This window comes from Neopelma chrysocephalum, unplaced genomic scaffold, assembly GCF_003984885.1.
Source record: "Neopelma chrysocephalum unplaced genomic scaffold, ASM398488v2 Primary Assembly neopelma1_96821, whole genome shotgun sequence".
Taxonomy (NCBI): Eukaryota; Metazoa; Chordata; class Aves; order Passeriformes; family Pipridae; genus Neopelma; species Neopelma chrysocephalum.
This window is the reverse complement of record NW_020925465.1, coordinates 1,099,139-1,169,492: the sequence shown is the minus strand read 5'-3', so window position 1 is coordinate 1,169,492 and position 70,354 is coordinate 1,099,139. Positions and strand designations below refer to the sequence as shown.

The 70,354-nt window shown below is 43.4% G+C and overlaps 4 protein-coding genes and 1 pseudogene across 14 annotated transcripts in view; 2 read left to right on the top strand and 3 right to left on the bottom strand.

Moving 5' to 3' along the window:
* Positions 1–9,202, top strand: part of GNE (glucosamine (UDP-N-acetyl)-2-epimerase/N-acetylmannosamine kinase) — a 34,470-nt gene extending 25,268 nt beyond the window's left edge. For all 6 annotated transcript variants that reach the window (XM_027670278.1, XM_027670281.1, XM_027670283.1 and 3 more), the window contains exons 8-12: positions 2,017–2,146; positions 3,985–4,206; positions 5,178–5,360; positions 5,945–6,061; positions 6,802–9,202. In XM_027670278.1, the coding sequence (XP_027526079.1) occupies positions 2,017–2,146; positions 3,985–4,206; positions 5,178–5,360; positions 5,945–6,061; positions 6,802–7,037 (888 nt within the window). In that variant the 3' untranslated portion in view covers positions 7,038–9,202. The remainder of the gene's footprint in view (positions 1–2,016; positions 2,147–3,984; positions 4,207–5,177; positions 5,361–5,944; positions 6,062–6,801) is intronic.
* Positions 9,203–13,446: 4,244 nt separating this feature from the next.
* Positions 13,447–29,097, bottom strand: CLTA (clathrin light chain A). Of its 6 annotated transcripts, none has more exons than XM_027670284.1 (7): positions 28,854–29,097; positions 21,059–21,096; positions 19,072–19,189; positions 17,603–17,714; positions 16,161–16,214; positions 14,916–14,951; positions 13,447–13,890 (listed from the first exon to the last, which is right to left on the bottom strand). In XM_027670284.1, exons 1-7 carry the CDS (start codon positions 29,062–29,064, stop codon positions 13,719–13,721), a joined length of 741 nt encoding a protein of 246 aa, XP_027526085.1. In that variant the 5' UTR covers positions 29,065–29,097; the 3' UTR covers positions 13,447–13,718. The 6 variants fall into 6 exon arrangements, with proteins under 6 accessions (XP_027526085.1, XP_027526087.1, XP_027526089.1 ...); XM_027670286.1 differs by having other exon boundaries at positions 19,072–19,186; positions 28,854–29,090; XM_027670288.1 differs by lacking the exon at positions 16,161–16,214.
* A 12,733-nt stretch (positions 29,098–41,830) lies between these two features.
* NANS (N-acetylneuraminate synthase) lies at positions 41,831–50,973 on the top strand. The gene is made up of 6 exons (XM_027709684.1): positions 41,831–42,029; positions 43,456–43,671; positions 47,100–47,199; positions 47,462–47,616; positions 48,642–48,908; positions 49,978–50,973. The coding sequence occupies exons 1-6, from the start codon at positions 41,898–41,900 to the stop codon at positions 50,185–50,187; spliced, it is 1,080 nt and encodes a 359-aa protein (XP_027565485.1). The 5' UTR covers positions 41,831–41,897; the 3' UTR covers positions 50,188–50,973.
* Positions 50,974–55,090: 4,117 nt separating this feature from the next.
* LOC113981952 lies at positions 55,091–55,813 on the bottom strand (annotated as a pseudogene).
* Positions 55,814–57,843: 2,030 nt separating this feature from the next.
* Positions 57,844–66,826, bottom strand: TRIM14 (tripartite motif containing 14). The gene is made up of 6 exons (XM_027709683.1): positions 66,644–66,826; positions 62,493–62,588; positions 61,389–61,622; positions 60,650–60,812; positions 59,601–59,693; positions 57,844–58,437 (listed from the first exon to the last, which is right to left on the bottom strand). The coding sequence occupies exons 1-6, from the start codon at positions 66,824–66,826 to the stop codon at positions 57,902–57,904; spliced, it is 1,305 nt and encodes a 434-aa protein (XP_027565484.1). The 3' UTR covers positions 57,844–57,901.
* Positions 66,827–70,354: the final 3,528 nt, after the last annotated feature.

Here is a 70,354-nt window from a genome sequence, read left to right as displayed (position 1 = left end):
TTCAACCTGCAGCTTCTATGTCAAGCAAAAAAGTGAAAGGCTCCAAGGCAGACTTTTTACTTCCCCACTACCTTACAGAGCCATGTAATGGACACGCAGAACTATTTTGAGCAGGGACTAGCAAAGCAATTTACTGAACTCTGCAGCCCTTCAAAGATGTGAATAAAATTCATGATGAGAAGTCTGTGGCTTTTACTCTCAGCAGTGTTGGACAGTTAGTCCTGCCATTACACTACACACTTCCAGATAACTACATCAGTTAGATGTAGTTACCCAGAGAGCAAAGTAAGATACCTGCAGAAAGATGAAGGGCTCTGTTAAGTGAGCTGATACAGTCCAGAATTTTCGCATTCATTTAAAAGACATCTGACAGATCTTCAAAGTCTTAAAGACAACTTTTAAAAGTGTAATTATCTTAGAAGCAAAATTGACACATTTTCTGTCAACACAGCCTGGAAGAAAATGAATTTTAAAAAATTCTGTCCACTTTTCAGGGTGTAGTTTGAGGTGGCGTTTATGATAGTTGAAATGCTAGCAAATCAGAGTGAACAGGATCAGACTTTCATAATAAAATTTACATACCAGATGTAAACATTCAACAGCAAATGGCAGAATCTGAGATGTAATTCTCACAAATAACCAAGTTTTCAAAAATTCCTTTTAAAAGCTGTTGTGTCTTCTCATAATGTTTGCTGCAACCTTGTCTTCCAAAACAACTTCCAAATTTCCCTCCCCTTCCAAACTAAAAGCGAAGAGGGAACTAAACCTAAAAACATCCACAAAATCTCTTGCTCATGCGATGCTGAGATGGTGGGATCTAATACTCAAAACCATTGACAGTTCTTTTGGTAAGAGTGACTCAGCCATGTTCATTACTCCTCTCTGCTTAGTTGCATCGATTTAGTGCAATTCACTCAGACACGTTGTACAGGGGATGTAACGGGGAGAATAACATTATTAAGCTGTGTACCTTCTGCAGATCCCTGGCTTAGTCCTGCAAGATGAACATTTCTTTAAGATTAGTTTCTTATAGGCATGCATAATGAATACTTTTATTACCACTGCATGACTCCTAGGGCAAAAAATAATCCTTTCCTCCTGGATCCTCCCCACCCTGTCCAACATATTTACAAGGGCATGTAGTGACAGGACAAGGGGTAATGGCTTCAGATTGAAAGAGAGTGGGTTTAGATTAGATATTAGGAAAAATTCTTTACTGTGAGAGTGGTGAGGCACTGAACAGGTTGCCCAGAGAAGCTGTGGATGCCCCATCCCTGGGAGTGTCCAAGGCCAGGATGGATGGGGCTTTGAGCAACCTGCCCTAGTGGAAGGTGTCCCTGCCCACGGCATGGGGTTTGGAGCTAGACGAACTTTGAGGTCCCTTCCAACCCAAAACCGTTCTGTGATTCTATGATGTATCTCAGTAGATGGTACTCCAGAAATATTACAAGTGACTCAGAAGTATAATTGCTTAGAAGAAAAGTTATTTCTGAAAGGATAGTAAATTTTGCCTTTAAATTTTTAGCGTTTCTCTTTGGCTAACTCTCCACAGCAGTGTCTGTGACACCACACAAACTGGAAATATTTTATTCTTAAAGCACTGTGTTTTTTCTCTCCTTTATAGCAATTGCTACTCTTTTTTTTTTTTAACACTTTAGTGTTGAGCTTAAGTGTGTTGCTATATTATGGTTTATGCCCAACAACAGTTCCAGTAGCTCTGGTGATATTTCCTTACACAAGCCGTGTGTTCCTTAAAATGTGTATTTAATTTCAGACAGGGGAGGCTGATTACAGGAGTGGAATGTAATGCCTAATCCTGCAAACTTGTCCCCCAGAGTTGTCAGGAATCTTGCCTGTAGTCCTGAGATCTAAAGCATAGCATCTGGGTTTTTTTTTAAAGAGATAAGTAATAACTCTCTATCTTCAAATTGACCTGTAATTTAAATTAAGGAGACATTTCATCATGAAGTACATTTTTCTAAAAGCAACATTTCTTTTGTTGTTTTTAATTTCTAGGGTGAAATAGTTAAGAAGTATACCCAGCTGAACCCTAAAACCTATGAAGACAGACTGGAATTAATTCTAAAGATGTGTGTAGAGGCTGCATCAGAAGCAGTAAATGTAAACTGCAGAATTTTGGGAGTAGGTAAGTTAACAGATACTAACTTTGTCTTTTCATCTAAGAATTAAATCACTACTCATTAATTTAAAACATTTCTCTAAAATGGATCTCTTGTATTTTAAGCTCTTAAATCATAAATTATATTAAACAAGCTTTTTAAAATGACTGTGAAAATGAGAAGCTGACTATGAAGACTGAGTTTTCTGCAGTTTGTAACAGCCATGAAAACAATCAGCTAAGTTATAGTAAACTATATGTAAAATGTGTGGTACATAGATATTAGGGATTTTGAAGCTTCCTGCTGTCTTGGAGTTGTGAATCAGATGTATATTAAAACAGCTCTTGAAACAGCTGCAGCTGAGTCAAGTTTCTTCTACCATCTGTAAGCCTTTCTTTAGGGCTAGGGTCAGCTGTGCAGCAGAGTCCTCAGTTATGCTAGGGCAGACTAAAATGGCTAGAATGTCAGGAATAAATTTGCAGCTGACAGAGACAAAAGCAGCCTTTTTGCTGACTTCCAGTTTACTTGCACTTGCAGTAGAATTCCACATTAAGCTGTTTATACCAGGCAGAACTTCTTCAGTTTAATGGTGACTGGAACGTTTGGCCTTACATGTTGCAGTTATTTATGAAGGTGTTGATTAATGTGTCCTAAATTTTTAAGGAGGACATAGAATCTTCATTTTAGCTGAGAAATACTCTGTAGGAAAAGTAGTTTGTTCCAGACCAAAACTTATTTGAATCACACAAGAAAAGTTAATTTGAAGATGTCGTATTCTTTAAAAACAATGTTAAGAACACAAAGCCAAAAGAAGAAATGTTAGACCTTCAAATTAGATCTTTCTTACAGCTTTAATGTTCAATTTAGCTGCTTGTCTTAGAAGTTTTATGGCTGCTTTCCATTATAACGTTAACCCTGGAACCATCTGCAGAGAAGTAGCACTACAATAAAATGTTCGAACTTTATTTCTAGAGCTAAATACCTCCATAATAGTTCTCTGCTTTTCAAAAGTCCCAAGAGAGTCTATCAACTTTGGAAGCTTCTCTAGCTAGGGAAAACTGGTTTGGCTAATAGTGCCTGTTACTGGTTATTATTCTGTTCAGTAGACAAATCTCTGAACAGATTTGATTTTTCACAAAAACATGTATTTTTAAGTAGAAATCACTGGTCCAAGTCCAGTGATTCTTTTCCTAAATCTTTAGTCATCTTAGGATGTCTAAATCCTAGTCATCCTAAGTCTTGAGAGTTACAGCAGACTTCAAGACATTAGTAATGTTTCAGGATTTGAATAATTTATTTTGTACAGTTTGCTAATATGTGTTTTGTACATGATTAACAAGAAACACAACTACTAAGTGATTTGCTGCAATCTTGCCTGAAGTAGGAACATTAATTCTTTGACTTAACATTAACTAATACCTGTCTAGTCGGTCTCAAGGACACTTGGTGCATTGTGATTAGAGCAGTGGCATTCTATGAATTATCTCCTTTACTTTAAGGGTAACTGAGCACTGAGACACACTGCCTGGAGAGGTTGTGAAGTCTCCTTCTCTGGAGATACTCAAAACCCACCCAGACACAATCCTGTGCAACCTGCTTTAGGTGAACCTGCTTTTGCAGAGGGGTTGGAGTAGATGATCTCCAGAGGTCCCTTCCAACACCCCCCATTCCATGACTCTGTATCTTTACACGTCAAAAGTTGCACTGCCGGTAATACTTAGGAAACTTTTACTTCCATGCTCTGCTTCAAAGCCTAGTATTAGAAATGAAAATTCTTGTCATTACTAAAAGAAAAACAGGTCTTTTACTTAAGTATCACACAGACTTTGTTTTGATTTTTCTCTCCTATGTTTCTGGGACTTAGGTATTTCCACAGGTGGACGTGTAAATCCCCGAGAAGGAATTGTGCTTCACTCTACGAAACTCATTCAGGAGTGGAGCTCTGTGGATCTCAGAACTCCAATATCTGATGCTCTGCACCTGCCAGTCTGGGTGGACAATGATGGAAACTGTGCTGCTTTAGCAGAGAGGAAATTTGGTCACGGAAAAGGAGTAGAAAATTTTGTAACACTCATTACTGGTACAGGTGGGTGTGTTATAGTTCAATGAAACCCAAAGTCCAGTAGAATCACTTAGAGGCTCAGCTGATCTTAAAAATATAAACACTACCACTATGCCTAGAAAACCCTAATATTTTAGGTTCTTAAACCAAAAATCCTTTTGCTACTCTTATTTGTGTCTTTTAGGGCACTTTTTAATTTATTCAGGCAAATGAAACCTCTTCCATAGTTTAAGCTTCTTGATAAAAGATGTTCTGCCTGATACAGCTATGCAGGCAAGTGAGGAAATTCTAGGCAACTTTCGCTGGAATAATTTTGCATTTTTTCAGCATTGTAGCTTAATTCTCCTTCAGAAATACAAGTCAGATCAGGAAATGTATCTAGAATATAAGCAACTAAATATGAGAGATGATGCTTAGTATATCTCAAATGCAAATCTGGGGTAACTTTTCTCATTTGTTAAGTATATAGTCCTTTAGATGGTGGCAATAATAACTAGCTGATCAATCCACACCCAGAGTTTGAAAAGGGGCAGCAGAGACATGCAGGTTTTAGTGTCCTGGCTCTTTAGCACACAGGTTTAACTGTCTCAATACGGCATTAAAACTTCTCCTCTGAAGTGCAAATTTTAAGGCCACCTGGAAGGACAGTTTTCTGCATAAAGAGCAAGACTCACAAGCTTAAAAGATCTGGCATAGTTCAGTACCATCCTTAGGCTTTTTAAGAAAAGATAAGCATTATATATAATTTTGATATATATATGAATAGGAGGGGGCTGTGAGCTTGCTTATTAGGTGTGTCAAATGGAGAAGAGTTCTTTTAATAACCAGTAATTTTTGATTTCCAGTGTAGATCATCACTGATGCCAATTATTTTATCTTGTCTGTATTGGAATAAGGAAATATCAGTCCTGCAGAACTGGGGCCTTTAAAAACTGTTGTGGGTGGGGCAGTCGTTTGTCTTTTTTCTAACCATTGAAGTTTTCATACCTTTGCAGGAATCGGAGGTGGAATTGTTCATCAGCATGAGCTGATCCATGGCAGTTCTTTCTGTGCTGCTGAGCTTGGGCATATTGTCGTATCTTTAGATGGACCAGAGTGCCTGTGTGGTAGCCAAGGATGTATAGAAGCATATGCCTCAGGAATAGCATTACAGAGAGAAGCCAAGAAACTCCATGATGGTATCTATTTAGTTTATTTTTGAAAACACAATTACTGAAATGCAGTATAGGAAGAAATTTTTAAAGGTAGACCTGCCTTCTTTTTCTACAAGGAGACAAGAGTAGGTGTGCTGGTAACCTGTATAGTACAGATATTTTTCAATGGCAAAGAACATTTGGAATCACTTGTGTCAGAATAACCAGAAGCACACAGTAGAGTTTAGACTCTCCTTTTTAACCATGCTGTAGAGTAATCTGACAGACATTCTGTGGATGTTTGGTTTCACAGTGATTGTCTTTCAGAAATAGCTTCTCGGTCTTAAATAAGTTTGAGAACATTTATATTTTATTAACTTTTGGGCCTGACAAGACTACTGAATTACCACACTATAACTGTTTGAGTTTGATTCCCTGCTTCTGCAAGTAGTTTCCTGAATAATATGGGCATGATTACTTTGGCTAAACTCAGGGTTACGCAGATTGTTCAGGATTCATTATGCAAGTAAAAGAGATGTAAAGACTTTAATTGCCTGGTTTTTCACCATCTCTTTCTTGACTTGCCACATCACCATGTTTTGCTCTCGGCTTTCTCTCCTCCTTTTCAGATGATCTGCTTTTAGTAGAAGGAATGTCAATGAAGAAGGAGGAGATTGTTAGTGCTGCACATCTTATTCAAGCAGCTAAGCTTGGGAATACAAAAGCAGAGAGCATTCTCAGAACAGGTAAGAACATAGCCTAAAAGGTGGAACACTCCCATGATTATATTTTTGGGGATACAGAAATAGTAGAGCACTGTAACAATACAAACACATTCTACACATTTAGGAACACCCTATATTAAAATTACAGTAACCAAACTTCAAGTATAAATGTTGGAGGAAATGTCAGCAGAAGTGTATATTCAAGGTATCTGTTCCAATAAACAAGATTAAAAGCTTCTGCAAAGATCAGTTTAACAAAAAGGAAAGCATCAGCATTCTCATATTGGAAAATTTGGGGACACTTCATTGTAGGCAAGTGAATGGCTAGTCTGAGCTAGCAGAGACAATTTATGTATTACTTTACACAAGATAGTTTACCATTTTACTAGCTTTAAACAGACTCCTCTCCCTCATACATAGCTGATAACACTTAGGATGGTAGAGAGTAATGCTTTCCTGTTTGTGCTTTGCTTACAAGCATGATTAATCATGATTAATATTTTGTATTTCATGTCCATATCACTGATTTATGCATTATTGTGCAAAAAAAAAAAAAGGGCTTTTTTTTTTGTACTTTTACTTTGGAAGATAAAAATTAATGGCAAACTGATATTGTCTGATAACACAAATCCAAAACCCTGCCCTGTGGAACAGAACACTTTCCTGACAGTCTTATTTGCTGCTTACAGACCTATTGCAACTACTGATGCCAGAACTGCTTTGAGTATTATACTTAATTTCTTTTTACTTTATCTTTTCAGCTGGGACTGCATTAGGCCTTGGAGTTGTGAATGTTTTACACACCGTGAACCCCTCTCTTGTGATCCTGTCTGGAGTTCTAGCTAACCACTATGTTAATGCTGTCAAAGACGTGATAAACCGACAGGCTTTGTCCTCTGTTAAAACTGTGGATGTGGTGGTCTCAAATCTAGCAGATCCTGCTCTTCTTGGAGCTGCTAGCCTGGTACTGGATTATACTACACGTAGAATATACTAGGTACCTGGAATAATCATAGAAATGGACTGTTCAAATTCCTAATGGGTGGAGGGAATACTTTGCCCCAAATTTTTCTTTGATGAGAGCAGCTAATGAATCAGAGTAGTGTTCTGAGTAGTTAGTGACCACTTCAGCATTTCCTAATAGAAGTATTATCTTTCTGTAGTTTTCCTAAACTTCATCTGACTTCATAGGAAGTGATGTGCAATTCTGGTTTTTTAAGCACTTCTGTTGGTAAGCCTATACGTTACTTTTGAGTGTAGCTGAATTATTTATAAGCATCTCTTGATGTATGGTGGGGATTACATGTATGGTGTGTAAAATTATAGGTAACACTTGGGGATCCATATCTCATTTCCCACCTGTGTGAAATGAGACGTTTACCAGCTTTTCAGGCTTCCACCCACAAAGTGAATGTGATGTAATCACCAATAGCAGGTAGTAATTTTAGTGGGTGGAAACGAGGGAAGCAGCCTATACAATAAAAAAAGGCTACACCTCGAAATTGTGGTTCATGAAGGACTTGGTAGAGGCAACCAAGTTTTTTTTACATCATCTCTAAAGGGCAGAGTCCCATTTTAGAAGCTTTGCATATGAAAGAAGACGACTACCGTCTAGTTAGCATACAGCCTGCAGAGCAGTGCAAACAAACTCATAAGTTAGCATCTTTGTCTTCTGGCTATGGCCAACAGTTAATTGTTTTAATTTTATTCTTTGGGGATTTCTCAAGGGACTTCATCTACTACTTTGTCTGCCAAATTAGCACAGAGGGGGGACTGCTTATTCTTTGGTAGCAAGTTAGCTGAAATTCAGCCACGTGGCACATCTGATGATAAAAGACTACCTTTCAGGAAAACTCTTCCACTGCAGAGTGACAGGGTGTATCCCTTCACCCATTCTGGTGGCTGCAGGTACACTGTTCTTGTCCTGCATTCACCGTCAGCTTTTAGGATGAAAAGTCAAATCTGACCCTCATTTCACCCTCAGGGCATTCAGATGCCTGGGAAGAAAGTAAGTCAAATACCAGTGAAGACTTGCCTAAGTAAACCATGTTTTATATTTCTTTAACTAGCCCTTTGTGATATGTAGATCCAGCTGCTTTTTTAGCACACTTTCAAAATACTGGAGAAACTGAAAAACCAACCTGTCTATCAGAAAGATAGCTGTGGAGGAATAGTCATAAGACTGCCCTTTGTCCTGCATTTAATGGCCTGTTTTGACACCTAACTCAACCACTGATATTCTCAGAAGTCCAATAATGTGTTAGTACATGAGAATAAAAGGGGCTCTTTCGACACTTGAACTTCTTCTCCAACCAAAATGAAACAACCTTCTGCAACCATTACCTGCTGCTGTACAATTATCTTGGACTGGATAGCTCTTATTATACTGGCTAATTCTGGGATGTTATCTGTACGGATTGTCTTCACTTCATCCTCTCTTCCACAAGGAATGCTCACTGAGAACTCACATCTTCAGAGCAGATTGCAGAACTGCCACCACCTTCCTGATGTCTAGGAACAATTGTGCAGCCTCTACACCATAGTTTTTCTCAAAATCAGCAAATATTGGTTCCAACTATTTTCAACGTTTTAGTAGGCTTTATGTCTACTAGGGATTTTTAGTTCCTTTTCCTACATGTCTTGGTTTACTTAGTGATTCTCACTAACTTCAATACCATTAAGTCTATCAGCATTTCTCTACAGTGAGAGTAGCTCAGATCAGGAGTAACAGCACTGAGGTTCTGACAGTGAGGAGGCCTGTCATTTGATCTTTCCATCCTCTAGCATCACAAGGGATACCTGGGTGGAATGCCTTGCTACAAGTGGGACCAGGCTTTTGCTTTCCAGACCCCCTGAAGCTCTGTATTTTTGATATCTCAAACTCCAGATATGTTTTTCCCTGGCAGCTGAAGGGAGGGTGCAGGCATAGAAAAAACACAATAGAATAAAACTCATTGGAAAAGTTTTACTCCAAACACCTTTAACATCTATTCCTGTTAAAAAAAGGTTCTTAAAATGCTTTTGAAAATGTTTTTTCTGTCAACTGGCTGAGAACCTGCTGCATATGTACACACAGTGCAGAAGTCCCTGCAGTTTCTCCCTAAGAAGTTTGTGTGTTTATAAAATCAGAAAGAATAAAAAATCATATTTCATAGCATAATAGTGATTTTGTTTCTCCTTCCTTCCCTGTTCAGGAACCTCCCTTGCTCTTCAGGTACTTTAATGTGGTCCAGTTTTCATGGACACAACCTCCCAGCTGTATCCAATCCCAGAGGGAGCAAACATGAGATGTTCACAGAACATCTGCAGTACTGTGCTTACCTGATGCTGGCCCTTGAGCAGCTCCCGTAGAGCAGCCCATATCATGAAGATCATGAGCTCCAGTGAGGGCAAACCAGACTTTATATGCAATACTGGAAAAAAGTGGGGGAGTGAAAGCCCTCTTTCCCCAGCTATTGTCAGTGTTTCAGAGCATAAAGCAGCAGTGCATTCTCATTATCTGCACTGGCAGCATCTGCTTATACAACCTGTTGTGTAGAGGCTGGTTTTGCAGTGTCCCTGGTAAGTGCATGTGATATTTTAACTGCTGAAGCCTAAGCAGGAATGCCACAGTCCAGCCCTCTAAACAGAATTGCATATGACATCAACAGCTTGGGTAGAAGATCCCTCATGAACATGGATGTTGATAATCAGCATTACATAAGCAAGCAGCAGCAGTAGAGTCCCAAAAGGTTGGAAAGTGAATTCAAACTGGAGTTCTTAGTGTTGTAACATGTAATTCATGTATCCAATATAAGACCTCTACTCGTTCCTATCCCGCGTTGCTCCTCGTCCTTGCAGCTGGTGGAAAACAACTGGTTTGTCCACAACAGCTCTGCCTAACCACAGAAACCCAACCAGCCAGGACTTGGAATCACAAGGAGGCCAGTTCAGCTGTCTTTTTAGAGATGATTGCTGATGGTTTGCAAACCATATAGCTAATCCATCCAAGCATGAAGGCTTGAATTTTTTTGTCTCCTGACCAGCAAGTTTAGTTATTCAGTATTTTGAGTCTTTGATCTGTCATCCAGCCACTCAGAATCAACAAATGCCTCAGTTTTCTGGTGGTCTTGAAGCACTGTCCTTCCTCTATTTAATTGTAACAAAATTGTCAGAAACTCATAGGTATTAACAACTGAGGCTATGGCAATTTTGTATCACCAAAACCCATCACAGAGAATAAGACGCAGACACAATTTATACTCTGATTCACTGAAATCTGATCACCGTGTCCCTTTCAAATGCCATGGAGAGGTTACAGGCAGTAAGTGTTAAACCCCTGGACTGTACACCCCTTGGACCATTCCAGATAATCGTGTTTGTATTAGAACAACTGTTCTGCAGAGGAACAAGTTTGCCCACAACAGGTACTACTGAAGGAATCCTCTTTGGCAAAGATGACAGATACCCATCTCATCCATTCTGAAATACAAGCCAGTAATCTATACGTTTCTCTCTCACTGAGCTGCTCAGAAACAAACACAGCACCAAGAAACAGGCAAGCCACACCACATTGTTTTATGGCTACTTAAAACTTACCCACGTTCCACAGGCTCAGAGGATGAATGCACAGTGCTGCTGTTTTCAGGCTCCCTGCTTTCTAACGAACCCATGACCTCTCCATCCCCCTTCTTTACAAATGCTCATTGTAATTTCAGACTGCCTAGCTGCTGGCTGCCACCTGATCGCAAGCTAAACAAAGCAAGTTCTATACCAGGATGTTATTCAGCAGGAGTATGCAGCTTCTCTCTCAATGCTGCATGAGATCTTTGCAGATTTGAAGGATTGGAAGTGTCCAGGTTTTCTTCCAATTTTCACAGACTGACTCAATTTTCTATGGAGATAAGCAGCAACAGTGGGAAGCTAAAGTCAGTAAACAGAGGAATGAGTATGCTCAGTTAGGCCAGAGTTAGGACAGAATTGTCACATGAAGTCACAAAGCAAAGTGACAGATGCTGACCTCTGAAGAAAACAAGTCAATGTTCAGAAAAACAGACAAGGGCTTTGATTTGCCCAAATAAACCCTGAGTATTCTTCTGCTCACTGTGACAAAGTCTAAGTATCCAAAATAACTCTCAGACACAGAAAACATCCAGACCCCAGGAGTGCCGAGTGTAGTTCTGAGCTCCCCCAAGAGAGACAGACACACTGAAGAGTTCAACAAAAAGCAACTAGAGCATTTCTCCTGTGAGGAAAGGCCGAGAGAGGTGGGACTGTCCAGCCTGGAAACAAGAAGGCTCAGGGGGATCTTATCAATGTATATAAATATCTGAAGGGAGGGTGCAAAGAGGACAGAACCAGGCTCTTTGCAGTGGTGCCCAGTGACAGGACGAGAGGCAATAGGCACAGACTGAAATGCAAGTTCCTCCTGAACATCAGGAAACATTTTTTTGCTATAAGGGTGACCAAGCACTAGCACAGGTTGCCCAGAGAAATGATGGAGTTTTGCTTCTTGGAGATCTTCAGAAGCTGGACATGGTCCTGGGCAACAGCCTCTAGGTGGTTCTGCTTGAGCAGAGGGGTTGAACCAGATGATCTCCAGAGGTCCCTTCCAACCACAGCCAGCCTGTGATTCTGTAACAGCACTGATAAAGGAGACAGTGAACTAGCATACTTGAATGTAAAATTAAGGCAGAAAAGGTAATTTACAAAATCTCAGCACAAGAGCTAGAGGAAGTAACCCAAACCCACAGAGCTGCCTTTTAAGTGTTCCAGCGAGACGAAATACGTAAAAAAACTGCAAAGACATTCTTAGCCTCTGCAAATCCAGCTTATAAAATACTCCTTTAATATTGCTGTAATATTGCTTTGGCCTTGAATTTGAGTCTTTGCCTATTTTCTTGGATTGCAGCTCAAAGCCATGTCTGTAGCCAGATAAAATGTCCTGTAAGACAGGGCAATGTGATGATCAATAAATTCCATAACTAAGTGTGCAGAAACCTCACTAATATATTAATTTTTCAAATCCTACTAAATTCATATTAACATTTTTAAGACTCTGAATATCACATAGTGGAGTTTTCTTTATTAGATTATCAATTCATTTTGAAAGTCGTTGTTTTTAGAGCCTTGGGAGTCAGCAGAAAAAAGGAAGTTTTCAGTCAAGGTGCCAGCATTGGTCAAGGCTAGCAATGGACTTGCTCTGTGTTTCAGTCCTATTAGACTCACCTATGATATCCGTGTGCAGTTCACAAATATCTTCCTGCTTTAATACATTCCACGGAATCAAGCTTCCAGACCTGTCGTCAACAGCAGACTACAGCAGGTAGTTCCAGACTACCATTCTCATCACCACTCATCAGCAGCATGTGAATACACTTGCAAAGATGAAAGTAGCTCCAGTCACTACAAACAACAGTAAGGTACAGCTTAACTTCTGAAGCCCAACTGGAAACCATTTATTCTCTATCTTATCCACCAAAGGGGGACAGCTGCTGGTAAGACAGCTAGTACGTTTTAGTCTGCATCTGCAACCCTTTTCAAGCTGCCTGGACCAACCTTCCAGCTTGTGTGTAAAAGAGATTAAAGCAATTATGCTACACAGGAGTTAAGATACTGTGTCTTTGATAAAAATGGTGGAATAATATATGAGACTGAACAAATTACTCTGACAGGAGAGAAAACTAAGGTAAGCCTTAACAGAGCAAGGCTGGAATACGGTCCCTGTGAATGCTGGGTGAGCCAAGGAAGCAGAACAGTGATTTTCCGGAACAGTTTTTTTCAGATTCAACCACCTTGGCAGACAGAGCTCCAACCTGCAGACGAACAGCAGTAAGAGCAAGTCTTCCCTTGTCTTGCTCTCCAACTCTCCAGTTCACCACCCTGGTGGGAGAAAGTCTCTGCAAAAGTTAGTAAGGACAAAGACACAGTTCAAAAACACCCAGGCAGCCCCTGCACAACAGATCTTTTGCACTGAATACCTAGCAGAACAGAATATGCAGTAGAATGTCAAAAGCTTTAAACTACTCAGTGCCCTGTACTGTATGTTGAGCCTAAGATGGGCAGCCAGAGTGACAGCAGAAAACTACACAGACCTGCTTACCTGCAGAAGTCAGTGTCCTCAGTTCCACTGGAACAGAGATAAGCTCCTTAACAAGCCTGCTGCTGCAGTTTCCTAGAGCTTTTATCTGGTGTGATAAATTGGATAGGGGAGCAGTTTTTAAACTAAAGCCCTCAAGAGCTTTAAGAAAGCTTAATGAAACAAGCAGGACAGCCTCGCAGAGACCAGGAGCACTGCTGTCTGGACTAGTCACCAACAAGGTGAAATCACTAGCCATTATGAGAAATGTTTTCTCACACCCAATTCAAACACCAACGGTCAAAAGGGAGCAGGACACCACCTTAATTCATCCAAAGTCAACAACACATTTTGCTGTTTAACAGATCTTTAATATCAGTAATGTGGGAAGTGACACCTCAGTGCACAACAGCACAGAGACTACAGTTTTGGAGGTTCTCCCATTTCAGACACAGAAAGGAAACATTGGGAAGAACATGCAATCAAACAATGATCAGATCTAGATACATCATGATGTTGTCCAAAAAAACACATTGAAACAATTAATCAAATTACTGCAAACATAGCTTCTCTGAGTAAGGTTAAGATATTGCATTTGTAGTGTTTCCATTGAGCTTTGCTTCAGCGAACCAGCGGAGCCTGCTTGAGTGAGATGAGGACTGAACGCATGCGAGACACATCTTTTGCCTGCTTACTAGACTTGGGATTAAAGTCACAGAGCTGAGCCACACGTTCCCACTCAGTGCCCGGACAAACGTCTTCTGCATCATTCACAAAGGCTTCTTCAGCTGCCCTAAAAGCAATGCAATGCACTTTGTGTTAATGCCCAGCATATAAGGCACTCCTTCCCTCTTACAGGATGCAGTTTCTTTCATAAGAATGTGACCTGACAGCTGTTTGTGGACATTATGGCCACATAAGATCCCCCTGCCCCAATCCTGGAGATGAAAGTAGATTGCAATAGTATGCTATGCACAAGCAGTGCTGAGGTTTGCTGTGTAAAATGTTGGAATACAGGTGTTTGGTTTTAAGAACAGTCATTGAGTCTTTGCCTAAGGAGTCGCCACACAAACTGACAGGAAGTAAGGTACTTCTATGTAGGCATTTTATTTATGGAGAAGTGCCCAGGTCTTAACTAGTTAAGACCCTGCCACTTGATGGCTTATATTGGACATTTGCCAACTGGAAATTTACAACTGCCTGTGAGCATATCTTAAAACAGATTCCATTTGAGGATTTAAATCAGCCCCAAGGCCTACAGGCCATCATAAAACTATCTGCTGATGATTCCAATGCTGCAGTGAAGCAGCATGAATCATAAGAAATTTGTTATGAATCCCATGCTTGTGAGTGCTATAGACTACGGTGTATTTTGGCAGAGGAGATGACTCGTTTGCAGTCAGCTCACAGAATAAATACATTTCCACTGCTCTCACCCTACGGAGACTCTAAGGAGGCTTTGTATATTATGTACAGGTTAGTGCCAGTGGCTTCCAGCTGTATTATTTTAGCATTTCTATGCTGCCAATAGCATTGCTTCAACACAGGGATAACACTCCAGCATCTAGTTTACGTGAACTGTGGGGCCCTGGTAGCTGCCTGAGTGCAAGAGCAATAAGCATCAAGAGATCAAACCAAATCCATCTACTCCAACAAGCAGTACAGAGAAAGCAGTGAAAATGACTCTCCCATGAGGGTTCAGCACTATTCACAGGGATGATAAGGTTACAGACACCACTGAAGACAAGGATCACTACAACACTGCTACTTTATGTGACATGACACTTTTAAGGGGCAGTGAAGATTTTTTTACTTAACTGTTCTAGGCTGTAGCAAGGATGATTTATGTTTGTGCTTAAAGGTGAAGAGAAGAAAAGAAACAAGGAGAGAAAGTTTAAGTCAGATATAGAAAATGAGAATGAGTTTAATGCAGATGATTAGCTGGCTGAACATGCACTAGTAGCTTAGCCTACATTCAGGAAACAGGCAGCCAGTTTTATTATGCAGCACTTACACTGCACATTTGCATTGGACATATGAAAATAAGGGTTTTACTGAAAAAAAAAAATCTAACAAAATCAACTCCAGAAGACTTCAGAAAAGTTAAACACCACCTGTAAGTCCATCATTTCACAAGTCTTGGTTTACATCCACCTACAGTTAGCTAATGAATTCCACACTGAACCTTCAGTATCAATCCAGTCAAAGCCGCAACACGGCTCACCAGTACACCTTCTAAAGGTGTCACCTTACAATCTGTGACGTCCATCTTTTAATTCAAGTCTACAAATTAAAGGAAGAAATTAAAATACATGAACAAGCCAATGACCACTGCATTCCTTCTACCCCTTGGAAACAAGCATACTCACTGGGGCTTGAAAGTCATGGCTGTGTTCTTATTGACCCATTAGACTGGCAAAACATCTACACAGAGCTGCTCCTAAATGTTTTCCCAGCAGTTTTTGCTGATTTTCCATGCCACCTTCTTGTACTTTTCATCTGTTCTCTTAACAGTCCCCCCTATTTCTACATGCACATGCCTCTTCTACCCTGATTCATGTCAGATGATTCCTTTCTACCTTCCTTGGCTTACAGAGCTTTATGTGCAAGCATTGCTTGAGTATTTTTCTGATTATGTAGGCAAATGAGCACAGGTCAGGTGCTCAATGCCTATTACAGACTTAAACACTGCTTTTCTGTGGAAGGACTAAATACAGCATCCATGTGAAACTGCAGTCTCTAACCCACATACCCAGCAAAGCATCTTGCTAAGCAGTGTTCACTGGCCTGGAACCAACTGTAAACCCCTATGTCATTACCAAAATTCCAGTGGTATGTATACTACAAGACTTAATCTGAAAGTGCTACTTTGAGCAGCATATACAAGAAAACTGCACTTAATACTGCAGATCAGAGTCGGTCCAAAAAGTAAAGGCTATTTACTTATATGAGCTTGTACTGCCCTGAAATATTCAGAATTCACCTTAAGACACTCAGCACTACTTCTGATCCTCCTTAGTATCTCGTTGACTAGCAAACAGAATTAGTAGTTAAGCAACATACACATAACCAATCACGTCAGCGAAGGGTTGTTTGTAGAAAGCTTCATCTGCCACCCTAGGTAGCAAGTAGTCCAACAGGCAGGCAAGCAGGCAGGAGAAAAGAGATAAGGATGAGAAGTACAGAACACAGCTGAAGGCAGTTTTAACAAGCACATTAACCTTGCATCACCTGGACTTACTGTAACAGGAAAGCAGTTACCACATGGAATATATTAATTAAGCCATTGATCAGAGGAGCAACACAAAAGTTCTGCTACATCCTAGAAGTGTGGACCAGCTAGTTGAGGACCAGAGCTCCAGTGTTAGCATTAGACTACTTCCAGTGAACAGAAACTACCATCAGGCAAGAGATCTCACCAGGCTCATGAGAATGCCAAACACTCCTGCACAACATTTGTTTAATGGGCCCTGCTCCAGAGTCCATATCCTGCACTCAAACACTGGCCATAATAAAGCTGTGGGGGTATCATGAGCTCTGGCCACCAACTAGGAAAGTACCGATCCTGTTTCCCTTTCTGGCCCAACAAAAAGATAGTGGATTCCTCAGTGAATGGAAGTGGCAAAGCCATAATTCTGTAGGCAGTGTAAGCCTACTCTTCTTTCTAAAGGAAGAAAGGAGTCTACCTAGGACTCCACTTACTAAAGACAACCCTGATGGCCATTTTCAAAGAAAAATGGTGTTTCAAAAAAAACTCCAACCAACCAAACAAAACAGCAGTTCAGCTTGACGTCTGTGAGTTCCCAAAGTATAAAGCAGTCCTGATGACTACCTGGACAGAATGAAGCAGAAATCTAAGTGGTGTTACATCAGTACTATCACATTTACCTTTACACAGGCTTGAAGCCAAAATTCCACAGGGAACCTCAGAAAGTGTAAGAGCTTACTGGACCAGCAGCCAAGTCATTAGTTTCTGCCACAGGGCCCATAATTAGATAATTCAAACCACCACAGTCAGCATTTAGTTTTTCACTAGTAGAAGTGACTCACAGTATTTCTGAAACACTTGCAAAAGGAGCGGCAAAAGGTTTTAACATATAAATAATTTGTAGCAATGTCTAACTAGAACTCCATTTCTACGTGTTCTACAGATGGCAATAAGAATGCTGGTCTCGGGGTAGGTAAATGCTGAAATCACTGAAGGCCTGTGCAGCTAGGAGCATGCCAACAAGTGGATAGAGTAAAACATTTTCTGACCATGTTAAAACTTTGTGTCTTAAGGAATCTTCAGTGATTCTGGATCATTCTTTAACGCCTCCTCTTGCTATTCTTGGACATTTAATCTAGATTCCTTAAAAAAACCTAAAATGATAGTTAGTAGGAGTGTTTATTTTAACGATCCGAAGGACTAGCGCCTTAGGACATACCAGAGGTATTCTAACCTCCCTCTCCAGTTATTTTCATATCCAGTACTGTAACTCTTCCAATGGCTGGAGAAACTTTACCTGTTACTGGCTTTTGTTTTCTCAAGCTTTTCATCTTGCCTTGCATACCACTCTTCCAACTCCTTTATTGCTTTCTCTTTCCATTCTGCTTCCTGCTTTCGTGAGTTTGCATCTGAAGATTTAAGAATTGATTTGTCAGTCGTGTTTGTTCCAGACATAAATTATTAACATTTCAAATGACAGCTCAGGATGCACTCTAGTGCAGACAGTTGCTTCATTTACTCAGATAAAGGTAAGGTGATTTCCTGATTTATGCTATGAGAATTCTAAATACTATGAACATTCAAAGGATTAGCTAAACAGAATTCCTGTGCTGCATAACTGGGACAGTCCACTTCAGTTCAGGATAGTGTTGTATTTGTAGAGATTTCTAGACTAGTTCAGATTCAGTAAGTCTGTTGGTCTGCAAACTGCTCAAACCTTGCTATGCCAGTACTAGAACAAACCTCATCAAACTTTGCCACTTTAGACAAAGTGAGGGAATCTGGCACTCAGCATACTTTCACAACAACCTACAATTCAAGACAAGCTCATCTGCTGTAACTAGCCCAAAAGAGAAGCAACAGGGTCAGCTCTGTCCAGAACCACATTTTACAGAAGTTTCTATCCTAACAATTTCAAGCAAAGGCTCCTCCACAATGCAAGTGAAAAGCATACCAGTTTATAGGCTCTTAGATGCTGTGCATGGGTAGGTATCACTGCATTTAGTTTAGTTAGTAATCCACTACTGTCTTAATTTAGCTATTAGATTAAGATCCATGTGGCAACAGATGGCCTCAGCGATTACAAAATAAGCAATCTTTATACTTTGGAAAAAAGTACTGAGGACTGCAGTATTTATTTATTATTATTATTATCTTGTTTTACTTACAAAAGCTGTTCATTTTCTGTCAGCTTATCTGTAAGTACAGATTCAGAGAGCCACTTGCTTGCTGACTTCCACACCAGTATTAAGTCTGCTTGCTGGAACACTCATCCAGACTTGCTGCTCAAACTCAAGAAGCATGTTAAGACTTGGAAGAGGCAGAGCCATGGCTGAGAAATTCACTGCTTAAGAATCACAGAATGGCTTGGGTTGGAAGAGGCCTTAAAGATCATCTAGTTCTAAGTCCCCTGCCATGGGCAGGGACACCTTCCACTAGACCAGACTGCTCGAAGTCCCTTTCAACCTGGGATGGGGCATCCACAGCTTCTCTGGGCAACCTGTGCCAGTGCCTCACCACTCTCACAGTAAAGGATTTCTTCCTAATAGCTAATCCAAACCTATCCTCTTTCAGTTTAAAGCCATTATAAAATGGTAAAAAGTCCCTTGTAAAAAGTCCCTCTCCCGCTCTCCTGTTGGTCCACTTTAGGTACTGGAAGGCTGCTTTAAGTTCTCCCCAGACCCTTCTCTTCTCCAAGGTGAACAACCCCAACTCTCTCGGCCTGAGAACAGCTGATGCCAAGTTACGCACAAATACCTTCCTTACCAAGTTGCTCCAGGCGTTCCTTTTGCTCCTCTCTCCACTTACGAATACTTTCTGGTTCTGACTGCAGTCGATCTGCTTGGGATATGGCAGCATAGCAGTTTGTAGGACCATTAGCCTCCTCAGAGAAAAGGAACAGTAAAGTCATTTATACAGGACAACTGAACATTTCAGACAAGTGCCTACAAGCTATGCAAAATTAGTCTCTGTTTGAACTGAGCCCATTCATCTGATGTTATAACACACTTCCACCATTAATAGGAAAAACATCTTGCCACAAATTACATCAGGACTGAAGGAAATTAAAACAGGACTGTCTCAGAAATCAAATAAAAATTCAGGATGACTGGCAAGACAAGCACCACAAGTACTTAGTGGCAGAGCACTAAGCCTGAAGAACACAGAAGACAATGCCTAGCGCCTTACTATACAGTTGTAAGCCTAGATATTATCCAAGTTCATTTCACCTTAAATTTTTGCTGTGAAAGTAATTTATTATTTTGTGCATAGGAGTTCAAAATATTCCCTGCAACTTACTTGTCTACATCAGAGACATCTGTAAACCTAACAGATACATTACAAAATTTGGATTGCTGTGTGCAGCTTATAACACTAGAGGCATTTCAATATTTAAGCATCAAAACAGGGTGAGTACTAGCACACTTTGTACTATATAATAACTCAAAGATTTGCAATGAATAGTGCTATCATTAATACATTGAATTCACAAAGCTAATCAATATTGTGCTATTTGATATAGAGGATACTCCAAATTTAACAATTTCTATTGCTTCATCCTACCCTTAACAGAGCTAAGAAATACCTCTCCTGAGAGTACCAGATTGACTGCAGTTAACAACAGATTTATTTGGCTGTGCCTTGCCCCTCTTTGGACCTCCTGTACTCCTCAATGAAGGAATAAAGCAAACAGAAGGAGCTAGCCTGGTGCAACACCACCAGGCTTCATATTCCATCCAAAGCAAAATATACTGGCCAGCTGCAAAGCCAACTAATAGCTAAAACAAAAGTTATGTATAGACCATTCAGTCCATTTTTCCTCATAAAGAGGAAGCTCTATCAACCAAAGCAACTGTTCTCTTAGAATTTCAAACACAAAATCAAGGTATTTCATCTACCCTCTGTTGTATAAGGAAGCACAAAGGGCCAATAAAATACAATTTTCCCATCAATCTCACAGCAGTGCTGAGGATATAGAAATATTAGCAGCAATGAAAGTGGCTTGTGTCTCCACAAAGCTCCACATTCACTTAAAACTCTAAGGAGAAGTAAGTAGCTCATATGTTGCTTCCTCCCCAAGCATTCATTTAATCAGGGCTAACCAGCCAACTGTGACAGCAGGCAATGACAATGCCTTGGACAAACTGGTGTGAAATTCAGTTACAACACAGTGATTGCCTTAGCATGCCTCATTCCTCCCTGACACTAATAAAGCAGGTATCTCCTCCTGTTGTCATTACCATGGCTGTCCAACATGCTTTCATATTCTGATTGAGCTATTTAGCCACCAGCTTAATTTCATGCAACTCTATGTCACTAAGAAATGAGTAATGTTTTCAGTCAGCTCATTGTAAGACCAATCTCAATAAGACAACCAGGATGCATGAATTATCTTTAAAGAGCAAGCAAATCTGAAAACTCTGCCTTAAACTAGGTAATCAGAGCAAGCTTTTAGCTTATCAGTGGCAAGTCAATGTGAAGCCATATAACAGAGCCTGTCAGCCTGCTTTACAGTGCTTATGTACTACTAAGCCACAATTCAAACTAGAGGCAACTTAAAGCAGCAGTCCAAGTTCAGAAGAGGGGCATATTAAGAGCATTGACAACTTTATGAGAGGAGCTACTTGAAGTTCCTTTTCAGAGATGAGACAAAAGTACATTAGACATAATAAATAGGAAGTGTTAGTCTATATTAAGGTAAAGTTCTCAGAGTAGAACAGCACATTCTCAGTATGGAATACTTCTATCTTACCTGAGAGACATCCCCGTTAACCACTCCATCAACAGCATCTGCAAAGAGGTGACTTGTTTAGTCATTTGAGAAAAGACAGAACAGCCAGATTTACTGATTTCAGTAACTTGTATGAAAAGCTTTACTAGAGTATCTAATGTGAGAGTTGTGAAAATGAGTGCTCCTTGATACCCTACAGGACACTTCCTTTTCCCTGCACTTTTCTGGACAGGCATGAAAAACCAGGTGGGCCATCATTTTGCGAACCAGTAACACGAGGGCATTTCTTCATCATAAGATCCTGCTTCAAACTGTATAAACAGTAGAGCTGATACTGCTGAGAAGCTGCTTCAGTGTTCCAAAGATACTCCCACTTTCTCCTCCCAGTCTTACAAGCTGACTACTGTACAACTGTTCCAAAGTTAAAATGGATGACTGTCACTGTTTCAGTGTCTACTTGGAAGATTAATAATCCGGCAGCCAACACTAAGTAATTCTTATCCTAGTCTGGTTACATCCTAATCAGCTCAAAAGATATAGCTAACATTCCTAGCAGTCACCTCTCTGCTACCATCTGTGATGACATATCGGTAGCTTCCTACTTCAGCTGCAGCATTATCATCTCTGAAGTGACACTGGCAATTGAGCCTCTGATAAGCTACAGAACCTTAAAATTTCACCTTATTAAAACAGACATAGGGAACACATGTCAGTTGTGAGATAAACTTCTAAGTTTGTGAAACTATTTAAATCTCCGGACTACACAAAATACACCAAGATTTTCAAGAACCGCTAAATCTCAGCAGGGCATCTCTCTGGAGCAACATCACATAACATCTGCTTGCATGATACACCAAGTATCTCTCACCTGCAGTGCCACCATGGATAAGCTTATCACACAGAAGTCTTTCCACCATCTTAATACACCCTCTTCAGTGAAAGAAGTGACTGTACCAAGCCCACACTACAGTAAGCAGAAATATTAAGTTATTTTGCACCATCTTCTTAAAAAAAGATAGCTGATCCACGTAAAACTAAGAGCATTATGCTCCTGTATCTTTTGTTTCTTTATGGCTAGGGGTGTGCCAGTTTCGTGCTACCAGTGTTAATGGCACACAAGAAGCTCTTCGTACTCCCTTACCAGGGAAGTAGGCAAGTATTTTAAGTCTTTATCCCTGAGCCATGAATAGCAATCATTAACTGTGCTAGATAGAGGACTGTACATTCATCAGTTCAAGAATGGCAGCTAAGTTGGAAGACACATAGTTACTAACTTCCGTAGAGGAAGACTCAAGTTAACAAAAATTAGCTTTTCAGTTATTTTCAGAGAACCTAGTATTTTATAACTAGTCTCCTATATCTCAAAGATGGTCACTACTTTGTCTGATTGCTACTCCTCTGCAAGGTACAGGAGCCTTTTTGAAGACAAAAATCACCAGCTAGGCAAGAGGGCTTTTAAGTTCTGAAGATGCTTTTAGGAACAGTGGTAATACAATGAAGTTTTCTTGTCACACCAACAGACGCTCATTACGGTCTTCACTACTCAGGCTGGTAGACCGAGGTAAAAAGAACAACATCACTGCCAAGGGCTGCAGCTCAGATGAAACAGATGGTTTGTCTTAGGGCCATTTTTCTTCTGCACAGAAACAGCCACTAACTGGCACTGAGCTGTTTCCAGAGGGCAACCAGGTCAGAGGCATTAAAAGTATCAGAACAAACTTCCCATCTGTTTTGAGCTCCCTAGAACTTGTGATTAACATGCAGAGTCAGCATGCTGACTGAGCATACTGCAAGCAGAAGAGGAAATGGAACTGTACCAGCATGCTGTCATATGCCAATACAAGTATGGCAATTGGAACAAAACCAATAGTCAAACATCCCTTCACTTCAGCTCTCCAGTCTCAGTGCTTGTATAATTAAGTATGAAGTCTATAAAAGCTGTTTGCCAGCCTTCATATGAATAACTAATGCTAGTTGTGTATCAGATATTTTTGTGCAATTTCATAACTGACTTCTTGCAGAAAAACTCTAAATACTGGTACTGCCATCATAACGTTTTCATCGGCCCTGAACGAGACCCCTCTACTGGCTTCAGAGTTCATCCAATTCTATCACAGTATTGCACCTTGAAGCTCCTGAAGTTAACATTCCACATTTAGAACTATCCCTTTCTAAGTAATGATCAATATTCCTTGTTGCTTGCTTCTGAACTTAAGATAAAGCTTTATGTCTAAGGACACTGTCCAAATGAACATGTCCAAACACCTACAATTCTGTAACACACGCTGACAATAGGGTAATAGTGAACTTTCACGCAGCAACCCAGACATTTTTTAGAGTCTGGAAGGGTTTGGAGAGGATAAGTCATACCACCTACCTTGCATTCACAGGACAGATGCAACATCCAAGCTTGCCAGAAACAGAAAGCTAGCACCAGGGCCTTCCACATTTACTACAGCTTACAAAAGAAAGAGCTGGGTAGTTTGAAGATAAATACAACCACCAATTTTGTCACTTCAGTCCTAGAAGTCAATTTATGGCCTCAGAGGCTTATCACAATGAAGATCAACTACTGTGAAGGCTACCACTTGCATTAATACCATTCAGTACCACTAGGCCTAACAGGAAGTTTGCTTAGCCTTGTTCACCTGCCTCTCTGAAGTTTTACTCTCAATGTACAAGAGGACTGTTATCAGAAGAGTCAGAGGCAGGGATCTGCAGACAACTGAAACATTTTCTTGTGCTCTTTTAAAATAAAAGTACTTTTAATGAGTTACCTCCAGCATCTCTTTTAAACAGTTAGTATTCTACTCCTTCATTGCTACTTTCAGTGAACAAGTAGCAGTAGTTAAAGCAACAGAAGAACATAACCAAGTGTAATATATTCTGACATAAGGTTAAATAATATCACCACTCAAGGTCTACTTTCCCATCCTTCTTCTTTTGGGCACAGTCATGCTTCCCCTTTACCTACCTCTCAACCATAGACAATAAGAAAGTGGACTTTTCTACAAAGTTTTTGTTTAGATAGTTATGCAAGAACCTGGGGAAGAAATAGTTTTTCTATACCTAACTCACTCACGTGCCTATGTGCAAAATAAAGCTAAGCAGCTTAGGAAGAGTGCTTCTTTCCTGTGTTTTAGTTCTAATCTGCTGTCATATCAAAACCCATTAGAGTTCCCCCATTCTCACGGTAATCAATAAACAAGCACTAAACCACACCTGCAATAACACTGTGCCATAGCAGCTTCTGTAATCTCCCAGGAGATGTAGTATTCTCTTGCAAACCAAAAAATGGGGTTTTCTGCCCTGAGTTTCATAATAATGCAGCATCACTAATACAACTTAAACAGGTACCATTCCTTCATTACACATTTCTTGGTGCTGCCTTAAGGTGCTCTGAAGTATCAGATGCTGACTGCACAGCAAAACCTAGAACTGTTTGGCTGTTCAAATTATTAAGAAAAAATATCAATAGTCACAGACAAGTAACTCTTTTTGTCTGTGGTGCTAATTACAGAGACAGAAGGAATAAATTCGTTGCCAAAAAATTTTCAATTAAATTGATATTCACTTCCTGAAATGCTATTATATGCAGTTTCTTGACAAACACAAAACACAATTAAGTTTCTTAACTGCTAGAGCCTCATGAATGTCTTCGGTAGATGGAGAAATGTCATTCAGTCAAGTTCATATAAAACTAACAGAGTTTGAAAATGTGAAGGCAATGAGACTACTCAGCCTACATTAAACTTTTGTGTGTTTGCATAATTGTTAACATATATAACTGCTTGTCTTGGAATGAAATTTTCCACAGGAAGCTACTCAATAAACTGTCACAAGATTTTTATATTGACATACAGGACCTAGAAGCCACACATTTCCACTTGAACTCACTCTCTCCTGCTCAGAGAACATAGCAAGTGAACTGATATAACCTGAAGACCTAGTACTGTCAGACTGGAGAGAAATTAAGAATTTGACTGTAAATATATATAAACATTGATTTATCACTGAAATCTCATGAAACACCCAGTTACTAATAACTAGGTAACAGCACTGTATTATTTGATTTATACAGCACTTCCCGCTTTCTGAAGCAGTGGTTATGCTTCATCTTTCGTGGGAAATTAGTTTTTCACATGTCCAGGAAGCTTGAACAGGACAGCTCTTTACATAATGAACAGCCTACTGGATCAGGCCACTATTCCAACCCTGACCGCGGCAACATGAAGTGATGCTGTGAGAGACACACGAGCCTGGCGACGCTCTGCCATTCCCCCCATACTCACCCAGTATCCACGATTACAACAATTAACAGAATTCCCAATATTGATATTAACAATCCACAAAGCTCCTGTCCATGTATTTATCTAATCATTTATTAAGAGACTTCAAATTCAAATCTGTTTGTTGATGAGACACTATGATTCTTAAAAGCGTATGTCAAGAAGTTGGTGATTGCTTGTCACAATATTTTGAAGTTAAGATCTTCAAACTTCAGTTGAGAGCTGTCCAAGTTATTTATTACTCTTGGCCCAGTATTTAGAGAGAAAACTTATCCAACTGACCTGTGACCAAGGAGTTCAAAAAAGGTTACGGTTAAAAAAAGTAAATCCACAAATCCCTGATCATTATGCTTAAGCATTTACATAAGAATTAGTATTGTTTCAAAGTCAGATATGGCAACACACTTTCTGAGCCCTTTCTAATAAAGAGTGGTGTGAAACAAGGCTGCGTTCTCGCTCCTACCTTATTCACAGTCTTTTTCAGCATGATGCTCCAAAGGGCCACAGCAGACCTCGATGATCAGGATGGTATCTACATTGGATATCGTACTGATGGAAGCCTATTCAACCTAAGGCGACTGAAGGCCCACACTAAGGCCCTAAACCATCTTGTCCGGGAGCTGCTTTACGCTGATGACGCCGCCCTTGTTGCACACACAGAAGCAGCTCTGCAGCGTTTAACATCCTGCTTTGCAGATGCTGCTGAGCTCTTTGGGCTGGAAGTCAGCTTAAAGAAGATAGAAGTTCTCCATCAACCTGCACCTCAGGAAGTCCTCCATCATCCCCACATCACCATTGGCCAGTCAGAACTCAAATCAGTCCAGCAGTTTAATTACTTAGGCAGCCTCATCTCCTCAGATGGTAAGATTGATGGGGAGATAGACAATAGGTTCGCAAAGGCATATAGTGCTTTTGGAAAACTCCATAAAAGAGTATGGCGTAATAAACACTTGAAGAAAAGTACCAAGATCAGTGTTTACAGAGCCATTGTGCTGTCTACTCTTTTATATGGTTCCGAATCATGGGTCATCTACCGCCACCACCTGCGTCTCCTAGAACGCTTCCATCAACGCTGCCTCAGCACAATCCTAAACATCCACTGGTCAGATTATGTGACCAATACATCTGTTCTTGAACAGGCAGCAATCACAAGTATTGAAGCCATGCTACTGAGAACGCAGCTGCGATGGGCAGGGCACGTCTCCAGGATGAAGGACCAACCACCGCCTCCCTAAGATCCTGCTTTATGCTGAACTTGCCACCGGCTGCCGCAAGAGAGGAGCTCCGAAGAAAAGATACAAGGACTCCCTGAAGCAACAACTCAGCCTCGGGCATACTGATCACCATAACTGGTCTACTCAGGCCTCTAATCGGGAGGCCTGGAGACACACCATTTATAACGCTGCTGATGCTTTTGAGAAAGCACGCAGGATCACCCTTGAGGAGAAAAGACAACGCAGAAAGAATCGAGCCTTGCAGAATATACCATCTAAGGAGTCTTTCTGCTGTGTCTTTTGCAACCAGACTTGCCTTTCTCGTATTGGCCTTTTTAGCCACCAACGTGCTTGCAAGAAAAGTGGGTAGAGCCCTTCCCAAATCTTCGTTCGCGAAGCCTAGCCATGATCTTGAGTATTGTTTCAAGAAGAAATTTGCATTCACCTATTTAATTACAAAACAGCTTAATAAGCTAATATCCACTAGAGACTACAACTGCCTGATATTTATTAAGGTACTGATCAGATTATAGGAAATCTCTAACACAAATGGCAACAGAAGTCATTAGATCATTTGACGCCATGACTGAACCAGTACATTTTGCATTGCTGCAGTCTGCGCCTTTTAACATGGAGGGAGAGAGTACGGGCTCTGACAGTCAACAAATCAATGTTCTGTTAAAAAACAGGATCACCAAAAGTCCACAAGCACCATCTCCCACGCCTATTTAACGGGTCAAAGCTCAAATGCAATTGTAGCACATTCAAGGAAAGATGACATAAAGCTCACACATAGAATTCCCAGATCCTGAGATCATATTACCATATTTATTATTTTATGAACCTCTTTCTAGAGAAAGTTTTCCAATAACACTTCTGCATTTCATGACAAATCAATTGACGTGACTTAATAAAAGATCTCTTGCAAAGCAGTTTAAGAACTACTTTTAGATATCAATTCAATCTAGAAGCATTTAACAGATTGACTTTTTCACAAGGAAATCCTCTGCAATAGTCATGCTGAAGGCATGTAGAGCAGGAATGCCTCTTGCTGGTTCTAGCCCCTTGTGAGAAAGACCAATGACAGAACCTTCTTCAAAGAAATTGGTTCCCCAACATCTACTTTAATGTTCCATTAAGCCAATGTCAGGCATAATGTTTGTCTAAGGCTTTTGAAAGTAAGAAGCAAAGTGTCCACTGTGTCTGTTTCTGCACTACACATAGAATAACGGAAGTCAAATTATGTTTGATACCAAAACAGGATGGTGGTCTGATAACAATTATCCTCATGTTCTAGTGCTGGAGCAAGTTACTCCCTGGTAAACACCCTTTTTCACAGGAAGTATATAAGCTATATGTTTCGGACTCCAGGAATGAGCTGGTCTTAAGGGCAGTGCTACCACTAAATAAGCACTGGGAGCAGCAGGTCTCCATTACTCAGTTTATCTAGTTAAGCTTTATTCCAAGAGATACTATAAACCTGCATCCTCATACGTAAGATACACTGTTAATTTCAGAAATCAGGCTGCAAAATGAAGACTTCATTCTAAAGATGTTCTGACAGGGAACTGGAGAGCAAAGTTATTCAACTTAATTTGAAGAATCAGAGTGGCATCCTCCTGCCGCGAGAAAGGAACGTCATATGAGAACAAATGTGTTCCTGTGGACCTAGTGATAAGCAGAAGCAAGGTCTTCCAAGAGTGTTGGAACATCAACTCCTTTCCAGTCAGAGTTCAGTTAAAACCTTTCATAATGATAAGTGTTTATTCAGGGCTGCTCTGGCTACCATTAGACTAACTGGAAACACGCTGACTTGAAGTTCTCTCCTCTGAACGAGGGTTCTGCAGTGTCAGGTTTGTCACATTCAGTACAAAGGTTACCAAGGAACAAAGGCTAAAGGTTTACTAAAATTAAACATTAGCTTAACTGCTCTCATACTTTAAGACTAAGATAAATCCCGCTGAAGACAAGAAACCCAAGGGGCAGATTTATTCTGCTTTCAGCGGCCCTTCCCTTCAGGCAGGCTCCTGGATTAGAGATCAGCGCCGTTCTCATCGGGATACACCTCGGGCATCTCCAAGAGATACAAACTGCACCCGAGGGAGCAGGGAGGCCGCTCACCTTGTGGCACAGCACACTCGGGACGGCTCTGACCCTCCCGGGGCCACCTTTGGGCAGCCGAGATCTGCTCGGGGCAGGAGCCGGGGCGAGGGTCCCGCCGGCACCGCCCCCGCCCGGACACGGCGCCCCCGAGGGAGAAGGGGAGCCGGGACCCCTCGCCCCCGTCCCCCGCGCAGCCCCCTCAGGGCGTACCGTCGCCGAGGCCCTCGGAATCCTGCAGCGCTTCGGGCACCTCGCCGTTCTCCAGGATGCCGTAGCCCTCGTCGTTCTCGATGCCCGCCATCTCGGTCTCCTGCTGCGCGAGGAAAGCGGCGGCGGGATCCTCCTCGGCGCCGTCGGGCGCCCCGTTGCCGGCCGGCGGCTGCTGCGGCTGCTGGGCACCGAAGAGCTCCATGTCGGCCATGGGGGCGGGCGCGCGCTGCGGCTCCGCACCGCGCCTACGCCGGGCAGCGCGCGGGCGGGAGGAGCGGCTGCGCCAATGAGCGGCCAGCGCTGCCCGCCGTGACCAATCAGCGAGCGGTGGCGGCGGGCTGGCGGAACGCGAGCCAATCAGCTCCCAGAGCGGCGGCGGCGGGCGGGGTCTGTGCCCCGCCGGCCGCAGCCCGGCCCGTGCGGGCCCGCCCTGCCCGGGGAGTCGCGCTCCGCCGGGAGCTGCTGCGGGCGCTGCTGCGGGCCCGCCCGCGCCCCGGACAGGAGTGCGAGCCTGCGGAACGCGTCGGTAAAAACACCGGTTCTTCCCTCTGCGGTGTTTTTTTTTGTGTGCTTCCCGGCATTGGGAAGCTTAAAGCACGGAGTCACAGAGTGGGTCGGGTTGGAAAGGAGCGCTCTGGGTCTTGTGGTCCAACCTCCCTGCTCAAGGAGGGTCATCCCAGAGCACGTGGCACGGGGTTGCGTACGGATGGTTCTTGAATGTCTCCAGTGAGAGAGACTCTGCAACCTGTGCCAGTGTCTCACCGCCCTCGCTGTAAAGAAAATATCTAACCTGGATTTCCCGTTTTTCACTTTGTACCCATTGCTCCTTGTCCTGTCAGTACTGTTCTTGATGAACAGCCCGAGCTTCCTCAGCCTGGCTTCCTACCGGCAATGCTCCAGTCCTGTTATCAACTTCGTGGCCCTCCTCTGGACTTGCTCCATCAGTTCCATGTCCTTCTTATATTGGGGACACCAGAACTGTCTGCAGTACCCCAGGAGGGGTCTCACAAGAGCACAGTAGAGGGGAAGAATCACCTCCTTCAACCTGCTGACCACACAGATAGCTTATTGGCACAGCAGAGAGTAGGGGGAGGGGCAAATATTGCTGAAAGGAAGGAGAAAATGACGGTGGCAGCTCCTAAACTGATGCAGTTGCTGCAAGAGGTACCTGTTTAACTCCACTTACATGCTGCCCTAAGTCTGTGTGTATGTTTCATGGTATATTAGAGGTAATGCCACCCAGGCCTATGTTATAGTCCCCTTCAAACACCTTTCAGAAAGAAAGGTTTCCCACGTGATTTTAATGGTGTGAGACAAACCACATGCTGAGTTACACTCTTTCCGCCACCCGTCAGCGTCATTTGCTAGGGGAAAAAAGCACAAGCAAACTCCTGAAGTGTGACAGAATGCTCCCTTCACCTCACTTAGTCAATTAAAACACATGCCTAGTTTCTCCTATGAAAACTCAGTCTGGCATGGCAGGAGGCAAGACTTGCCTGAATTTTGTCTCCTAGGAGAAACACAGCAAGGTCATTTATTTTAAATAATCTCCAGCTGCCACAAGAAAACTAAAGAATTAAAAATAACAGCAGTAAGCAGGCCTATAACTCACAATAGGAGACCATAAAAATGAAATACCATCATGAAGTGCATGCCATGCTCTCACAGAAACTTGCTGACTTTGTCCCATAAGTTCCCCTAATGCACACTCCCCTGTGCATTTTCATCACTCTTTTCTCCTTATGTGTAAACAAAAAGAGAATATCACACTGCTTCCCTTTAACTGTGAATAGTGAATTTTGGACGACAGTCTAGCCACTTCCTCTTTTGCTTTTCCACCACCTCTAAAACCTCGGGGGGATTTCTGATGACTAAATGCCACAAACACAAATAGAACATTGTGATTTAAAATGAAAAGCAAATCCGGTTACTTGCTTGTCTTTATATTGCAGAATAGGGATTAAGGCCTACGAAATATAAGCAGAATTGCAATTTTTCAAATGGCCCAAGAAAATTGTTATCTGTGTTCCACCAGAACGAGTAACTGAATGTTATTTGCCTTAGATGCAAAGAAGAATACAGTGAGTTGTTAGATCTGTTTTGATGATTAATTCGAAAATTTCTCTGTTACCTATAATTCAGATGCACCATGAAGTGCTTTTGCACTGACAAAGCTATTATTATTTTGCTGCTTTCTTAGCCTGCAAAAGAAGTCAAGATACTACCTTTTCTAAAAGCAGGTGTTACTGCTTAGAGATCAGTACAGAACATAAGAGTACTATACCCTTTGCAATTCATCCTTGGTTTGTTGATGGGTCACACTGAGGAGAAGACTTTACTACAGAAATATTAAAGGAATAAACCTTCATGGAAATATGAAATGGCAGTCAGACTACAAAAGAGTTTCAGGATCGTTCCGTTTCTCTCCATTCTTTGAAAGAGAATGACATATAATTGCAATTTCTGTATGTACTGAGATCTGTTTTAGATGTAGTTTTAAAAGACATTTTTGAGCATTTATGAAAACGTGGGTTTACAGTTCTGCACTTCAAACATTAAGGAAGTCATTGTAAGAGTAGTGGGATTTTTATTGACTCTCAGTATGTTTTCCATTTAAGAAATTAAGAAATCATAGAATCATAGAATCAACTGGGTTGGAAAAGACCTCCGAGATCATCAAGTCCAACCCTTGATCCAACATAATAAATAATAAATAATAAATAATTAGTAGAGCAGATGATTCCAGAGCAGAAAATTTAAATGCAAGTCCTTACAGTCTGTAAGTATGCAGATAAGAAAGGCATTGCACAACTGACATCTGGACATGAATCATATCTCAGGAAATCTCTCTGTCTAGGACCTCATTGCACAAGAGCCCACAGTCAATGGCAAGTAGAATGTGAGAGCACTTAATGACTAAGATCTGGTTCAGGTCCCATTGAAGTCAATTAAGTTGTTCCCTCAACCTGCTGATGGGTAGGGACTTTCATGCTGTAGGCAGAAGTTAGGAAAAACTCTTAGCTTTTCAGTTATGAGAACCTAGTATTTTATAACTACTCCTATATCTGAAAGATGGTTGCTACTTCATCAGATTGCTACTCCTTTGCAAGGTACAGCAGCCAGAAAGAACTGCTTTGAGAGGCACATAAATCTAACAGCACCTCTCTGCTCCACAGCAGCTACCATGCACACCACTTCACATCAGTCTGGAAGCTCCCTCAAAGCAGATTTGGAGAGATCACTGCACATACAGTGACTTGGGCACATAAAGCTACAGTTAACAGTTCTACTAAATGGGTTTATGAAGACTAAAGCCCATGAAGAAAACATGCTCACACTTCACTGTCCTTCAGCTCAAGGCCATCTGCACTACAGGCTCATGCTGCAGCTGTTCACCTTGTTTTGATGGGGCTGGAATTAAAGCCAAGCCAGGGTCTATAACTCATATTGACATTAGCAGCTTAAATAAGCCAGCTGCCCACTCTGCCTACCTTGGAAGAGCAAAGAGCAATTCACCTGTACAGACAATCAAACTGGAGCCATGAGCTTATTGTTACAACACCCAAGAGAAGCCAACCTTTAAATCTATGTAGTTCTCATCCCCAGAAGGAAGGTAGTTGTTTCCCGAGGGAAGCTCCTTGAGTGCACTGAGTCACCAGCTAGGCAAGAGGGCTTGAAGCATCTCACCCTTACTTCATATGCATATTGACAAACATGTTCTGCTACAAGACCTCCAGTACCACAGCAAGCCACAGTGCTTTCAATTTATCATGCTGATTTGCTGCCATGAGAATTTAATTAGATGGAGTAATGAGGAGACAATGGGAGTAGCGTCCACAATGTTAAACACAAACATTCCAAGATAAGAGGTGCGGTGCAGCTGCTTTCCAAAGAACATCCAGTAGTAGATAAAATAAGAAATGTACCTACAGCCAATAAACATGTGATGCTGTGGTGCTACTTCTTGCTGCTGTAACAGCTGTGTCTCTAATCATCACAGCGTGCATGGTATTCAAGCAGAATCTGAGTAAGCAAAGGACAGAGATTGTTCCATGCCTAAGGGAAGCATGGAGCTGCACAAAGATCAACAGAGCAGAGGGACAGACTGTCAGAGGAGAACAGTAGGAAGTAATATGACAAGAGTAGCATAAAGAGGGAGGTTTGCAAATATGGGGCCAAGATACTTGAAATAATATTGTTGCCTAAAAGACCGCGGAGAAAAAAGACTCCAGGCCAATTTAGTGTATAAGATAATATAACGAGAGCAGGTCCTTTAATCTCAGGCCTAAGGCCCAGGGAGTATGTACCATGCACACTCCTCTAGACAGTGGTTCTATGATTTTATAAGATCCATCCAATCCCAGATTTGTCCACCCCAGTTCTGCCCCGTTCTACCTCCCGACACGCCCTGTCAGGAATTGGGTCTGGGGGAGTTTGGGACCCCTTCTTCCTCATCTTCATCTTCTTTGCAGCACACACAGTTGTTGGAGTTCCTCCAAAGTTCTGTGCTTGAAGGTTGCTGTGTCTATGTGATATCTTCTGGTCCAGGTATTAGGGTGTTTTTCTACAATTCTACCTTGAAAAGAAGACTAAACATGCTAATGGAATTTTAGAGGGATTGATATGAAATGGGATAATAGTTTTGGGTATCTGTAAACCTTATGCTACAGGGTAAGGGATATAATACAGCTACATTAAAATCTACATTCACCACACATCTACTTCTAAAATCTATAAAAGTTTAAAAATCAAAAAAAAGCTCTGAGGCATCCACATGAATAACAGGATAAGCAATATCATGAAGGTAAAGTCTTGGGAACCTTTTGAATGGATAGAGTGGGGCTGAAGAACCCAGGGAACAGAACACAGTATAGAAGGTTTTTATAAGGAATAAGCCCTTAACAGTGACAGGTGAATCACTGCTTTGGCTGCTTAGTCCAGCCTACTTGTTCAAGCTGAGTCAGAAAACACAGGAATCCCAGTACTGTCTCCAGTCTGGTTTTGAGCACCCTCACAGCAAAAAAATAAATAAATGTTTTCTTGTGCTTAGATTAATTTTTTATTCGTTTTTAAATTTCTGTCCACTGGCTGCTGTCCTATCACTGGGCACTACTGAAAAGAGCCTGTCTTTCTCTTCTTCGTTTTCTCCCATCAGGTTTTTGTACATATCAGAGCGTCCAGCGACAGGCAGGAAGTCCCACAAATAAAAGGCTCTGATGTGTGGGTTCGGCCAGTTTTAAAAAGAACCCTCTCCCACTCCGTGCCCCTCTACATGCGACCCTGCTCCTCCCCACCTTCCCAGGCTCCCCCCACCGCAGAAAAAACAGCAGGGGGGGGGTGTACCCTACCCAGTGCACACTACCCAGTAATTGATATTGGGAATAAAAAGCATTCCAACATCTCTTTTCAAACCTATAACAGGAAGTCAAGTGAAGAAGTCTTTGGTACAAGTGAAAAGCCATTCTTTATTGAGAGGGATTTTTTGTTTTACCTTTCAAATTTAATCGTAACTTTTAGAAGAATTTTAAAAGGTTGTTTGACTACATGGAAAACTGGATAGTCAAGAACTTCTGAAGGATCTGCAAGAATTTTCCCATTTCCCTCCTTTCTGCTGTAGTCAGAAAGTATTTGGACTGAGAGAATATTCCTAAGGTCATTTTTCATCTGCATAAACAATGCCTTCATACAGGGCAGACCTCCTTGTGGTCTCCAACTGAGCACACCAGATGCAACTAATCTAAAGTGCAGGAATTTGGTAATGTCACTACCATGCTCATTAATTTATTCTCTTCTTTTTCTGCAAGTTGAAATCTAAAATATTTCTTTGGAGATGTACACATTCAGGACATCTTCCAGTGGAAAAGACAACAACAATTGCATGATTGGATTCAATATGGAAGGTGTATTCTGAACACACAGCAAGCATCTATTCAACTGCCTTGTCACAATATAAATTAACTTGACTTTTTTTTTTCTCCTTGGTGATCAAAGCATCCATGGGAATGCTTATTTTCCCAGTCAAAGTCAGGAGTTCTCTTTGCTCCTATCACCATACTCACAAGTGTTGAAAACCTATTCACTTGCACCAGCATATCTAGACTCTGATCTGTTGGAGAAAAGAAATCAGATCCAGATTCAAGATACGCCTCTCACAATGGGAATGAAAGCAAATTGTTGAGAACTTGGGACTAACATCTACAAAGCAGCTGGGAATGGGTTTGACTATAACCTCAGCCCACAGACTGTAGTAATGAGGTGGCTCAGGCTGCGATGTCAGCCAGGCAGGCCAGGAGGCTGAGCTGAGACTGGTGCTCCTACAGCACCACTGAGGCAGGACTGACAGACCCCAGCTGAGCTGACATGGGACTGCTGGGAACATGGACCCTGACACCAAGTATTCTGTTTATTCTCACTGGCTTGTGTATCACAGGTTTTCTGCACCACAAACTTTTCAACTGTTACTCTGACAACAGATGTATTGTTTTCTGCCCTATGGCTCTCCCTTGTGCCTTTTACGAGAGTGTGGAGGCTTTTCAAAATAATAATTTACTTTTACATTTACACTTATATTTACATACCTCTCAAAAAGGTGAGAGGGAATTATTCCTCCCTCTCACACTTTACAGAGTGTACCCTCCTCTCTCCTCTGCCCCAACAGAGTAGAACTGAAATACAACCAGATTGGAGTGGATGGTGGTTTTTTATTCCCAGTTCAGAGATGCCAAAGACTAGGTATTTTCTGTAACTCTTGTGTTACTTCAGCACACTTCTCCTAGTCATTTGTAGCTGCAAGAATTCAACAAATCTATAAACTAACTAATACTGCCTTTAATAAGCCAGCTGTAAGAATTCGATTTGGCAATTGGATGTGAACAGCTTGTTTTAGTGATTAGCCCAGTATCATCCAGCAACTTGGTGGCAAAAACAGTGAATCAGAACTGAGTCAATTTAGGGACCAGCTTTTCTCTTCCCTGAAGCTTAGTCACTGTCTCCCTGCTGTCTTCTAAAACCCAGAATATACAGACTAGGAGAGTCGCCTCCACTACATTTGGTACAGTCTGGGGCAAAATTGCTCTTAAGGGGAATATTTTAGTGATTGTTCACTAAGTATGGTAAAAGAGGCAAAAATGATGACTGAAAAACAATCTTAAAACTAGCAGCCCTTATCATCTGAGGGCTTTATAGCCCTAAACACGTGCTTTGTGTCATAGCCCATATCATGTCAAATCAAAGCAGTGCATCCCTGTGATACACAGACTGTTGGAACATAGAGATCTCTGTTCCTTCAGCACAGGAAATGCCTGAAAGAGAGGAGAGAGAAGAAGGGAGACTGAAAAGGGGAAAAATATGCTGATGGTAGGCATCTGACTAATTTCTAAATCTTTACCAATTTTGAATATGTTCTAATGGATCAAAGTCCTTCGCATGTAATATTTTAGGAAGAAAGATTATGTTTAACATCATCTGTTCTGTATCCTTTACAGTCTTTCTCCTGCCTTTTTCTCATGCAGACTTCTTATTTCTAGTCCCATTTATGTCATATTACTCACGGCACTAGGGAAAGAATCTTTGAGTTTTGTGATTCAGTCCCCTCAGCTGCTATTTCCAGCAGCATTTCTTCTGAAACCAGTCTCCTTCAAGTTCCCCGATCCCCCAAATTTCAGTCCAGCTTCTTGGTCTCCTCAGATTTTGGGCTTCACCCCGTTCTCACCAATCCACTGACCCAGTATCAGCCAGGGTCACTCCTTATTCTGTCACTATTCCCTGGTTTCTCCTCATATCCTTTCCCTTCTGAATCCCTTCCCGCCTCTGCAACACTTAGTCCTTGGTTATCAGTAATAGTTGTCTCACTCACATCGTCCCAGCCACCCCTTCCAAATATTTTATCCAATCTCAGTCTCCCACTTCTTCCTATGGAAGTCATTTAAACAGTAGCTTAAACTCTACAAGATCTCGTTACAGGATAAATTGATCCATTGGTGCAATTTACTGAACCATTAGCACATCTAGACTCATTCATAACACACAGGCTTCTTTCAAAGTTGCAAGAGAAAGTTGCACAGAGCGAAAGGGAAGCATACTGGTCATCTTGGCTTGTCAGAATTGGGTGAAAACTAAAATTCAGAAGCTGTGCTGAAATAGAGAAAATCTGCAGAAAACAGATCCTTGCTGTCACCACAAGGAGGTATACTGCCTTGTCACCCTTGTCTGGGTGGCCCAATAAAAATTATACTGTCATTGCTAGTAAGAAACCTAATTCTACCATTGCAAGGCCACAAGAATTGGTAAGCTGTTGGGTTTTTTATTAGCTTGAGTGAATTTACAGTGCAAACTGAAGCTTGGTACCAGGTGCCTTTTGTTATGATGTGGAGTTTAAGTGTGACATAACACCAGAGACCTTGAAAATGTGTATACAGGCTGAAAACTGAAACCACAAGACTATAAACATCTCAGTGGCAGTCAGCTCCTGGTTCTTGAAGAGTTATAACCTTAAATGCTGAGAACACTGCTCTAGACATAACAAAGAGGATAAGGAAGCAGTCAAACAACAGAATGAGCCAAATGAATTGTGTGGCCACAGGAAGATAACACCCACCAGCGTTGCAGAGTATATAGTCCAGGGAAAGGAGACCAAATACTTAAAATCCACTGAGAAACTCAAATATTTTTAAAATGGACTAGATCTTGATATTTGAAAGGAATTCCTGCTGACAAATGGTCGCCATCACTGGGTCATCATGGAATTCTCTTCCTACAAGCTGTGTCAAAGCTTCAAGCACATTATCTGCTTCAAGGATTATGACTCTTCAAATGTCTTTTGTCATGCCAGTCAAGCTTCAGGACTGTATAAAAGTCTGTGTCTGAGTACATAAACTACATGAACTTGTTGTCTCAAGCTTTGTAATTTCTGAATAAAGCATGTAAATTCAGTTTGGTTAGTGTGATAACTGTAAGTGTGACAACTATCACACTGATCAGCCCTGAAATGATTGAGCAATTGCACTAGATAATAGTTGTTGGTCCCTTCCAACTGGAAGTATTCTATTGCATTCTATGTATGCTTCTTATTTTTGTGCATAAATACATCCATAAAATCCTCAGTGTTAGTCTTCCACTGAAATAAAAGACAAACCTCCAACAGAACCAGGATTTTAGACATCACACAGGAATATACAGTTTCACAGAATATAGTGTTGGAATTGGTGTGGCCAGACCCCCACAAGAAAGTGTTAGGTAGTATAAAACTGCTGGGTTGGAATAGTTCTCTCACTGTTGCACAGTTTCTGTACTAATACTATTTGTTTCTCACTTTTGTACTTTACATTAGAAGTATATATATATAGTTGCATATCCTCTTACCTCCACTACTACTGCTTTAATACAGGATAAAGAAAAGCACAGGGGCTCAATCTTCTGTCATTTTTAGACTATGAAAGGCAAAATGGTATTCTGCCCTTGTAAATTTATTCCAGAAGTTAATTATTTGTGTTCTGGAGGCATTTTTTTTCCCTGCTTCTTTACCTGGCGGTTGAACAAGGAACTTGCCCCAGGAAAAAAGGGTGTGTCTATTCTGTGGAGCTGGAGGTAAGCATTTGTGCAGGAAAAACCTAAAGCACCTAAAGAACTTCAAGGAACAAGCTGGGACTTTGAGCCTCAAGCCATGTAGTTTAGTTGGAGAAATTATCACATGGTAGTGTATTAGACTGTAAACTAAAATTGAGTGAGAGGTAGCACACTAGAGACCTGCTTAAAATATTACAAGTAAGAAACACTTACTTAATGAACTGCTCTTTCAATCAGCTAGCTTTTGGGGGAAACTTCCTTATAATTATTCTCAGCACTTATATGCATGATGTATTAAGGTTACACTCACAAATCGTTTTACATGGCCAATAATAGTGTGAGGTTTTTAAATAAAAGGTTAGTTAATTCTTATAACCTTAAAATTCAACAGACTATGGTGTGGCTTTCAACCCTATGTAATTCCTTAAATTCTACTGTTATGGCCCATTGTGGGGTATATTAGTAACTCCTGCAACATAGTTCCAACTTTTTATTCTCTCTCTGGAAAATTTTCATGAAACTATAAAGTATGTATTAGCCATTACACAAAATGCAGCCATTTCTGTAGGGATTATATTTTATTCAGATCTCTTTCAGTAACTATCATTCACTACCCCTAAATAAACTATGCCTGCATTTGTATCCACCTGTGACTGTAGTCAATGTAAATGACCTGGTGAAATGATTAGTAAGAGTTCTGTCATGAAACTTTCCTGTCTATGAGACAGCCTCCAAATGGACCTTTTTTTAGAGAACTGGTTGGGTTTACATGTATACACACATTTTATATTGCCTATAATACTTAATCAGACAAAGCAAAAAACCTATATTTATACAGTGTCCTCTTCTCACCATAATTTACAAAATTCAGTGCTTGGTAAAAGACAGCATCCATTCTGTGTGTCACTTCAGCACTGACACATCATGGTATGCCATTCATCAAAGCCTTTTCTGATCTGAAATTGAGGCAATTTTTTATGCTGTCTCTCATATAGTACTACACAGTTGAGAGTCTGTTGGTTGTGTTCAAGCAGTCACTGCAGTCTCTCAGAAAAATGCAGTTCTCCTTAGGAAACAGCCAATACCAGCATAAAGCCTTACTACACTACTGCAACTGCAGTTGTGCAAAGGACAGTATGTGGTGCTAATATTGTGTGTAGATAAGGCCTTGAGACTCATTTCAGCTTCTCCCCCCTCCAACAACAACAACCACCAAAACCAAAAAACCCAAACAAACAAACAAACAAAACAAAACAAAAAATAAAACAAAAAAAAAAAACAACCAAGAAAGAAACAAACAAAAAAAGACGTGTACCTCAAAATCATAACAATTGAAATAACTGATTTTCAATTCCACTAAAAACCTCACAGACAGGCCCAAAATATCAGAAGTGTGTCTGCATGTCTGTCAGATTCTCCAGCTCCTCCACCTTGCCTAGCTGAGGTGTGGATTCAGGAGTGCTGAGAAAAGGGGCTAACCCCCTGAAGGTGCTGGTTTTTTAAAAGTACCAAAATACAAGGCTATGATACACATAATCAGGTCCTTGGAAGTAGCAAACCTTACCCTGGCTTATTTGACCAACAGATATAACTCTGCTAAATTAATGTTTCTCCTCTTGCCCATTAAGGTATCGTTAAGGAGAAAATTATGTCCCTTTTTTTCCATCTCCATACATTTTGTATTCCCTTTGCTTACTATAGCCCTGATGGCTTCTCATGATATTTCTGATGTATTTTTGTGTTTGTGCAGGATGGATGCAAATAAATCTGTTATATGCTTCTCTAGTTTTACAATGAGAAATCTAGATTTAAAAAAACAAGCTATTGAAGTGTTGCTGTTCAATTTCCTCTGGCATAGTAAGTTTTCTTACAAAATTAATACACTGCTATCACTTGAAAGCAAGAAATGGAGAAAGCAAGCAAGAGCACCCTAACTGTAAAAACGCAGAACATCCTCTGTTCAGAAATACAAACCTTTCCAAAATATGTACAAAAAATGTAAATTTCTCACCTTCCCCACTTCCTGAAAGTAGGAGTGCGTTTGTTGTTTGTTTTGTTTATTGGCTTGTGGTTTGGGGTTTTTTTTCCCATAATATTGGGACTTCCAGCAGCAGAACTGTTGAAACAGCTGCAGTCCTATGTTTTATATCACCAGTATCTGGAGTCCTTCCTGATATTCTCCATCTCATTTCCAAATTTAACCTCACTTCGATCACCTGAAATCCCCTGGCATGGTCTCCTTTCCATTCTAGGAGCACAGTATTATCTATCTCTGTGTGTTCTGTGGTCATATCAGAGATTGCTGGCTACGGTCAACAGAAATGACTGTAGGGACTTTCCTGTCTTCAATGATTTTGATTGTCTAACCATTAATTTGAGCTCCTTACCAAACACAGCTGGCAGCTGCTAGGGGAAATAGAAGCTATTTCTATTTCTGTTTTCTATTTCTATTCTCTACATATCTTCATCATATACAGAATATTAATTCTTAATTTCTGGGGGTTTTTTGATCAAGTCTATTACACCAACACCTAGACTTGGAGCTCTTCAGCAGCCTGTCAAGTAGCCACTACCCACTTTCCCATTTATTTCAGTGTATCATTGAAAGTTTTGTCTGAACCAAATCCCTACAACTACCTCAAAAGGAGATTGTAGCGAGGTGGAGACCAGTTTCTTCTACCACACCTGCAGTGAGAGGAACAGAGGAAATTACTGTAACCTGGGACAGGGGAGATTCTGATTAGATATTAGAAAAAATTTTTCCCTGTCAGGGTGGTCAGACATTGGAATAGGCTGCCCAGGGAGGTGGAGTCACCACCCCTGGAGGTGTTCAAGAGGCGTCCGGATGTGGCAGATCTGGCGGATGTGGTTTAGGGGTCACAGTGGCAGTGCTGGACTGGATGAGCTAAAAGGTCTCTCCCGATCTTGACGATTCTGTGACTATAATTCTGAGTCCTTCTTGTAGATCCTCTCTGTATCAACGCATCTTCACGGTCTCTTAGGTGCGGCTCCCAGCTAGTTTGTGTTTCCTGGGAAATGGCGTTCTGCCCGCACCCAAAGCGCTCCTTCGGCGAGTGTGGCGGTGCCCCCCGCCGCAGGCGCTCCGGGACCACGGGATCTGCGGCGAGCCCTGGGAACGGCCACGGCCACGGCCACTGGCCCGGACACGGAGATGGACACTAGCCCGGATAAGGGCGGGGCTGGTTGCCCCGCCCAGCCCAGCCCCGGGCTCTGCCTCGGCCCCGCCCCCCCGGCCCCGCCCCTCCTCATGGCCCCGGCCCCGCCGCGGCGCCACGGCGCCCCCTGCCGCCCGCCTCCTGCCAGGCACTGGCCAATGGGAAAGGCGGCCACGCCTCCGGTGGCGCTGATTGGCCGCGGCTGGGAGGGTGTCGCCGCGGGTGGGGGAGCACCGGCGCAGTCGCGGGCGGGCGGGCGGAGGAGGTGGTGCCGTCTCGCGAGTCGCAGTGTCGGCGTGTCACAATGCCGAGGGAGATCGAGCTGTGCCCCGGGCGGCGCGTCGGCGGCGACCAGCCGTGCTTCATCATCGCCGAGATCGGGCAGAACCACCAGGGCGACCTGGAGATCGCCAAGCGCATGATCCGCATGGCCAAGGTGCGCGCGGGGAGGCGAGCGAGCGAGCGAGCGCGGGCCCCGGGGCGCTGCCGGGGGACGCGCCCGCGGGGAGCGGCTTCTCCTTCGCGCGGTGGTGCCGCTCGGGAGGAGCGGGGTGACTTGCTGGAGCAAGCTCATTCCTGAAGCAAAGTGTCTGCAGCGAGACCCTTGCGCTCGACTTTGGGGAAGGGTCTGGAGCGCGTGTCCTGTGAGGAGCGGCTGAGGGAGCTGAGTGGTTTAGCCTGGAGAAAAGGAGTCTTTTAAAGGGGAGTTGTGTCGCTCCCTACAGCTACCTGAAAGGAGGCTGTGGCCAGGTGGGGGTCGGCCTCTTCTCCTAGGCAGCCAGCGACAGGATGAGAGGACAGAGCGTCAAGCTGTGCCAGGGGAGGTTTAGATTGGGCATAGGAAGAAACTCTTCATAGAAGAGTGATTAGACACTGGAACGGGCTGCCCAGGGAGGTGGTGGAGTCACCGTCCCTGGAGGCCTTTAACGACAGGCTGGACTGTTTAAGGAAAGGCTGGACATGACACTCAGTGCCATGGTCTTGTTGACATGTTGGTGTTTGGCCACAGGTTGGACTCAGTGATCTCAGGTCTTTTCCAACCTAATTGATTCTGTGATTCTGTGTGACAGCACAGCCCTGCAGCTGTGGTGTGAGGGAATTTGGGAAGAATCGGGCAGCTGCTGAACCATTTCTGATGAACCTCCAGTTTGACCTGGTTGCATTAGGGTTTTTTTCAGGTAATGCTTGTGCCAGCCAGGAAGACAGCCAGGCTGCTTTGAAATTCGATGTTATACCTGTTAGATAGAAAACGGTACATCACTGAAGAACAGCTCAGAGCTGTAACTGTGGTGTAAGTGCAAAGTAGTGTAATGAGGATATGTCTTTACTCTGTGTCACTTCCAATGGATTATTATCCCAGGAGGTGTTCACGAGGCATCTGGATCTCGCACTGGCTGATTCAAGGGTTACAGTGCTGGGTGGATGGTTGGCCCAGATGATCTTGAAGGTCTCTTTCAACATTGATGATTCTGTGAATTTCACATTCAGATTCCTTGTTCCACAGAATCCTGTGTCTTGTTTTAATGTAAAATTATAAAGTGACAGCTGAGCTTGGAAAAAAAACACCACAGAAATCAGCTCCTCAAATAAGTGGCATTCATAGCAAGAGGCTCTGCAGTTTTGTAGGTTTAGTATGATGTCCCTCTAGACTGCTGCTCTACTAAGTATTGAAGTAAAAGGGTTTATATGTCTGCAGGTCCTCAGTCACTCTGTGTTCATTACGATTTCTGTGATTGCTGTGATGATACTGTGAAAACTCCACAGCAAGTGAGCACATTAGTTGCTGAGTTCTTGAGTTCACACTCAGGATGAGTGCAGTTTTTCTTGCACTTCCACTCAGTGTGCACCAGCTTCTTTTGCAGGAATGTGGAGCAGACTGTGCTAAGTTCCAGAAGAGTGAACTGGAGTACAAATTCAACAAGAAAGCCTTAGAAAGGCCCTACACCTCTAAACACTCCTGGGGAAAGACCTATGGGGAGCACAAGCGCCACTTGGAGTTTAGCCATGACCAATACAGAGAGCTAAAGAAGTATGCAGAGGAGATTGGCATTTTCTTCACAGCTTCTGGCATGGATGAGGTATGTAAGCCATACTGGAATGACAGTGGGAGTCTGGTTGTTCTGTCTGTTGGGTATTGTTAGGTGTGATAATTCTTGCATAAAAAGAATATGTGGATGATGAATTTCTACATGAGAGGACTAGAGTAATTTGCCAGTTCACCTGTATGATTGAGTAGATGGCTGAACACTTTGGAAGACTTGCTGTGTGCACTGCTACTACTGTTTATACACAGTAAATAATATCAGAGACAAGGTCTCAGTTTGAACTTCATAAACAATCAAGGCTTTAAGAGTTTAGATCAAGTCAGTGTGATCTGATAGCTCTCCAGTGTTGTCTGGTATGGTGGCTCCAAGAATTTCAAACTTCCTTCTGTATTTAAACCAGATTCCTTTCTTAACCTAATCCAAATTTCCCACTTCTTTTCCCCCTCTTTGCTGTTTACTAGGACCCTGTTGGTGTTTCTAAGCAGCAGAAATGTTTATACCCCTTTTTTTTTATTAATCTCATTGAGAGGGCCCCACCTTGCCCTGTTACTCTGAAGCATTTACTGATTTTTGCCAGTGAGCTCTTGAACAGTCAACTCCACCTTGAGCTTGTCAACTGCATGAAGCTCATCTGCTGCTGTTCCCCCTTAAGATGTGAATACTTCCAGCTGGGCGTGTTGCTCGTCTCAGAATAGTGTTAGTTACAGTATTAAGAAATGCAACACAAATTTGAAATGTGTAAACTGGAAAGATCAGGTAACAGTTGAACTTCAGTGTAGATCAAAGATTACAGATTGCTTTACTTTTCTTTGTGGCCTAGAAAACACAGAAAAGCAAACTGAAAGAGACCCTAGCAGAAGTATGCTAGCCACTCTGCATATGGCAGATCAATGTCCGTGGCTTCCTGCAAGTAGCCTCATCCAGGATGGGATAAGGGTGTGATTTACTTAATATTTTAAGGTCATCTGTTCAGTGCCTCACTCTCTTACCATCAGAGAGAATTCCTAATGTGTTAGGGTTATCTCCTTCCTCATAATTTTTTGTCCTGCCTTATCTGACGTAAAAGTTCATACTTGTAGCTCCTCTCTGATAATTGAACGCAATAATTATTGCACCTCTTCTCTCTTGTAATCTCTGGTCTAGGCAATTTCAATTCCTTCAGCCTTTTTATGCTGTCTTTTCTAGTCCTCTGGCCATTCTTACTGCTGCTATCAACTTACTGTGCTATTGACCAAATTCCTTGAGTTGCTGTGCCTCTTCTGAGGTGGTACAAGCACCAAATATCATAAGGAACTACTTCAGATGCGTGATAGACAAAAAGATGTTTTGTGTGTATGGCAAAAGCTCAGTGCCATGGATTCAGAAATAGATCTGTGAAGAGAGAGTGGTGCCATGTTTTGTTTGTCACGTCTTCATGTGTAGAAGACCTGCTGAAAACCATGTACTCCTTTAACAAAGGAGTAATTGAACCCAGGATTCTTGGACTTCTGTATCTGGGATCTTAAAGACCCATATGCCTTTGCAGGGGAAGAAAAAACCCACACTCCTTCTTGGATGTTAAAACCTCTGGGTTTTAAAGGCTATAGTGCAATACAGAACACCTTTCATATGCAGCAGCTAAGATCACTTTCTGCCTCTGGGATCCCTCTTTCTCTTTGCTGTGCTCCATTGTGTGTGACCTTATCAGCTAATTAACAGAACTGATACATGTTTGTGCCCTCTTGTTTGAACAGTAATTACATTACACATCTCTTAAGATTTCTGGTGGCATTTCTGCAAGACATGGGTTTGGAACTTAAGGAAAACATTGCATAAATTGACATCATAAATCCTCAAGAATATGTTAACTTCTTTAAATTTAACATAATCTCTGGAACTCCAGCTATGTCAAAGAGGTTAAATTGTGTGTTAACTATATGAGGAAATCAATGAACTGATGTGTGAAGTAAATACAAAGGCTATGAATAACTTCTTTATCTATTCTGTTCCAGTGTGTACTGGAGACAAAACAGGATCTCATTGAACCACTCCCTTTAATGTCATTCCTTTTGCTTGAAATTACTTCCTGATCCTTGAATCTCCTACAGAAAAGCTGCCAATTTTCAAGAGATATTTACCTAATGAAGAGTGGCTTTAGATATGAGGTCTATTCTGTTATATTTCATTTTGTGCCATCTCCTGAGATTAGATCTGTGGGGGTTTAATATAATGTATTCATTGTCTTTATGCACAATACATTTTAATGAATAAACTATATTAAAGAGATGTTATACATCCTAGGTACAAGAAATTGCATCTCCATCATACTGATGATAGAAAAATTAGACCAAATAAGATGAGTTTCTCCTCTGGACATTAGCACTCTTTCTCTGGCACTGAGTAAATTTAACTGCAACAAGGAAAGAGCTGAAGAAATTAAAAGTGTTTGTGGGTGATTGATGGGGAACAAAGGTGACTACTTAATTGTTTTCCCTGGAGGTGAAATGGAGGATTTAAATATCTCTTGCCTTTAATAGGTTTGCAATTAGAATTTTCTTCCTTGACAATACTAATTTTTAAAAGGCCCTTACTGATGTAAAAACCAGTTTTCAGGGAGCCTCCAGTAATTCCTGAATTGTCTTCAAAATAGCACACTTATTTTTAGGCAAAAGAAGAGTATAATTAGCAGTTGAGTAAACTGCTTGATAGCCTTTTCTTTGGCATATTTTATTTTCTAGTATCTCTCCTAGAAGCAAGCCCATTTTGTATTTCCCTTTTTGGGTGCTTCTTTTTTTCAGGTGCTTATTTAATATGCTGTGGTAGTTTGGCCTAGGCCTTCCTTGGTGACCAGCTTGTAACCAAGGAAGTGCCCAGATTTACCCGGTACAATTTTTCAGTGTGGCAGATCCATTCAGGAAAACTACCTGTAGTTTTAAACTCTCTGTGGTTTAATATTTCTGACCTGCAGGAAGTGTGTGGCTGGAAGACTGCCTGCGTGCCTGTAACGCATTCCTTCAAAGGGCAAGCTCTCATCTGCAGGTAGTTGCTCTCTCTGGTAGTGCTAAAAAAAAAAAAAAAAAGCAAGAATGCTGTGGCCCACAAGTTCATCCTTATGTTAGAGGAGCAGTGGAACTCTCCTGTACTAAGCAGCAGTTCCTACAGCTGGCTGACCAGCTGTGGCTGGGAGACCAAAGAGGCTGCCTTCCAACCGTGATCCCAGTCAAAAACCTGTAGAGAAATAGTACAAGTATGAAAGAAGGCACCATAATTATACTTTCACCTGGAGGGAAAGCAGAAACCAATATCCTCAGGACAGCAAATGTTACTTCAGGAGCAGTGTATTGTGGGGAGATAACTATAATATCTACCTATTTAACTCAGCCTTGGTTTTGCTATTCTGAAGGGTTATTTCCTGGCACAGTGGTTCTTTATCCTTTGATCCAGCTGGTGTGTTAAAATGCAGTGACTTCTTTTCCTTGTAGATGGCTGTGGAATTTCTTCATGAGCTGGATGTTCCATTTTTCAAAGTAGGATCAGGAGATACAAATAATTTTCCATATTTGGAAAAGACTGCAAAGAAGGGTAAGCATTTTCTTTGAGCCATCTTGGTAAACATCACTGTGTCTCAGTACATCAGTTATTAGATCTTTCATCCAGTTGATTTTTGGGAAAAAATCTGAAGTTTCTTTAGAAGAAACTCAACCTCAGGCTTGGGGAAAAAAAGGTTCACCCAGCATTCTTTTCTAGTTTTACTGGATTAATTCACTACTAGAGCTTAACTTAATCTTGTGTAGCTTTCTTGCAGGCCTACGGCAAAATTTTTGTGTTATCTTCTAATGGCTAGGTCGCCCAATGGTGATTTCCAGCGGCATGCAGTCCATGAACACAATGCATCAGGTTTATCAGATTGTGAAGCCCATCAATCCAAACTTCTGCTTCCTGCAGTGCACCAGTGCTTACCCACTTCAGCCAGAGGATGTCAATCTCCGTGTTATATCGGTCAGTGAGTAACCCGTGCGTAGGGTGGCAGAGAAGGGCTGTGCACTTCTGCTGAGTTGCACTTCCAGATCTTTGGCATGCTGGAATTTGCTTCTGAGAAGTTAGAAGATGTATCGTGTTCCTCTAATTCATGCAAGCGTTGAACTAAAAACACCCAAAAGATCCTTTTTTTATCAAAACTCATCTTTGAGGAATATGATAAAGGATATTACTGGAGTATTCACAGCTCAACAGAGGAAAATATGACATTTGGTTAACAGGTTAACCCTGTGCTTTATAGTGCAAAGAAAAATTATGTACCGTTAAGAAAGTGCATGGAAGTGAGAACATAACTCTAAATAGGGAGCTAGACCAGCAACTTCTGGTCAAAAAGCTTCATGTGAGTATCAGAGTAGAGAAGAAAATGGATTAGACCCTGGTACAGTTCCCTTCACTGGAAATATTACTTGGATATGCCTAATAATGATGTAAGAAAGTTTTCCGAAATTGGCCAGTGTTTAAGCACCAGCTTAGATTTATGCACATGTAGTATGTTATTGCAACATTGCTGCATTTAATTGCCTTTAGGATTGGGTGACTGTCCCCTATGTATGGATTAAAAGATTGCTTCAAAATTGAAACACAGAGTTGAAGAAATCTGCTTTGCATATAGGTTAAGTTTTACCAGTCCACTGGGTTCTTGTGTGAAAATAGAATGTTACTCTATTACTGTTAGTTACAGTAATGTAGGCTTTGAAGACCTGGAATAGTAGAACTGAATTAAAAGGAAAAACATTAAGTTGTAGAAAAGAACATACCTCCTTTTTCGTGTTAGTATTGATAATGTTAGTGAAATTCGGAACGTGGCAATTGGTAATGCAGTGTGACTTGTTGAATGTAAAAAAATGTATTCTCAGCATAACCAACTGCTTGTTTTGTGGCACAATAATTGCCCTTGGGTTTTTATTGCAGTTATCACTGTTAAATTTGCTTTGTCTTTGAAATTGCTACCTTGGTAATTAAGACCATCTCTGTTGTGATTCAAGGCGTATCAGTCAGCTTTTCCTGATATCCCCATCGGCTATTCGGGACATGAAACTGGCATAGCCATTTCAGTGGCAGCTGTTGCTATGGGTGCTAAAGTAGTGGAACGCCACGTGACCCTTGACAAAACATGGAAAGGAAGCGACCACCAGGCATCTCTGGAGCCAGATGAACTGGTGGAGTTGGTGAAAGCCATCCGTACTGTGGAAAAAGCAATGGGTTCTCCAATCAAACAACTCTTGCCCTGTGAAATGGCTTGCAATGAAAAGGTAACTTTTGCTTTTGATTCATGTAAACCTGCAGCTCATTTAGACCTATAGCTTATAATCTATATTCAGAAAAATAGCTTGCTGTTTGTTTATTGCAGTAGTGTTTCTGCCTCTGCACTCAAAAAATTTCTCACTGCGTTACGTTGGCAGTTTTGAGTATAATGGAGTTCTGTGTTTATCGTCCAGTAGTTAACTAAGTTGAGTAGAAATATGGAATCATTTAGGCTGGAAAAGACAGTTAAGATCATCGAGTCCAACTGCTAACCTAACACTGCCAAGTCCACCACTAAATCATGTTCCTAAGTGCCACATATGTTTTAAATAACTCCAGGGATGTTGACTCAACCACTTCCCTGTTCTGGACTGTTTCAGTGCTTGATAATCCTTTTGGTGAAGGAATTTTTCCTAATATCCAATCTAAACATCCCCTGGCACAGCTTGAGGCCATTTCCTCTTGTCCTATCTCTAGTTGCCTCATAGAAGAGACTCACCCCCAGCTGGCTACAACCTGCCCTTCAGGCAGTTGTAGAGAGCAGTAAGGTCCCCCTGAGCCTCCTTTTCTCCAGACTGAACAACCCCAGCTCCCCAGCTCTTCATAAACCTGTTCTTTAGACACTTCACCAGCTTCGTTGCCCTTCTGTGGACTCAAATCCAACACTTCAATGTCCTTCTTGTAGTGAGGGGCCCAAAACTGGACGCAGTATTCAAGAGCGGCCTCTCCTGTGCCAAGTACTCAGTAACAGTAAAGGGAATAATATGTCTCTATGACTGTATATGAGCTGCTTTTACATTAAGCTAAAATACCAGTCCTTCTAATCAGATTCCCTCCATTGTGATTTCGGAACATTCCAGTAAGCCACCATACAGTTTCAGAAAGGATCTGGATGTTCCCGGCAGCCCAATTACAGTGAAGGTTTCCATGGCTAACTCAGCTTTCATTTGGAATAAGCAATGCAGAGGGCACAACCTGTTCCCAAATAACCGCAGAATATTTTTTATCCTTTTTTCGTATACTAAGCCTAGCAATGTGTTTGACTTAAAACTTTTTTTCCCCACCCCTCCCCTGTAGCTGGGAAAGTCTGTTGTGGCGAAAGTGGCAATTCCTGAAGGTGCCGTCCTGACACTCGACATGCTGACCGTGAAGGTGGGAGAGCCGAAGGGATTTCCCCCAGAATCCATCTTTGATCTGGTGGGCCAGAAGGTTAAAAAAAGTATCGAAGAAGATGAAACCATCACTGAGCAAGTAGTGGAAAATCATGTAAAAAAAGTGAAGTGCTAAACCAAAGCACTCCACTCCATGTTTCATGATGTACTACTGCACAGCATATTTAAGTGTAGCAAAGAAAGGGGCATAATTATGGGGATCCAAGCAGGTTAGCATTTTCAGGTTCTCATTAGTAGGAAGTTTCTGAAGCAAGGGGATATAAAGTATGAAGAGCATTTTATTAGAAACTGTATAGCATTGTGCCTAGGAAATACCGTGCTCCTCCCTTCTCCATTCCACTTAACTTAGATTAATTCGGAGTTCTGCCAAATCTGAGACCACAGTCTGTGATTTCTGGCTTCCCTTTCTGTTAAGAATACAGTAAATCATAAGAATTTTTCGTACTAGAAAACTTTCTACTAGAACAACTTCTGAGTTGTTCTAACCCCTTATCTTTTGATATTCCTTTCTTTTCTGCCCACTTGCCTCACCCCTGTAATAGCAGGACTCTATCTGGAGTTGAAGGCAGCTAAGTGAAAGTTCACATACCCTGAACAGAAAACTACACATGCAACCTGATGAATTTTTCTCGAGATGAAAGCCTTAAGATGAAAAGACTTGTGATAAAACAGTGGGTTGCAGGAATCTGCACTCTGTGGGAAAATGGGCTTCTTGAGAAATGTTTTCAAGAGACAGTACCAAGAAAGGAAGCATACTGGATATGTAGAATGGTCCCATTTAAGGGGCAAGAGAACCTTTTTGTGAACTGAAAGGCAGGAGGGCAAGCCAGACAGATTAAGCAGGTGAGAAAAGTAGCTCTGACATGAATCAGTGGAAATAAACTTAACCTATGCTTTAAAATTTGTCAGAAGCATCCGTTGTGAGCTGAGTGAAGACTAGATCTTAAATCAATTCTGCAGAGCATTTGGATACCTCTGTTTGGACCTGGGAGGGGGGTAAACTTCTCAGGTAGGAAGCCAAATGCTGGTGAAGATTGAACAGCCCTTTTCCTGTACTAACAAGCAAATACATTATGTTAGGGTTTTTCCCTGAACACTGGAGTTTGAGATGGCCAAGGCTGACTGCCTGACTACATGTGCTGGTTTAAAAGTTAACCAGCAGGGGAAATGAACTCAACTGCTGGTGGGAGAGCTGCTGCAGTCTGGTCAGAAAGTGGTGATTGCAGTTCAGTTGACGGTGGTGGTCTCAGTCTGGTTGAGAGCAGTGAGCTGCAGTCTTCCTCTGGATCCCACGAGTGGTGGAAAGGTTCTGAAAATTCCCAGTTCATATATTCACCAGCTCAGGTGGGAGTGCTCAGTCCCTCCCTCAAAGCGGGGAATTCCATAAAAGGGCATGAGGATGCTCAGTCCTTCCCTCAGAGAGGGGAATTCCATAAAAGGGTATCAGAGCGGGAAATTCCATAAAAGGGTATGAGGACATGTGCTGGTTTAAAAGTTAACCAGCAGGGGAAATGAACTCAACTCAAAAGAGAGATTATAAGTCAGAATAACAATTTATTAAAATAATGCAATAAGTACAATTATACAGACAGACAATTGGTTTTAACCCGCAAAACCCAAATGTATAACCCGGCACCCTGAACAAAAGTGGTGTTCCTTGGCCCCCCGAGTCCAAAGTAAAGGGAGAAGGGAAAAAAACTTGCTGGTGGGAGAGCTGCTGCAGTCTGGTCAGAAAGTGGTAATTGCAGTCCAGTTGAGGGTGGTGGTCTCTATCTGGTTGAGAGCGGTGGTCTGCAGTCTTCCTCTGGATCCCACGAGAGGTGGTAAAGGTTCCGAAACTCCCAGTTTATATATTCTCCAGCTCAGGCGGGAGTGCTCAGTCCCTCCCTCAGAGCGGGAAATTCCATAAAAGGGTATCAGGATGCTCAGTCCCTCCCTCAGAGAGGAGAATTCCATAAAAGGGTATCATAGCGGGAAATTCCATAAAAGGGTATGAGGACAGGAACATCTTCCCACCTCGCAGGCCTCTACTGATAACAGTTTCTGGGAAATGGCATGGAAGGCTTAAGAATACACAGTTTGGGGTTACACCCATCCAGTGATGAATTGGTCCCAGCCGTTCTAACCAGGACATTATTCACCCCTTATTCTATGCCATCCATGTCATGCCCAAATTAACCCCCCTAAAAACTATGTCTCCCCAAAACTATACACACACACACATATATATATATATACAATGAAACATTACAGACCATTCTCACTCAAAATTAGGTCCCCTTGTGGTACACAACGTGTCTCCCCATCTTTTTGCATTACCCACCAGGTGAAACCAGGTCCTTGAGCAAAAACAATCCCTCGGATGGGTTTGCCTTTGCTTGAGGTGGGACTAATCCAAACAGTCTTCCCTAACATACCTCTCATATGCACCACGGGGACTTTATCTCCATCTACAGTATGCAAAGGTTCTGATTGGGCAGGGCCAGCTCGATTGATGGAACCTCGCGTGTTGACCAACCAGGTGGCCTTTGCTAAATGCAGCTCCCAGTGTTTGAGAGTCTCCCCACACAGTGCCTTCAGGGTGGTTTTCAGCAGTCCGTTGCACCGTTCAACTTTTCCAGCAGCTGGTGCATGGTAGGGGATATGATACACCCACTCAATGCCGTGCTCTCTGGCCCAGGTGTCTACGAGGCCATTCTTGAAATGGGTCCCATTATCGGACTCAGTTCTCTCCGGGGTGCCGTGTCGCCACAGGACTTGTTTTTCAAGGCCCAGGATGGTATTCCGGGCAGTGGCATGAGGTACGGGGTATGTCTCCAGCCATCCAGTACTTCCTTCTACCATGGTCAGTACGTAGCGCTTGCCTTGGCGGGTTTGGGGGAGCGTGATGTAGTCAACTTGCCAGGCTTCCCCATACCTGTACTTTGACCACCGTCCACCATACCATAGAGGCTTCACCCGCTTGGCCTGCTTGATGGCAGCACGTCTCACAGTCATGGATGACCTGTGAGACAATGTCCTTGGTTAAGTCCACCCCTCGGTCACAAGCCCATCTGTATGTTGCATCTCTCCCCTGGTGACCGGAGGCGTCATGGGCGCATTGAGCCAGAAATAATTCTCCTTTGTGCTGCCAATCCAGATCTACCTCAGAGACTTTAATCCTGGCAGCTCGGTCCGCCTGCTTGTTGTTACGATGCTCCTCATTAGCCCGTTTCTTGCGTACGTGAGCGTCTACGTGACCAACCTTCACACTCAGCTTCTCTACCCAGCCAGCGATGTCCTGCCACATCTCCGCCACCCAGATGGGTTTCCCTTGGTGCTGCCAGTTGGCCTTTCTCCATCGCTCTAGCCATCCCCACAGAGCATTGGCCACCATCCATGAGTCAGTGTAGATATAGAGTCTTGGCCACTTCTCTCATTCAGCTATATCCAAAGCCAACTGAATGGCTTTAAGCTCTGCAAACTGACTTGACCCACCTTGTCCTTCGGTCGCTTCTGCAACTCGCCGTGCGGGACTCCACACAGCTGCCTTCCATTTTCAGTTTGTCCCTACAATGCGGCAGGAGCCATCCGTGAAGAGCGCATATCGCCTTTCATCTGCTGGTAGCTGGTCATATGGTGGGGCCTCCTCAGCCCATGTCACCTGCTCCTCTTCTTCTTCAGAGGATAGTCCGAAACTTTCACCTTCGGGCCAATTGGTGATAATTTCCAGAATCCCAGGGCGATTAGGATTCCCTATCCGGGTTCGTTGTGTGATCAGAGCGATCCACTTACTCCATGTGGCATCGGTGGCGTGATGTGTAGAAGGAACTCTCCCCTTGAACATCCAGCCCAGCACTGGTAGTCGGGGTGCCAGGAGGAGCTGCGCTTCAGTGCCAATCACTTCTGAGGCAGCTCAAAGTCCTTCATAAGCAGCCAGGATCTCTTTCTCAGTTGGTGTATAGCTGGCTTCAGATCCTTTGTATCCCCGACTCCAGAATCCCAGCGGTCGTCCTCGGGTCTCCCCAGGCACTTTCTGCCAGAGGCTCCAGGAAGGGCCATTCTTCCCGGCTGCAGTGTAGAGCATGTTCTTCACATCCTGTCCTGTCCTTACTGGCCCAAGGGCTACTGCATGGGCAATCTCCTGTTTAATTTGTTCAAAGGCCTGTTGTTGTTCAGGGCCCCCCTGGAAATCATTTTTCTTCCGTGTCACAAGGTAGAGAGGGCTTACAATTTGACTGTACTCGGGGATATGCATCCTCCAAAAGCCCACAGCACCTAGGAAAGCCTGTGTTTCCTTCTTGCTGGTTGGTGGGGACATGGCTGCTATTTTGTTAATCACCTCCGTTGGAATTAGGCGACGTCCATCTTGCCACTTCACTCCTAGGAACTGAATTTCCTGAGCAGGTCCCTTGACCTTACTTCGTTTAATGGTAAAACCAGCTCTTAGGAGGATCTGGATTATCTTCTCTCCTTTCTCGAAGACTTCCCCCGCTGTGTTCCCCCATACAGTGATGTCATCCATGTACTGTAGATGTTCTGGAGCCTCGCCCTTTTCCAGTGCAGTCTGGATCAGTCCATGGCAAATGCTGGGACTGTGTTTCCACCCCTGAGGCAGTCGATTCCAGGTGTACTGCACACCTCTCCAAGTGAAAGCAAATTGTGGCCTGCACTCCGCTGCCAAAGGAATGGAGAAGAAGGCGTTGGCAATGTCAATGGTGGCATACCACTTGGCTGCCTTGGACTCCAGCTCGTACTGGAGCTCCAGCATGTCCGGCACAGCAGCACTCAGGGGTGGTGTGACTTCATTGAGTCCACAGTAATCCACCATCAGCCTCCACTCTCCGCTGGACTTACGCACTGGCCATATAGGGCTATTAAAGGGTGAGCCTACAATCACAGATGTAGATTGCTTCAGGTCTCTGCTACACATCTGAACGTGGACACTGAGCAGTTGTCTCTGCTTTAACTCCCTCAGAATTGAGCTGGAGTACAGAGGGCAGCACCTATCACAGGCTGCAAGCCTGGAGCACGACCAGTCACTGCTTGGCCCTTTTCACAATGGTGCCCACAGCAGATATCACCGTAGTTTTGGATCCACTTGCGCTGGTTGTCACTGTGACAACCCCCGGCAGTGTGGCAGTGGTGGTGAGGATGGTGGGCTGAGCTATTGTTGTCACGGGGATGGCAGAGTCCCACTTGCTCTTCCTCTTCTGGGCATCTCCCACAGTGGTACTGGCTGTTGTGGTGGTTGTAGAAGCGGCGCTTGTTGTTGTGCCCTTTTTAGTGCCAGTCACAAATTCAATCTTTGTGTGTTCCTTCTTGGCCTTCTTCAGTTTGTCCATTTCAATCTTCTGGGCTTTGGCTAGTGCCTCGTAATACGAATCCTCTGACCAGCCATGAGGGTCAAACATGTCCTTTGGATAATTTGTACCAAGTTCATCAATGGAACAAAACTGGATCAGCTTTTCATAGATGCTGGGGTTGCGAAACTCTTTTTTCCTCTGGATGATGTAGTTCATATCCATGCCCTCTTTCATTTTCCTCTCATACAGCTTTTGAATTTTATCCTGCAACTGGTTAGAACATCTGCCAGGAGGCTCAGGAGGGATTTTGATCTCATCTGGAGACATGTTCCGCACTCTCTCCGCAGGCGCTCCCCCGTCGCTCCCCACCGTGCCGGCCTCACTGTCTGACTCCAGGTCCGAGTCCTTGGCGTAAACCGCCAGCAAGGATAGGACGCTGCGCTTCGCCGCCACCATCTTTCGCCCCGCCCCATGTTGGGCACCAAAAATGTGCTGATTTAAAAGTTAACCAGCAGGGGAAATGAACTCAACTGCTGGTGGGAGAGCTGCTGCAGTCTGGTCAGAAAGTGGTGATTGCAGTCCAGTTGAGGGTGGTGGTCTCAGTCTGGTTGAGAGCAGTGAGCTGCAGTCTTCCTCTGGATCCCACGAGTGGTGGAAAGGTTCCGAAACTCCCAGTTTATATATTCTCCAGCTCAGGCGGGAGTGCTCAGTCCCTCCCTCAAAGCGGGGAATTCCATAAAAGGGCATGAGGATGCTCAGTCCCTCCCTCAGAGCGGGGAATTCCATAAAAGGGTATGAGGACAGGAACATCTTCCTACCTCGCAGGCCTCTACTGATAACAGTTTCTGGGAAATGGCATGGAAGGCTATAGAATACACAGTTTTGGGTTACACCCATCCAGTGATGAATTGGTCCCAGCCGTTCTAACTAGGACACTACATCACATCATTACGTGATGGTCAGTGCACCTCTTGTGTGCTCTACTTTTGCATCCCAGCTTCTCACTTTCTAAGTAAGAAATGCAGTCCCACTGCTATGAGCCTGCTGCTTTTTCCTGTGACCAGGAAGGAGCCATATGGAAGCAGCTGCAAACTGGGCATTCCCCAATTACCTCTCTTAGCACAGAACTGCTTCGGTGTAATTCATCTGCTTCTTTTTCTGTGGTGGAATCATTTACTAGTGATGGTTACTTGGAACTTGCTACTTTTATTTTCATCACAAGGTGGTGAAGTACCTTGAATTTGGTGGTGGGTGTTTCTGTACCTGTGAGCTGTTTGCTTTCAAAATGTTTACTCTTCTGCAATTCTGAGGAAACTGTACTCATTTCTTCAAATGGGGAAGCAGAGACTGAGTCATGTGCTTGAACATATGTGAGCTGTGACTGATACAGTATGCTTGCCTTACATTAAAAAACTACTAAATTGTTAAAAGATTTTTTTTAAATTTCAAATTTGAAAAATAAATTTAGCTTATAAAACAAGCTCTTGTTTCTCCGTTTCAGCCTATGCTCAGACCTTGCCTTTGCTAGCACTGGTGATGACTCCAGGGCCTTTAGTATTTGAAAACTGTGAGATTACCTGACCTGCTTCAAATAGCAGTGGTTCTTTAGTCTAGCAGGGCTGGTCCTAGAGACTGCTGTAAACATAGGCTCCAAAAATTCCCAAGACTTTAATTAATGTATCGGGGGAAAAAATGTCCATATACAGAAAATTGCGAGCTGTGTCTCCTAGTTTTATGTGAACAGATGTTTATCCAGCTGCAGTTAAAGAGCCTTTGCAAAGTGGACAGAAAAATAAGTTGGGCATAAATGCCCCATTGACCTAGTGTTTTTATTGCACCTGTGGGCCTTCCAGGCATTTCAGACTCTGTTGCAGGTTGTACACAGCTGTTTCTCATGTTTCCATTTAATAGAGAAGAATAGGGCCATCCAGAAGCCCAGTTCAAAGTCCCTGTCACATGTAAGACCAGTTAGTGGCTATTAAATGTGGCCTCAGAAGCTCCTACTTCAGAAGGGACCTTTCCAAAAGTCCATGCCAGTCTTTGATTTTTCCAAGATGACGTGTAAGGATAAGATAATTCACTTAGTGCATTTATTATCCAAATCTGACCTTGTCAGCTATAACAATATACAATATATAAACTTGAGCTTGAACCAAACTAAACCCATTACCATACACAACTGCAGCCTCTCCAGACAGATGAGGGAAGGAAGTTCATAAAAAAATATGTCAATATCCCCATTCCAGTCTGAGCTGTAATATGCTTCTTTCAGCTAGACTTTTTCCATTTTGCAAGTTGAAAAAAGTACAAAAATATTACATATGGCACTTCAGGTGGTACATCAACACCATTTATAAGAGCCAGATCACCTTCCCCCATTGACAGAGACATTAAAAATTACAGTTGGTTTTCTTGAACTTACTGTTACCTTCTAAAAGCATCATAGTTACAACTTCATACAGAGATTAATTCGTGTAGATAATTGCTAAAGTGGTTTTCACAGAAAAAACATAAAATACTAGGCTTTTTTTTTTGCTTAATTCCTTATGGTAATTTGCATGTTCTAATGGACCCTTCCCAGAGCCTCAAGGCTGGATATACTGGTTCTGTGAACTTGCACTGGAAGGTGTGCAAATGAGCCATTCCATCACTAACATTGTAGAATGAAAGGATTCCTGCTTCATAATCCAGAAAAATGCCAATGCGGTCAGGATCATCCTCTACCAAGATGGGGATTCTCTCCCCCTTGTGAAATGCCCAGTATTCCAATTCAAACTTCTTAAGGCACCAAGATGCTCTATTCCAGCCCAGCCGGCAGGTTTCAGAGTCTCCTTTCCTGCCAATGGAAGGGTAGGCTGCGCCAATCCACCATCCGGCTCCAGCATGAAGCAGGTCAACTTCCCAATAATGGCTCCCAGAGAGGAATGCGTCTTTGCTTAGCACTTGCCATAATTTATCAAATCTCTGGGGACCACAGGGGTAAAATATCCTCCTCCAGCTGCAGCTTACTTCAAGACGGTCATCGGACAATTTCAGTCTTGGGTGAACGCTGTCGTATTCCCAGGTTGGTGATCTTGCATCTGCAGCCAAAGCCATAAAACACTTACTACGTTTATCATGACCCTTGCAAGAAGTCCGAATTAAAAAACACCTGTAAAGAAGCCCACAGCTGGCAGTGTCTTAGGACAGAGCCAGAGCCAGAAATCCCACTGTCCCAGGGGCACTGGGGCTGGAAAAGGCATGCCAAAGGGATCACAGCAGGGGACCAATATTGCTGCCTCCTTGCCTATGTAATCAGGGCCATCCACAGGGATGGGGACCTCAGGCACAGCACCAACACTGCTTTACAAGGTTATGGCTCAGAGAATCAGGAAACCTACAGGTCCAAGGACACTGGGTCTGGAAAGGGCATTCCAGTCTAAATAAGGCAGGGTACCAACATTGCTGACTCCACACTTTTCAAATCTGGGCCGCCCCCGTTATGGGGACATCAGCTGTAGCACCAAGATTCTCTTAGGGATAGGGTACAGCAAGTTACAGACCCTACAAGCTCCAAGGATGCTGGGGCTGGAAAATTTATGCCAAGCATTATCATGGCAGTGCACCAACATTGCTGCCTCCACACCTTTCTAATCTGGGCCACCAAGGTGATGGGGACCTCAGCTGCAGCACCAGCCTGCCATTAGGGTTAGGCTTTGGCTTCAGAGAGCCATGGAACCTACAGCTCCAGAGACAATGGGGCTGGAAGAGGCATGCCAAGGGAATCACGGCAGGGCACCAACACTGATGCCTCCACAACTTTCTGGTCTGGGTCACTCACAGTGATGGGATGAAGGGAAGCTGTACACAGAGTGGCTACAGTCACTCAGCTTGTTCAGCTCAGAGAGGAGACTGAGGGGAGACCTCATTGCAACCTACAGCTTCCTCATGAGGGGAAGCAGAGAGGTAGGCACTGATCTCCTTTCTGGAGACCAGTGACAGGACCCGAAGGAGTGGTACGAAGCTGTGCCAGGTGAGGTTTAGGTTTAGGAAAAGGTTCTTCACCCAGAGGGTGGTTGGGCACTGGAACAGGCTCCCCAGGAACTCATCATAGCCCCAAGGCTGACAGAGTTCAAGAAGTGTTTGAACAACGATCTCAGGCACATGATGTGATTCCTGGGGTTGTCTGTGCAAGGCCAGGACCTCAATGATCTTTGTGGGTCCCTTCCAATTCAAGATCCAAGGATTCTGTGATCATACTTACGTTTTAAGAAAAGCAACCGATCAACAGGAGTCATGGTTTTCAACACTGTTCCAGGTTCCTTCTTTGCAGTGGCGTTAAGGCTACTGAAAACATCTGGACAGAGATGAAAAGGGACAGTTCAGAAAGCCTGCCAGTTCTTCAACTTCCGTTTTGTAACTTCATGGACAAACTCTGTTACTTTTTCTAGGGAAGGGCTACTCATTCTGTAGGCTTTCAATCTTATGCTCCTTGGATAGCACGGAGATGCTGAACTCTTGTGTTGCCAAAGAACTACACAACTGAGCACAACACCAAGTAATCACATCTGATTCCTTAAAAAGTAGCCCCTATCAGACGAGAGCAGTCAGGCAGCTGAAGACAGCTGCAGAGCACCTCCACGATGCTGTCTAGCAATCCTACACACAATCTGCAGTGGCCTTTCAGATCTGGTCTGACCATTTGCCCTAGCACCCTGCTATTTTGTTCTTGGCAATTCTCAGAAGAGGGATTATTAAAAGGTAGCTGGGTGAAATGTGATGGCCAGTGTTGCTCACTCAATGAGCAGCAGGGTTTTCCCATGGTTATGTGGCTTTGTGGTTCTGTGTCCCATTAGGAAACTCCTGCCTTAATCATGACAAAGGTCACTTAAGGATGAAATAACAGCTCAAAGACAAAAGTAATTCTAAATAGAACACATCAGCTCACCTTCAGAGTACCAAAAAGCACAGAATTTTTTCTGACTAAGGCAGAAAGATCACTGGGCACATCAATTAGAAAAAGGCTTTCAAATTTTACAGGTAGCCAATGTTCAGTGCCAGACCACTTAGACCCAACAGTAACTGAAAGGAGAGCATAGATATAATGTGCAGGTATGACGGTCTGCAAAGAAGTAAACTGTATTGAAATAACTGTACAGAACTGGAGGAAAAAAGCATCAGACAAACAAAAGACTGACTGAAACTGCTGTTTTCACCAGCTGATTTGGTAAAAGTCCTGTTCTTACTTGGAAACCACATTTTATTTACAAAGAGAGCAGATGAAAGCAAAATTCAGAGCACTCTCCCAGATACCTTCTTTAAGCCGGGCTTCTAGTGGTTTCTGTAGAATGGACTGAAGAACTCTGAAGAAGTGCTTATAATGGTTAAGTATGTGTTCAAATGAAACAGGTATTGGATGCCACTGTTCTATCAGGTGCCTGGATTCCTTCATTTCCTTCTCGATTTCTGTGTACTTCTGAGGGCAGAAAGCCAAATTCTCCAATTAGCAGAGAGAGTGACATGAAAGGACTCTTCCCTCCCAGCTCCCCCACAACGCAGAGCAAGGACAGCTCCATCACTAGGTAAACCTATGGGCCATAACAGGCAAGCTTTGTTGTGTTCAGACTGCTTATTAGCTTATTAGCCTGCCCATTACTTCTCCTGCCAGTGGAGCCAGGGACCACCCCAGAGATGGAGAATCCAGCAGTCATGGTTTAAAACAGCTCCCAATAGGGCTGCCTTTCCTCAGATCTTCGTATGACACTGGACAAGGAAAGACCTCATACAGCATTTGTCTTCAAGATTAAGAGACACATCTCTCCCATATATGCTTAAAATTAACGTGGATTTCGTACAGATCTGAAATCAATGCCATAGCAGGAACACCTAACAAAAATCAGGTAACAAACTGGTTCACCAAAACACCAACACAAAATTAAAAAGCAGTTAGAAAGATGCTGCTTACACACAGAAGGATCTACAGAAGAGATCGCTAGAGCAGTTTATCAAGGACTATGAGGGTAAGAGGCAGAACGAGACCATACAATACCACCTCCAGCAACTGAATAGGATCACTGTCCTGTTGTATTTGTCTGATCCGACACGAGAAGGTCTCTAGGGCTGCAAGCTGTTCTTGACACAACTCCAACTTCTGAGCATGTGCTCCTAGGGCTTGCTGAGTCTTTTCATCAATGAAGTTTTTTGCCAGATTCTCTTCTTCCCGAAGAAGTAACTGGAGCTCGGTCACTTTTTCTGACAGCTGCCGTTTGATCATATTGGCATGTGCCTACAGATGAAGCAGAAGAGTGTCTCCCCACACTCAACAGACCATAAACATTTCAGACATTTCTCTCAGGCTTTCAAAGTTGCCTTTTGGTTCAATTTTACTGATTTTTCTGCATCTCTTCGTTAGCATGTGTCTACCCCTTAAGGAAAGGCAGACAGGATTTACCTGCTGATGTCTGGATGGAAAAGCTTGAGGGAAGATTCTAAGGTGCCTATTTATGCAGAGAGTGCTGTTTTCAGCTGGAATTTACAAGGTCAGGTAATAAGTGCAACAAGAGGCAGACCTAGTCCTTCAGTACCAAGACTGACCTCTTTCAAAGCAAGCTAGAGACAAGGAGCTGCTAAGAAGAGAAAGCCTCCAAAACAAAGTGACATCAAACCTCTAGAGCTCCCTCCAGCTCTTACAGATACTTCTGTGATAGAGCTGCTTAGAGATGCTTCTTAGGGCAAAAGCCATTTCATGCTCTATAAACGAGGTGCAGTTTAGCATACCTTCCCATTCTTAAGACAGAATCAATAGAGCTGTTCTTGTGTTTACTCAAACTCTCAGTAATGCAGCTCAGTGCAATGTAACATACATCAGTAAAGCCAGAATAACACATGCAGCTCAGGCTATCTGCTATTCCTCTGCACAAAAATTTCAACATTGTTCTTCCAGAGATGTTCAGCTGATCAGGGAATGAGGACTAGGTCTTTGGAGACTCTTTCCCTCTTCTCTCCCTCTGATAGTGTAATATATTGTGATGCACACAGGGAATACACTCTTTTCCTGAGAAGCAGTAGGTGTCTGGGTCTTTGGATAGCTACACAGAAAACAAAATGTCTCTCCTTGGAATATGACCATCCAGTGGGGAAGGAAACCACACTTTACCTTCACATCATTCACAGCCTGCCCTATGCTCCTTCTGTTACCAGCTTCTTGCTCTTTTCTCTCTTCTAGATCCTTCAAGCACAATGCCATGAGTTCCTATAAAGCAATGAAACAAAATAAAACACTTCTTCACAACAAGATCTGTAAAAATCAGAAATCAGTATCCAGCTTGTTTTCCATATAGGGGAGTATATCACTAAAATACTGAGTTTACGAGGCTTATTGGGGCCAGTACAGTGATGAACTGTAAGGATTTCAACATTTCACCTGGCGGTTATACAGGTAAAATTTGGAGAGGTCTCCAAATTAGTACCACCTTCCTAAGGAACAGGGAAACCTATGGTGAAAAATACATTTTCATCTTTAAATCTATGGTGCTGTGCATTTCAAGACTACATGCTAATGCACTTAGCAGCTGAAGGGCAGCTAACCAAGTACTTTTATTCAGTGTATCAGTGGAAGGCTCCATCTAGAGTCAAAATCCAGTGAAAGTTCAGGATGCTTCCCAAAAAGGCCAGTTAGATATACCCCACTATCACTTCAGTGATGCTGTAGTCTGAATTCCTACAACAGCAAATATTATCACTTGGTTGGTGATCACACCATCTGTGATATTTGTAGTGTGCCCAGCACAGCATTGTTCATGTTCTGCTACATCCAGCCCCACAGTTTCTCACTCACAGCCCTCTGAAACTGGCTGTCCTCTGTCCAGCAGGCTGCAGTCTTGGTGCACCTGCTGATGCATTTTTTTCATCAGTACCATAGAAGATCCAGGCAATGCTGCTCCACACTCTCAGTGCACTAGTGTTAAAACAGAGCCTCTCAGTAAATACCAGAAAATGTAGCCCCAGCTGTACCTGTTATCAGTGTCCTGTTCTGCAGCTGGGACCCACTCAAGAGCATCTGCCTGCCCATGTACCAGCTCACTGCAACATCTCCAGGGCAGCACAGCATTTAAACTCTGAAGGGCTGACAAACTGAGCTTCATGAAGTGTTGCTTCATGGTCAACATGTTGCATTTCTGACACGTGCCTCCTTAGAAAACACATGCAGTTTGTCATTTGATTACAACAGAGTAAGATGGGCTCCCAGGAAAAGTCAGAAACTCTGCATCTAGAAGGCCCTTGGCACAGATACATCCATGCAAGCATATAAATGTTCTTGCACAGAGCAAGATGCTTTAGTTATGCTATCCATTCCAGCCGCAGTTTTCCAGTCTTGTTTCTGAAGAACCAGAAGAATTCTGCATCACTTGAAGATTCAGGAGTTCTACTCGGTATCAGCCTGCTTTAGTTTATTTTGCAGCCTAGACCTCATTCCCTTCATCAAAGACTGACAAAGACCACAGAGCAACACCCAATCTTCCTTCTCTGCAATTAAAACACACGGCACTGACTCCCTCACAGAAGTGACCATATGCAAACACTTACGCCAACCCCAAGCATTTCTGGTTAAGCATTACTTTCTTTACAGAGGTAAATGAAAGAGCTGCTTTTTAGCAATTGACACACTGCCAGGCAACCCATGTCATTCACCCTAAGGATTCAACTCCGAAAACATTCCTTTAGGGATTGCCTGGATGCCTTAAGTCATTCAAGTGAAAACACTGTAAAAGCAAGGATTTCTGAGAGATGAGTCTCCTAGCTCCAGTCAGGCTCACAGGACACATATCAAGTGCAAAGAATGCTGATCCTCTATCCTGCATTCAGGAGGACGGGGAGAGTCCTTCCAGATGATTTTATACAGCCTTAGATCCAGGGATGAAGCAGCTGACGGACCTCACACAATGGTTCTCATCTCTTCTTAGCACTCACAGCTAGGATTTGCTAAAAGCACCGTGGAACATTCTCTGTGGAAGAAGGGCTGCCTGGGTGATGTGGTATCACAAGGGCTGTACAGAGTAACTGCTCCCAGCAAACAAAATCACTAGCCAAAACACCATCCCTTAGGCTACAACTACTGATAGTTTTTGCCTGAAATCCCTGCAGCCCTAAGCCAGTAGATGTCAGCAGATTCTTCCTAGGGGCAGAGTGTTTCCACGGGAACACAAGTTTCCACACTGCTCATTTCCTAATTTGGCACAGAGGTAACTTTATCAACAGCACGTGCTCCCCTGTGTCCATCAGACCCTCAGGGAACCAGCACAACTTGTAGCTTTGTACACTCTAGCCTGGCTTAAATCAGGTTGCCACAGCACAATACCTGCATCCACACGCTGCCCCGGTGTCATGAAGGGAATGCAAACACTGTAGTGAGTTCCCGGCTTCAAAAGGGATACTTTGGATGAAAGCACACCAGCAGGCAGGAAGAGTGCTCTGCATTGCTCAGACATCTTCAATGGTTTTACTCCCGTGCTGCTGTTTGCTTGCAGCTCAGTGCACTGCCCTCTACCCTTGTAATGCTCTCTAACATTAAGTGCAATAAAATGCCTGAGGAGTTTACCATGACCTGTGTATCTGCTCAAATCTGTGTGAACTTCCAAGCAGGAAGTTCTGTAGGAGCTGTTTTTTCCTACTGTTTTCTGTAGGAAACCTCTTAGTAACATTGCTCCAAAATACCACAGAAGGAGTGGGAAGGAGTTCTCTGAAATTGCAGAGGAAACAAACAAACAAAAAAGGGCAAAAAAAGCACTCACATACCTCAAACCTCTGTGTTACAACTTTTTAAGCCTCCCAAGCTTAGCATCACAGCATGCAGGCCTCAGCAAGCCCCCTGGTAGGCTCTCCAGAGTAAAACAAAGCACAAGCAAGAAGTACTGGGCAAGCCTGCAAAGCCTCCTGGGGATATTCGATGGACTGCTACAGTGGGGTAAAGAAAAAAAACGTAGGGAAGAACCCCTAGTCTGATTGTTAATTTTCCTCCCAGGAGCTCGTATGGTGCTGTGTTTCAGATGTGACCATACTGTGAGTGCACAAAAGGCTGCGAGGGGATGCAAGCAGGCAGATGACCCGTGCTACCCAAAGAGATGTTCCATGCCATATAATGACATGCTCAGAAATAAAACTGGAAGGGAGGGATGATTAGGTGGGTTAGCCATCTTTTGGTAGAGAAGTGTTTAGGTATTGGTCTACACATGGGAGGTGGTGAGTGACTACCTCTGCATCTCTTTTCTTCTGTTCCGTTTCTCTTTTCCTCCACTTCTCCTTCACATATTTAACTTTTTTTATGTCATGAATTTTCTTGGTTTTAGTCTTCATTTCCTCTTCCCCTGTCTCTCTTGCTCCCAGTGGGCAAGGGAGGGGAGTAGGCAGGCAGCTGTGTTGTGCTTAGCTGCCTACTGGTTAACCCACAACCCCCGCTCCCCATCCCCCAGGATTATCAGAGAACAGGTACTGTGCATGGGTAGTCACTGTGGTCTAGCAAGCTACAGTGGTGGGGGGAAATGATAAACAGAAATGGATTTCCCCTTCCCCTGTGGCATCTATGTTTCCGTCAAAGGTGCTTCCAGCCTGGCAATAAAAACAAGTTCCCGGGGCACCCAAGTTCCATGGATTCCACACACAAGGTCTGCAAAGAAAATGCTCAGACACGAAGTCGAAGTCAGAGGATAAAATGGTGCTGCATGTGACCTAACAGTCAATCTCACTTCCTGGTCCCTTGATTTATACACCTGTTACACGGGTGCTTGGGTGCGACTGGTTAACTCTCTCCCTCCCGTGCATGTCCCTGTGCAGTGGTAGCAGCCTGACCCCTGTCCATAAGGGATTTACAAAGCACTTTTCGAAGTGACGGAAGTACAGAAACTTTGTTATGCTAGCCTACAAAACTGATGAGACAACAAACCCTGAGCTCCACAAGCTGTTCATAAGGCAAGCAAAAAAAGGCTAAAAGCTGAAGATACTTGGCCTACCGCTGTTGCACTGCGCTGATACTCGCAGTTGCCACCACCTAAACCCTGGCAAAAGAAATCCCAGCTCCACAAGTACCAGAAACGAAGGGGAAAACGGCACGACATACAACCAAAGCGGGAAGGTCCCTGCTCCCGCTGCCGGCTGATACCCCCGCCCGCAGGCGCTGCAACCCTGCCCGCTACAACCCTGCCCTCTGCAACCCGGCCCGTTGCAACCCTGCTCGCTGCAACCCGGCCCGCTGCAACCCTGCCCGCTGCAACCCTGCTCGCTGCAACCCTGCCCGGCGGCGCCCGCACTCACCTGCGTGCGGCGGACGGCCTGGGGCAGGAGGCAGGCGCGGTGCCCGCGGTGCGCTCCCAGCGCCGGGCACAGGGCGCACACGCAGCGCCCGCAGTCCTCGCAGAACAGCTCCAGCGGCCGCCCCGCGTGGGCACCGCACACCCGCGCCCCCGGGGCCGCGGCCCACGGGCCCCCCTGCGCCATCGCGGCGGGTGCGGGGCCCGGGGGAGCGGCGGGAGGGTGGGGGGTGCGGAGCGGCCGCTGCTGTCCCGCCGCTGTCCCGCCGCGCCTCTCGCCCTCCGAAGGGGGCCGGCCCGCGTCCCTCCCCGCCGCGGGACCGAGCCGCGATGTAGCCGCGGGTGCCGAGCAGTGAGTGCCCGCAGGAGCTGCCCGTGGGAGCGGCAGAGGCGGTGCCGCGGGACCTGCCTCTGTCCGGTGCCCGCGTTGGAAAGACGGCTGTTTTGTGGAGTTTCGAGGGGGGATGGGAGTCAGTGTTACAGTCGAGCAAAACGCTTATCTGATACAAAAATGGAAAACAAATAGTCACCAGGACATTTTTTCCCCCCCGCTTTCTATTTCTCAATTACAATTGTGAGCTCCATAATGTCTCATTTATAGAAATCGAACCGAAATGTTCACACTCTTACGGAGTTTGCATACTTACTTTCGTTGGCCAAAACTCTTAGGCACATTCACCCAAATGCATACAGGTTTTTTAATCTGCTTTCTTCTTTCTGGGGATAAAAGCAGTAGAGGATATTGACATGCACACAGAAAAAAAAAGGGGTGAAAAAATAGGATGAGATTTTAAAAATAAGCATTTTGGTGAAATATTTGACACTAATATATATGTATTAATACATGAGAATGTGGAGCACTGAGAAGCAAGGCAGTCCTTCTGAAAGCAGGCAGAATCCCTTGCTTGTGAAAGAGCTGCTGATATCATCAAGGATTCAGAAAGTGCTCTGTGCATGTGAAAGTCAGGGATTTTCTGAAAAAGTGCTTCATAAGGACCCCATGCTAGAGTTACAGAAGAATCATTGGGGATATCTGGAGATCGTTCAATCTCATCCCACATACGCACAAAAAAAAAATGAGTAAAGATGAGAATTTCACAGCCTATTTGGGACCCTGTTCTGGTGTTTGACCATACTCACAGAGCAAACCTTTCATAATATCGATCAACATTTTTCTCATTATGACATGTAGTTTCACTGTGCCTTTCCAAGGAGACCTTCAGCCTCATGTTCCCAATCTACTCCCATAAGGGAGCTGTAGACAGCACTGAGTTCTGCAATGGAGACTGAACAAAGTCCAGTTCCTTCCATGTCTTTTTGGAAATGTTAAGCTTCAGCTCCATTGCTGTCTTGATGCCTTCTGCAGGAGGGTTTGCTTAATGGACTCAATGTGAGTCTTGACTGGGGGAGTGTGTGTTAAGTAAATTTTCCTGTCTGACCATTCAGGAGCACTCTGGCAGTCACACTCCCACCACCAGAGACTGTCACTGCTGGGACCAAAGTCCCACCACTCTCACACAGTCAGACAAGGTTTCCTTACAGGATCGATCCCAGATTTCCCATTGCAGCACCTCAGACCTCTGGATCCCTAAAGTGACTTATTCTTGGTGCAGTAACACAGTAAGGGCTTGAGCAGATGTCTTCGAGGAGGGACCCTGAACAAATATCTGGGGGTTTATACCCTCACAGTCTGAGCGTGCAACAGTCTGGGATCTTCCTGCTGAGTCCTTGGCTCCTGCTGTGTCTGAGTGTCTGGTCACCTCGCTGGCACCACAGGTCCCTGTGCCACTTGTTGTGCAAAGGGTCAGTGTCAGTTCCTGGACTCTTGCCTGGGGCTCCCACCCAGAGCTCAAACTGCAGCTCCCACTGCAGCTGCACACCGAGCTACCTGCACTGAATGCATTCCTCAGAAGTCCTCCCTTTGTTTTGATTGACCACACTTGCTAATATGTTAGAAGGGAAAAAGAAAGCTTTCATGACATTTTTCCACTGCCCTTACATACAGCATTACTACAAGTAAAAGAATTAAGGCTAACAAGATTGTCATAGGGCACAAAATTGTTATCAATTGCATCACAAAAGATTGTCAAAAGTCTGTTATTGACAAATTGGTTAATCATTCACTACATGCTTGATATGAGACTGGTGTATTCAGTTTCCCTAACCCAAAATTTTAACAGCAGAATAAGAACAGAGTAAGGCAGTATATGCTCCCTCCCATTTAGGTTCATATTTGGATTTTTGTGAGAATATCTTGATTAACACTTCATGCCCAGGTTGTATATCATGTACTTGTATATCAGACCAGGCTAGGCTAATGCACATAATAGGAACAGAGAGTGAACTACTTCATATGGTGTCTTGTGCATTCTCCAGAGACAGGTTTTGTCTGGGTACCAATTGCCTCACAAAGAAATCGTAGGAGATGGGCTGTTCACCTTGTAGATCTGCTGTGGGTATGGACACAGCCCAGTGCAGACTGACACCCTCTCCCCCACGTGGCCATGGGCTGGTGAGAGCTCATGGGGTGCTGTCAGAGCTCTCCTCAGGGCTCCTGACAGCTTCTCTGTGATGGGTTATGTCACCGCACTGGGCACCCCACGGCACCCGTCTCTGCCACTCTGGATTCAGGAGTCTGAGCCCAGCTCCTGACTCTGATTGGCGGAGGTCAGGGAGTTCGGAATGGCACTCACCTGTCTCTTTATAACCTACTGACCTATGTTCAGCTGCTGCTGATGGTGCACTGAGCAGGAATTACATCACTTCTGCACCTGCTATGGGCCTTTGCCACACTTCATTCCCCTTACACAGCCCCTGGTTTGCAGCAATTCTAAGTCAGCCACTGGATGCTGGCTGAGGTTGGGTACCGGCCCAGTCCTGTGGAAGCTCACCAAGGCCAGCCATGGCTGCTCCTGTCACAGGAGCCCTCTGGACTCCAGTGCTGGATGCAGACCAGAAGGGCAGGGAGCAGAGTGGGGAGGGGTGGTGGTGAGCAGCAACAGTGCCTGACAGAGGCTGGGGCGACCCATGGGAACGGCCCAGTGCGTTCAGAATCACTGCCTGGCCCAGCTTCATGTCCCAGCCCTTAGAGCCAGTCCTTATCCCCAGGTCATGGGTAGAGCCAGTCCTTATCCCCAGGTCCCGTCAGCTATTCCAAGGTGCAAGTATTTACAGTTCAGTTTCTCCCAGTTTTGCACAACCTCAGCCAAGGGCATCTCCTTTTCCATGCCGGGTTCATTTTCCATCATTTCAAATGCTAAGAGGGGCTCCAAATCCCCTGTGTCATACAAGAGACTTGAGCTTTCATCACCACCTTGCATCTTACAAGGGACTCTACACCTCCTCTGTCTGGTCCTTACACTGGTCAGGCTGTGCATCCGTACTCAACCCCCCGCCAGTAATTTCACCATATCTATGCAAAATGATGCACCAACAGGGAGACACAAATCCACCCTTATGATTTATACAGAATCTGCTCAGGGAATTTTAACATTCACCCTTTGGCTCTTTTCTGCGCCGGTGATCCCAGGTGAACTCACTCAAGTGTCCGCAGTTGGATGTTTGGGGAAGGGAGGCTTCAAAGGTGGTGGCCTAGGGTTCCATCTGGGTTACCAAACTGTTAGGGAAACTTCCCTGTCTGACCATTCAGGAGCACTCTGGCAGTCACACGCCCACCACAAGAGACTCTCACTGCTGGGACCGAAGCCCCTTCACA

What these genes read in the sequence shown, in the direction of transcription:
- CLTA (XM_027670284.1), bottom strand. Translation starts at nt 29,064, where the DNA reads ATGGCCGACATGGAGCTCTTCGGTGCCCAGCAGCCGCAGCAGCCGCCG. An exon ending in TTCCGAGGGCCTCGGCGACG is followed by an intron (nt 21,097 to 28,853) that starts GTACGCCCTGAG and finishes ACCTCTTTGCAG; the next exon opens with ATGCTGTTGATGGAGTGGTT. An exon ending in CCTTGCTACAGCCTAGAACA is followed by an intron (nt 13,891 to 14,915) that starts GTTAAGTAAAAA and finishes CATTGCTTTTAG; the next exon opens with GGCAGCTGAAGAAGCCTTTG.
- NANS (XM_027709684.1), top strand. Translation starts at nt 41,898, where the DNA reads ATGCCGAGGGAGATCGAGCTGTGCCCCGGGCGGCGCGTCGGCGGCGAC. An exon ending in CAGCTTCTGGCATGGATGAG is followed by an intron (nt 43,672 to 47,099) that starts GTATGTAAGCCA and finishes TTTTCCTTGTAG; the next exon opens with ATGGCTGTGGAATTTCTTCA. An exon ending in AAATGGCTTGCAATGAAAAG is followed by an intron (nt 48,909 to 49,977) that starts GTAACTTTTGCT and finishes CCTCCCCTGTAG; the next exon opens with CTGGGAAAGTCTGTTGTGGC.
- TRIM14 (XM_027709683.1), bottom strand. Translation starts at nt 66,826, where the DNA reads ATGGCGCAGGGGGGCCCGTGGGCCGCGGCCCCGGGGGCGCGGGTGTGC. An exon ending in AGGCCGTCCGCCGCACGCAG is followed by an intron (nt 62,589 to 66,643) that starts GTGAGTGCGGGC and finishes ATTGCTTTATAG; the next exon opens with GAACTCATGGCATTGTGCTT. An exon ending in AGGCTGTGAATGATGTGAAG is followed by an intron (nt 61,623 to 62,492) that starts GTAAAGTGTGGT and finishes CTTCATCTGTAG; the next exon opens with GCACATGCCAATATGATCAA.